The sequence below is a fragment of the Arachis stenosperma genome, chromosome 6, assembly GCF_014773155.1.
Source record: "Arachis stenosperma cultivar V10309 chromosome 6, arast.V10309.gnm1.PFL2, whole genome shotgun sequence".
Taxonomy (NCBI): Eukaryota; Viridiplantae; Streptophyta; class Magnoliopsida; order Fabales; family Fabaceae; genus Arachis; species Arachis stenosperma.
In genome coordinates, this window is record NC_080382.1 from 121467674 (window position 1) to 121539762 (window position 72089).

General features: G+C 37.2%; 2 protein-coding genes across 4 annotated transcripts; one reads left to right on the forward strand and one right to left on the reverse strand.

Moving 5' to 3' along the window:
• Positions 1 to 21645: 21645 nt before the first annotated feature.
• On the forward strand, positions 21646 to 38022 carry LOC130933312 (transportin MOS14). Of its 3 annotated transcripts, XR_009067671.1 has the most exons (25): positions 21647 to 22213; positions 22989 to 23087; positions 23235 to 23459; positions 23565 to 23684; positions 23892 to 23975; positions 24061 to 24120; positions 25262 to 25390; positions 25660 to 25721; positions 26068 to 26124; positions 26682 to 26805; positions 28271 to 28405; positions 30873 to 30953; positions 31289 to 31402; positions 31503 to 31582; positions 31826 to 31961; positions 32278 to 32427; positions 32658 to 32743; positions 33859 to 34046; positions 34135 to 34227; positions 34770 to 34957; positions 35112 to 35223; positions 36075 to 36232; positions 36693 to 36809; positions 37241 to 37573; positions 37677 to 38021. XR_009067671.1 is itself a non-coding variant. In XM_057862896.1 (24 exons), exons 1-24 carry the CDS (start codon positions 21995 to 21997, stop codon positions 37266 to 37268), a joined length of 2838 nt encoding a protein of 945 aa, XP_057718879.1. In that variant the 5' UTR covers positions 21646 to 21994; the 3' UTR covers positions 37269 to 38022. The 3 variants fall into 3 exon arrangements, 2 of the variants coding, with proteins under 2 accessions (XP_057718879.1, XP_057718878.1); XM_057862896.1 differs by having other exon boundaries at positions 21646 to 22213; positions 36693 to 36802; positions 37241 to 38022; XM_057862895.1 differs by having other exon boundaries at positions 37241 to 38020.
• An 8819-nt stretch (positions 38023 to 46841) lies between these two features.
• On the reverse strand, positions 46842 to 47236 carry LOC130934505 (uncharacterized). The gene is made up of 2 exons (XM_057864068.1): positions 47084 to 47236; positions 46842 to 47021 (listed from the first exon to the last, which is right to left on the reverse strand). The coding sequence occupies exons 1-2, from the start codon at positions 47234 to 47236 to the stop codon at positions 46842 to 46844; spliced, it is 333 nt and encodes a 110-aa protein (XP_057720051.1).
• Between the last annotated feature and the right edge of the window lie 24853 nt (positions 47237 to 72089).

Below are 72089 nucleotides of genomic sequence, written 5' to 3' on the forward strand. Positions count from 1 at the left end.
GTAGCAAGAGGGTTGTAGCTCAAACCTTCTTGCTCCGCAAGGGGTGTTTCTGTCCAGTGGTTAGCTACCAGGACATGTCGGGTTGGCTATATAACCGACAGATGATATCATCAGCCATAGGGCAGGCATACATCATTTGCATATGTTTGAATTGTTTGGGTTTGCATATTTGTTTTGGATTTCTACATTATATATGCTACGTTACCTGATTATGTGCTACTTGTTCTACTTGTACCTTATTTGTGTATTACTTGTCTGTATTGCTTGTGTTTGTACAACTGAGAGATCCCTCATGTTGGTGTCGGTGGATGTTGAGGGCTGTTCTTGATGAGATAAATTGATAATGCGATTGCATGATGATGATGATTTTTGAATGAGATAATTTGAGCCCCTGGGTAGACGCAGTGATGTGATTTCACTAGCTCCAGGCGAGGGTATGATGTATTGATATAGAGTTGCTGAGGCAGAACAACTGGTGATGGTTTTGCTTATGATTCTGAGTCTGATTCGTGGAAGAATCAGCGAGTTGGGAAAACATGTGTAACATGAACTAGATTTAGTATCCCCTTACAATAGTTGCCTATTCATGGATTAGTGAGAATCTAGGCTGGATACTTGGTGAAAAGGAGTTTAGGATGCTTAGTGAGTTTTTATTGCAGTGCATTGTATTTATTTGGCACTTTTACCGTACTGGGAACCCATGGGCCCGGGGTTCTCATTCCGTATATATCTCTTGTTTTTTAGATACAGGTTCAGGTGCTCAGAAGTGAGCTGCGGTTCGTCTGAGAGACGGCGAAGATATTTATTTTCTCTACTTTGTGTTTTGCTTAGAATCTCTCCACCTTTGTTTTGGAAAAGATTATATTATGTGTTGAACTCTTTTGGAAATTGCCTATAGAGGCTCTTATGTTTCCTTTGGGAGAGATTAGGATGTACTGTTGTCAACTACTTTCATACTGTACCCTAGCCGGCCTAAACTTCGCGGGTCGCGACTAGTGGCTATTACTTATGTTATATATATCTATCCGTTATCTATCTCTTAATCTCCTTTATGCTTTGTCCGTATATCGCTTTTGGTTCACGGTTTATCTTTTCGTTGTCGAAATGTGAGTGATACGTCTTCGCGATTTTATTTCTACTCTTTTCAGGCTTCTCGATTAATATTCCTTTCGAAATTACCTATATTTATATATTAAAAAAAGAAAAAAAAAATCCACCTGAGAGTCGTACCACCGTAATATCATTGACTTATGACTCGAGCATAAGGATTTGAATATTAGGGTGTTACAGTAGGCATTCTAAATTAAAAACGTTTAACTTTAAAAAAAATAAATTCCCTATCTCCGTACGAAATCAAAGTCAACGAAGATTCTGAAAAAGCTTTCTGACCAAGCTGCTGAAGAGAAAAAACGTCAGAAATCGTTTGTGCCTCCTAGAACTCCAATTGACCGAACTCAAGAGAAAGGGGAGCTACGTTACCGTCAGCTTCCACTGAACAAAAATAACGTTAACGTGTAGAGGAGGACAATATGAACACTTTTACCGGATTAGATTTTTTTATTAGAGTTACGAATAGCAAGAAATTAGAATCGAAAACTTACGGTTTCCATGAAAGCATTACATTCTCTCTCGGCCTTTCTTTTTCTTTTCTTAGGGTTTATGTTCGGTGTAGAATGAAAGAAAATGAAGATAGTTAAGGCTAATGGTGATTTGCGGATATAAAAGATTCATTAGATGTCAAGTTATACACACATATATATATATATATAGTCCACGTTTCCTTCTTTTTTCTTTTGCCTTTTGGTTTTCGATAAAGTAAAGAAAAGGAAATGGAATTATATGATGATTAAGGTGAATGTGTCCTTATATATATACAGCCATGTAAATATCTACGTTTAACTTTTTTTTAAACTTTAATAATAATAATAATAATAATAATAATAATAATAATAATAATAATAATAATAAATAATTTAAATTTTGTCTAATCAAAATAATTTTTTATAAATAATTTAAATTTAATAAAATAAGTAATAATTAAATTAAACTTCAATAATCATAAAATTGTATTTAATTATTTTTGTTAAAAAAATATATTTCTTAAAAATTACATCTCAATATAATATAATAATTTATAAATAGTCAATTATTTAATTTTTAAAAATTTGGGGTCTTACATCCTATCCCACTTATAAAAATTTTCGTCTTCAAAAATTGATATAAAATGAAAGAAGTTCAAACTAACTTTACCTTCGAACACAGTAGGAAAAAAACAAAATATTTTGACATATATAAGATGTAACATATAAGGAAGAAGCTTTAAGGTCTCAACATATAAATATACTTATACAGTTTTCAAATCTAGGATATTCTTATGGCTTAAAAATATAGGGAAAAAGTCTGGCGCAAAGCGGAAGACACAAGATAGGCTCGATGCAGAAAGGTTACAAGGCTGGTATTAGAATGATGGGTATATCGTTTGCACACTGAACTCATACCAACTTTAGAGTTTCAGCTACCTAAACTTCAACATGACGTAACTTCACCATTCCCAACTATACCATATTAAACAAATTCTCCGCGAATTCTCAACCTCATCAAACACTCCGCAACTTACTAATAGGCACAAGTCTAACATCAACAAAACTCCTTCTCAAGAATCAAGCTCTTCAACATTCTGTGACATCACACACTTACAAACTCCACCTTCCGCGTCCGCACAACGTATCCTAAAGAATTAACATATCGCTTGCCATATCTAACGATTGCACGTGTCACCAAAACAAGTCTCAAGTCACTCAAAAGGATACAAGACCTTAGAGAAAGGACAAGCAATAAGGAAAATGTTCACCAAGATTTCTACGTTTCTCTTTGATGCATCAACGAGTCCAAAGTTACATCAGAGAATACATGAGCCAACGAAAGGAGTTTAAATAGCACAAGGTAGATATCTAAGGAATCGCATGTTACTCTAAAACAAGATTGAGTTACCTAAAAGGATATCAAATTTAGGAAGAAAAGAACAAAATATATGGACGGAGTTCATAGGAATTCAAGAGAATGTTTAAGAACACTATCAGGCAAGGAATCATTCAGAATGTAAGGTTCGAAATAAGAACTTCAAAAGGACCAAATTCAATCGGAATGAGATATACATAAGATGCAAGACATGAAGCAAAAGAACCAAACCGCATCTTAAGAAAAGCAGATATCTTAGGGAATTCAAGTAAACGTATGCAGTTACGATCAAATGAAAATAGCATATGAATAAGGAAATTGGGGAATAATTAGTTCACTATTTCCAAGAAAGAAACCCCAAACAAAACTTCAAGATAAACCATGGAAGAACAAGATACGTGACCGAGCAACTCCGAGATGCAACTTCTAACGTTCCCAAAACCCGTAATTTGCTTCACCTATTAATTCTATTTCATCTATGATAATCCACTAGTGTTCCCGTATACACAAATCATCAGTATTAAGTTGTCCAGGCCTAATACCATGAGAAATGCAACGGTCGACTAACAGCATTAATCAATAGACAGTCATGCATATAAAACTCAAACTCTTATCATTAAGACAAGTCCTACCGCATGACAGAAACTCAGAGTATGCAGTGAAGCATAGTCAGTCCATTCCCAAGGCTCTAACAGGAACAAACTGCTCTGATACCATAATGTAACGCCCTAACTTTTAGCACGTCATGATCATGCCAAAAGTAAGGCATTACTAACCTGTTTTCCTTATTAACTATTTAATATTGAGCCTTTAGTTCAATATCGCGTTTCAATTTTTGAGAAAATTTCAGAAAATTGATTTTAGTAATTAAAATCACATAACAAAAGATCTTCAAATAATAATAATCACATAATTATTATTAATACTAGATGCTATACAATTAAATACAATATAAAACTCAAATACAATACTTATCCCTTTGAATAAAATAAAAATCCTGAGGCAACAAGGACGAGGGAACTCTATAAAAACAACAGGAATCACAAATAAATCTACTAATCGTCTGCAGCTTCTTACTGAATCTCCGAATCTGTGTCACTGAAACGGTGGAAGATTTGGGGTGAGAACAAACCACACGTTCTCAGTAGGGAATGTGAATGCCGTAAAAATAATAATAAAGTGCAAATAATTAACTTTACTCAATAAAAATATATTTTTATCAAACCCTTTGAAAATACTCTTGATTCTACTTTAGATAACTAATTACCTCCTTTTAAAATCTCCTAACTCAAAACAAATCTTAAATATAAAACTAGCCACATTTTCTGTCTCTCAGTCACATAGTTAATCCTCAGTCAAATGTCAATTCGTAATCACTTTAATATATTCAGAAACAAATAGTATAAGCAAGAGATTCAATTCAATGTACAAACAAGTTACAACAAGACAAACAGTACAATCACAAAGAAATAAGACAACCAAGCACAATCAAATGCAAATGTACAAACAATATGATGCATGTCTATCCCTAACACAGGCCATGAGCTCATGTGTCGGTTGCCTACCCGCTCCCGACATTACCCGGGCACAAGTCCCAGATATGGCTTTCCAGATGCATACAGTGTGCTTATAAGTCGTACGGCTAGGCCGCATACAGTGTGCCTTTAAGTCGTACGGCTAGGCCGAATACAGTGTGACTTTCCAAATCAATAAGCGTACATCTGGAAAACAGTTCTCAGTGTGTGGGCGTCTCCACTTTACATTTGGCATTAAGGCCTAAATAATGTCACATCTACTCTCCTGTGGTAGACAATCTCTTTAAGTTAATATATTCTTTAAGTCCTTGTTCTTTGCTCTCTTGTGGCAGAGATTCCTTTTCTTAAAAAACCGAGCTCAAAACAATACTTAAAACAAAATTTCTCCTTACAAAATTGGATTTAAAACATTATGTTTTTCTTAATAAATCGAGTTTTAAAAAAATAGAGTACTCTTTTCTCAACTAAATAAATCTTAAATAATTTAATTTTCCAAAACCAAATCTTTTAAAATAAAATTTCAAATAAAACCTCAGATTTTATAAAATTTCGACAGCATTTTTTCTAAAATTCGGACTAAACCACCCTTTCGGGTTTCCTATTCCTCAACAATTCACTAGCCTTTTTCTCAACAATTCTCAAATCAGCGAAATTCTTAATAATCAGAAAACAGTCACAAATAAACCGTCATCACAATAAATTCAGACCGAACACAAGCCTAAATCAATTCAACGCTCAACACAATATCATCCGATCAAATTAACATATCCAGTAACCAATAATTTCTCAAACAAGCTTGTAACAATATCCACTATCATTAAGTAAATCTCAATTTCAGAACAATCATATTTTCACAACCTCAATCCAAGCTTAATTCCACCAATTAATCTCTCATAACAACTAAATCAGTCACATTCACAACAATAATCCATACTCAATCACATTACTTTTATTAATATATATATATAGATATATTTGCAATTATCCAATTAACTTTGTAGGCATTCTAAATTAAAAATGTTTAACTTTAAGAAAAATAAATCATCTACCTCCGTACGAAATCAAAGTCAACGAAGATTCTGAAAAAGCTTTTTGACCGAGCTGCTGAAGAGAAAAAAATGTTAGAAATCGTTTGTACTTTCTATAACTCCAATTGGTCGAACTCAAGAGGAAAGGGAGCTACGTTACCGTCAGCTTTCGCCGAACAAAAATAATGTCAATGTGTAGAGGAGGATGATACGAACATTTTTACTGAATTAGATTTTTTATTGGAATTACAGATCGCAAGAAATTAGAATCGAAAACTCACGGTTTCCATGGAAGCATCACATTCTCTCTCGGCCTTTCTTTTTCTTTTCTTAGGGTTTATGTTCGGTGTAGAATGAAAGAAAATGAAGATAGTTAAGACTAATGGTGATTTGTGGATATAAAAGATTCATTAAGTGTCAAGTTACACATATATATATTCATGCATCTAGTCCACGTTTCCTTCTTTTTTTTTTTGCCTTTTGGTTTTCGGTAAAGTAAAGAAAAGGAAATGGAATTATATGATTACTAAGGTGCATGTGTCCTTATATATATGCAGCCATGTAAATATCTACTTTTAACTTTTTTTTAAACTTTAATAATAATAATAATAATAATAATAATAATAATAATAATAATAATAAATAATTTAAATTTTGTCTGATCAAAATAATTTTTGATAAATAATTTAAATTTAATAAAATAAGTAGTACTTAAATTAAACTTCAATAATCATAAAATTGTATTTAATTATTTTTGTTAAAAAATAATTTTCTTAAAAATTACATCTCAATATAATATAATAATTTGTAAATAGTCAATTATTTAATTTTTAAAAATTTGGGGTCTTACAACTACACCGATCTGAACAAGGCCTATCCAAAAGATCCATATCCACTGCCAAATATTGATACTCTAGTAGATTCCAGCTCGGGATATCAATTTTTGTCGTTCATAAATGCATACTTGGGATATAACCAAATTCTGATGTACAAGTCGGATCAAGAAAAAACATCTTTCATCACGCCTAGAGCAAATTATTGCTTGTGGTTTTGCCTTTTGGGCTAAAAAATGCAGAAGTCACATATCAAAGGCTGATGAATAAGGTGTTTATACCTCACCTTGGGAATCTAATGGAAGTATATGTAGACGACATGTTAGTAAAAACCAAGGATGATGCCGACCTCTTGACTGACATCTCGCAAGTCTTCGACACTATAAGGACGCACGAGATGAGATTGAATCCCGCAAAGTGCACCTTCGCGGTGGAGGCTGAAAAATTTTTGGGGTTTATACTAACACAAAGGGGGATTGAAGCCAACCCTGATAAGTGTAAAACAGTCCTAGAAATGAAAAGCCCGACTTGTTTAAGGGAGGTCAACAACTAAATGGCCGACTTGCAGCTCTCTCCAAGTTCTTGGCAGGATCAGCATTAAGATTCCTACCACTTTTCTCCCTACTAAGAAAAGGATGCCAGTTCGAATGGACTCCTGAATGCGAAGAAACCTTTCAGGAGTTCAAAAGATTTTTGAGCCAACCTCCCATTCTGAACTGACCTAAAATCGGAGAAGAACCCGTCCTGTATTTGTCCGTATCCGACAAAGCTATAGCATCAGCTTTAATACGGGAAGACGAGGTCAGGCAGCATCCTGTGTACTTCACCAGCAAGGTCTTACAAGGCCCCGAGTTAAGGTACCAAAAACTCGAGAAATTTGCGTATGTCTCAATAGTGGCCTCTCGAAGGCTACAACCTTATTTCCAAGCCCATATAATAAAGGTTCGAACGAACCAGCCCATGAAGCAAATACTTCAAAAAACAGACATTGCGGACAGGATGGTTCAATGGGCTATAGAGCTGTCCGAATTCGACCTCGGGTAAGAAACTCGGATGGCAATTAAAGCTCAATGCCTCACCAACTTCATGGCAGAATATACAGGAGATCAAGAAGAGACTTCCACAACCTGGGAACTATATGTGGATGGCTCTTCCAACAAAATTAGAAGTGGTACAGGTATAATACTAGCTAACCAAGAGGGAACCCAAATAGAGGTCTCCCTTAAATTTGAATTCCCGACTTTCAATAATCAGGCAGAGTATGAAGCCTTGATTGCCAGGTTGAAGCTAGTAGAAAAAGTCAGTGCGGGCAAAGTAGTGGTCTTCAGTGACTCTCAGGTAGTGACCTCCCAAATCAATGGAGAGAATTAGCCTAAAGACCCCAATATAGAAAGGTATTTGGACAAAACTTTGGAGTACCTTAGGCAGTTCTCGGAAATCGAGGTCAAGCACATAATTCGGGATCTCAACAACAGAGCAAATGCCCTCTCTAAGTTAGCAAGTACCAAACCTGGAGGGAACAATAGAAGTCTGATCCAGGAAACTCTATAAGAATCTTCTGTCACAAAAATAGAGGCTAAATAAGATGTCCTTGAGGTATCCGGATTAGACATCGGATGGATGAACCCACTAATTGAATACATCAAATTCGACATCATACTCAAAGAAGAAAAAGATGCCAAAAAAATCCGCAGAAAAGCACAGAACTACACATTGGTGAAAAATATCCTCTATAAAAGAGGGATATCCACACCATTGTTAAAATGTGTTCCGACCTTAAAAACAATAGAAGTTTTAGAGGAGGTGCACAATAGTATCTGCGGAAATCATCTCAGAACAAGGTCTCTGGCTAGAAAAGTCATCCGAGCCGGGTTCTATTGGCCGACCTTGCAGAAGGATGCCACTGAGTTCGTAAAGAAGTGTCAACTAAGCCAAATGCATGCCAACTTCCGTGTTGCTCCCCCCGAGGAACTCATCAGCATAACTTCTCCGTGGCTCTTCGCGAAATGGGGATTGGACCTACTTGGACCCTTCCCCCAAGCGCCTGGACAAGTGAAGTACCTAATAGCGGGAGTGGACTACTTTATGAAGTAGATCGAAGCAGAACCATTGGCCACTATCACAGCTCAGAGAAGTCGGAAGATCCTCTACAAGAATATCATTACAAGGTATGGAATTTCGTACTCCATCACCACTGACAATGGTACCCAGTTCACCGACTCAACATTTAGAAACCTGGTAGCCAGCATGAATATCAAGTATCAGTTCACCTCAGTGGAACACCCACAAGCGAATGGACAAGCTGAGGCAGCCAACAAAGTAATACTAGCCGGGTGAAAGAAAAGGTTGCAAGATGCAAAGGGAGCCTGGGCTGAAGAACTCCCTCAAGTATTATGGGTATATCGGACTACGCCTCGGTCTGCAATAGGAGAAGCACCCTTTCGACTTGCTTATGGTATAGAAGCCATGATACTAGTTGAAATCAACGAGCAAAGTCCAAGGGTGGGGTTCTATGATGAAGTCAACAACATTCAGGCACACAAAGAAGAACTTGAACTACTCCTTGAAGTTCGAGAACAAGCCCAGATAAGGGAAGCAGCACTGAAGCAAAGGATGACAAACAGATACAACAAGAAAGTCATTCGAAGAACCTTCACCTCAGACAACTTGGTCCTGATTAGAAATGATATCGGCGTTAACAAGTCAGGTGAAGGAAAGCTTGCTGCTAAATGGCCATATAAGATAAGTGAGGTCCTAGGAAAGGGATATTACAAAGTATCCAATTTGAGTGGTGCCGAGCTCCCAAGGTCGTGACATGCTTACAACATGAGGAGGTATTATAGTTAGAAGCGAACTCCACTCCCTGATGTACTCTTTTTTCCGACTTCACGATTTTTTCCCAAAAGAGGGTTTTTCTGAAGGGGGTTTTAACGAGGAATCAAAGTGGAGACTAAGAGTCAATAAGTCTTAAGATTCCCCTAGTAGCAAAAGTTACCTTCATCAATAAACAAAGATTTTCCTTTTATCTCTTTATTAATTTATTAATTCCTGCAATTTATTTCTCTTGTTCAAAACCTTTTTCAAAACCCAAAAACACTGTTTTGCATAACCAATAATAATTCATACTTTCCTGCAATTTCTTGAGAAAACGACCCGAGATTTGAATACTTCGGTTTATAAATTTTACTGGGTTTGTTACTTGTGACAACCAAAACGTTTGTAAGAAAGGTTGATTGCTTGGTTTAGAAACTATACTTGCAACGAGAATTTATTATAACTTCTAAACCATCAATCTTCAGTTCTTCAAAATGGCGCCGTTACCGGGGAATTGCAAACATGTACCTTATTATTGGTTATTGTAAATATTTTTCAAAAAAAAATTTTAGATTTTAAAATTTTTATCTTATCTTATTTTTCAAAATTCAAATATTTTTTTTTTCAAAAAAAAATCATATCTTTTTCAAAATCTTATCTTATCTTATTTCAAAAATCATATCTTTTTCAAAATCTTATCTTTTTTTTTTTCAAAAATCATATCTTTTTCAAAATATTTTCTTATCTTTTTTTCATATCTTTTTCAAAATATTTTCTTTTTGTTAGTTTTTGTTTTTATTTTCTCTCACTACTATGAACTCTCACCCCTTTGGCTATGAGTCTGGTTACAATTATGTTGCAGGAAGAGGAGATTATAATGACAACTTTTACCAAGGATGGAATAATCAAAGATGGGAGGAGCCACAAGGATCTGATCAACCCGCATGGCAACAATCACCTCCAATGGACTATCAACAACCGTTCTGTGATGCATATCAAGGCAATGGCTATGGTGAGCACTCTTTTGATTATCAGCAACCACCACCATATGCCTATGAACCCCCTCCTCAACATGACTTTGGACCGCCATACTCACAAGCCCCTTTTCACCATTCACCTCCATATGACCCTAACCCCTATCCACCATACCAACCACCGTATGAGCCAAATGAACCATATATAGAACCACCCCATTCCAACACAATTACTATCATGAACCACCACCTCAATATACACCATCTCCTTATCATTATCAAGATGAACCCTCCTATCCACCCCAAACCTCCATGGAAAACACACTTACCTCTCTCAGGGGTCTCACTTCTAAACTCCAAAATCTTATATCCTGCATGGACCAATCCTCTACCTCGAATACTCAACCCTCAAACTCTAGTGTACTTTCTTTTCAACCACAGAATGATCTCTCCATCCCATCACCACCATCCATGGAAGAGCACCCACATCCATCAATCCAAGAGCAACATGATTCCAAAGATGCAATTGACATGGAACAAGAGAGAAGGGATTATCTTCGCGAATCCATACTTCATAGGGAGTTAGAGGAGCCACTAAAGGTGAAGGTAGAAGAGACCTTTGCAGATGAAGGAGTAGTTGAAGGGAGTTATCATAGAAAAGAAATCATCAAGGAGGAGTACAATTTAATACTAAAACAACTGGACAAAGCCGCAGTAGTTAAAGAGGCAGTGGTTGAAGACTTAGGAGATGCTGAACCTCCATGGGAAGGTCAAGTCATAGAGCCTCCTTCAAAGACGTTTGAATTTAATGTTGAGGAGGGTGTACAACCTCCAAGGCATATCATGGTTGACGACTTTGAAGGGGATGATCAAGAGATGGATTCAATCATTAATGAATTCTTATCTACATTTGAATCCTCTCCCATTGGACTTGACATGGAGATTAAAGAAGAAGAAGCACAACCTCCCATGCCCTTAGTGAACAATGAAGAAGAAATTAAATTAGAAGAAAGCTACCAAGAGGAAGAGGTTGAAATTGAAGAAGCTTGCAAAGAGGTGGAAGATGTCGAAGAAGAGCACAAGGGAGTGGAGCTTGCACGTTCATTAAAAACACCTCCCCCTAAGTTGCCATCATCCTTCACAACATTCAAGTGGGTAAAATTCATATCCCTCAGCTTTCTAATTCCACTTGAATATGGGCTACTGGAGATGGATTGTCAACTTAGAGCTCTTTGTGGCATTAAGAGTAAGAGGAAGATGGTCAGTGGTAAGAATTGTCCTGCAAGATTCATTATGGTTGGAAGCTTTAAGTTTAAACGCAAAGGTTGGTATAGAGCTCAATTGAATGGGTCTAGGAAGTTGTTTGGACGTTTCAGTGAGAATTCTAAAGCTGAACCACCCGGATGAAATCATGATAATCAACTTGAAGACGGGTGTAGAAACAAGATTTGGGATCCGGGAATATATGAGGATCAACTTTGGGAGCTCAAGACTTGTGAAGAACCCCATCAAAGCTTGAGGAATTTACTTAGTATGGATAGAGCTTATTGGAAGACCAAGCATTGGTGGAAGTTTCAAGATGAGTTCAAGCACAAGCCGTCATGACAAGAAGCTCACCAGAATGTCCAACTTAAGGACTTTAACTAAAAGTGCTAGGTGGGAGACAACCCACCATGGTATAATCGTCCCTTTTCAATTTTAATTCTAGTCTATTTTGTTTGTTTTTGAGTTTTGATTGAACCTGGAATCATGCATAGCATTCATATTAAGCATTGCATTCTGCATACTGCATTATAAAAAAAAATCACGCACGCGATGCGTAAGCGTCGCTGACGCGTCCGCGTCAAGTGCATTCGGAAGAAAAGAAAACTGAACAGAGAGTCACGCGAAAGCGCGGCTGGAGGCGTGCCTTTGGCACAAATTGGTCCACACGACCGCGTCGCTGACGCGTCCGCGTCAAGTGGGCAAAATGCCTCCCACGCGTCTGCGTCACCCACGCAAACGCGTGCCTCAAAATCGACGTAAAAAGGGTGTATGGCCGAAAGTTGAGCTGGACTTGTGCTTGTAGCACAAGCCCTAACACGTGAACGCGTGCTCCACACATCCGCACCATTCTTTAAAACAAGGCCAACCACGCGATCGCGTCCACCACGCGATCGCGTCACCCAAAGTTTTGGCAAAATAAGTTTTTCATCAGAGAGTTGCGTGACCGCGAGGCTGCACTCGCGCTAAAGGCACGAATCACTTCACGCGAACGCGTGCCCACGCATTCGCGTCACTTCATCGAAGCGCTATCCATGCGACCGCGTGCCCCACGCGCTTGCGTCGCCTGCGCCGCACAGCTTATCCATATCAGCCAAGATATCTTGTCTTTTCTTCCCCAAATCTAAATCTTTTCTTTCCCTTCTTATTTCTTTCTTCCTCCTTTCTTACTTTCTTTTTCTTTTTCCGTTGGTGTTAAAATTCTCTTCTTCAACTATTGCATCTTTTCTTGAATTATCCTGGTGCTTCATGACTTGTTTTATTCTGATTGGGTATTATTCTTAAGTCAATGTTAATTTTTATAATATTGATATTCCTTTTGCATTAATATACACTTACACTATCTTGCATTACCCACACTCTCTTCCCCGTTGTTGCAACTTTTACACTATTGATATGCCATTTGCTTCCACTATTTTCTCACTTGCATGTTGTAGCTACCATGTAATTGAGACCTTTATTATTTGACATTAACACCCATATGTTATTTATGTTCTTATCTTTATTTTTGGGTTACTTTTCTTCTTTTGCCCCTTCTTTCAGGATGGCCACCACGAAGGGAGAGGAAAAGCTTCTTAATGGAGAGACAAACAAGTTCATCTACTCAATCTTTGGAGAAAAGCATAAGTTGAAGTAACCTGTCCACCTGCACATCTTAGCATGCACCGAGGACGGTGCAACCTTTAAGTGTGGGGAGGTCGATACCGATCTCCGTGGGTTAGTCACTTTCTTCTCAAGACCAATTTTTGTTTTTCATTGTTGCATTTACATGTTTGATTGCATGTTTGTTTGATTTTGTGCATATATTACCATTACTTGGTTAAAGTAATATTTTCTTTTTCAAGAAACTTTTTATAGCATTTCACTAATTTGAATTAAAATTTTTATTAAACTTGTTTGAAGAAATCTTATTTTGGAACATGGTTTAAAGCTCGAACACACAAAACCAATGAGATTTTGAGCCTATTTGAATTGGTTGCATTCTATCAACCAATATTTTATTTTTGGTGTGTGTTTTTCTCTCTAAAATTGTGATCTTTGTCTTGCTTAATTCTATATTTCCATTATTTGATGTATGCATACACTTATATGATTGAGGTCTTGTTTCACTGAGCTTACATACCCATATGGTCTTACTTTTTATTATCCTTTGCAAACCAATGTTGAGCCTATTTTACCCCCTTGTTCTTTACTTTAGCTCATCACTAACTCTAAGTGGAAAACAATAATATCCTTAATTTAAATCCTTGGTTAGCTTAGACTAGTAGAAGTGCTCATGATTTAAGTATGGGAAAATTGGGTTTGAAAATATTTGGTTTGAGTAATTGGGTGTTGTATATTTTTGTGAAAATGTGCAAAATAATAGTTGAACACATATTATTGCATTCAATACTTTTTTCATATGCATTGAGAAAAACAAGAGAAAAAATATAATAATAGAAAAAAATAAATAAAAAGAAAAAAAGTGAAAAAGAAAAGAAAAAGAGCAATTAATAAAAGGAGACAAAATGTCCCAAAGTAAGTGTTGGTATCAATGCATATGTGCTGTACTCAAATTTAGGATGCATGAATATGTGGAAAATATAATTAATGGGAAGTTAGATTCTGCATTTTAATTAAATGAATTGTCTTAAGTTAGGTGGGAAGTTTAGGTTAATTAATGATTCAGATTTTAGTCCACTTGACCAAATACAATCCTACCTTGACCCTAACCCCATTACAACCCTTAAAAGACCTCTTGATTTGTGTATTGGTGCATTAAATTTTTGTTGATCGTTAGATGAAGAGCAAGCCTTAGAAAGCAAGATTAGAAGAGAATTGAGAGAATCAAACCTTAAACACCTGAGCGATTAGAGTGCATACACTTCCGGTGAGGGTTCGATGCTCAATTCCTTGTTCCCGGCTTTCATGAGCTATCTTCTTCTTGCAAGTTATTTGCACTTCATTTTTATGATTTGAAATAGTGAAATCCAATTTATGTTTATCTTGGAGATTTTATTTACTTTTAACCAAGTAGGTAAAAGCATTTTGCATTTAGCTGCATTCATATAAATAGGTTGCATTTCATACATCCCACCATTCTGCCTTCACTCTTATAGCTTCTCTTGAGCTTAGAATGAGGACATGCTAATGTTTAAGTGTGGGGAGGTTGATAAACCACTATTTTATAATTTATCTTGTGCTCAATTGAGTGGATTTTATCAATCTTTCATACACTTATTCATACTAATTGCATGAGTTTACGTTTTCCTTCCGAATTTTGTGCTATGATTGAAAACATGCTTCTTTGGCCTTATATTTGCTAATATTAATCCTCTCTTATTACCATTAGATGCCATGATATGTGTGTTAAGTGATTTCAGGAATTACAGGGCATGAATGGCTCAGAGGATGGAAAGGAAGCATGCAAAAGTAGAAGGAATACAAGAAGTTGAAGAAACTGCTAAGCTGTCTAGCCTGACCTCTTCGCACTCAAACAGTCATAACTTGAGCTACAGAGGTTCAAATGAGATGGTTTCAATTGTGTTAAAAAGATAACATCCGGGGCTTTGCAACGATATATAATTTGCCATAGCTTCCCTGAAGTTAGGCGACGCGAAAGCGTGGATGACGCGCCTACGTCGCATCTGCAAAATCTCAATCCACGCAAACGCGTGGATGACGCCTCCGCGTCACTTTGCCGCGACCTATACGAACCAGATTTCACAATCAGTGATTTCTAGGCTGTTTCTGACCCAGTTCTCGGCCCAGAAAACACAGATTAGAGGCTATAAAGTGGGAAAATCCATTAATTCATCATCATACATTCATAATACACACTTTTCACAATTTAGATGTAGTTTTTAGAGAGAGAGGTTCTCTCATCTCTCTTAGGTTTTAGGATAAGGATTTCTTTTAGTCATTAGGATTGTTTCTTCATACCAGGTTCAATAATTTATGTTTTTCTTCTATTTTTGTTTACTCTGGAGTTTTTATTTGTATTTGATTTATGTTGCCCAATTGGCTTATGAACTTTTCCATGTTAGAATTGACATCTCCATTCAATATAATTTGAAGTATTCTAGATATTTATGATTTTAATTTAGCTTTTCATATTCTTGGTTCTGGTTGATTAATTGGTAACTCTTGAGTTATCAAACTCATCGTGATTGATAATTATTATTCTTGCTGATTAATTTAGATTCCTATAACTCTAGTCTTTTCTTAAGGAGTTGACTAGGACTTTAGATGTTAAATTAATTTATCCACTTAACTGACCTTCATAGATAGAGGTTGACTTAGTGGTAGCAGAAATATAATTCTCATCACCATTGATAAGGGTAACTAGGATAGGACTTCCAGTTTTCATACCTTGCCAAGAGTTTTATTAGTTATTAATTTATTAATTCCTGCAATTTATTTCTCTTGTTCAAAACCTTTTTCAAAACCCAAAAACACTGTTTTGCATAACCAATAATAATTCATACTTTCCTGCAATTCCTTGAGAAGACGATTGGAGGTTTGAATACTTCGGTTTATAAATTTTACTGGGTTTGTTACTTGTGACAACCAAAACGTTTGTAAGAAAGGTTGATTGCTTGGTTTAGAAACTATACTTGCAACGAGAATTTATTATAATTTCTAAACCATCAATCTTCAGTTCTTCACCGACCTAAGTGGTTGGCAGGATAAAATGACGAAGTACAAGTCGGTGTAAAGAGGTTACAAAGACGATCATGATAACTCGGGATCTCAACCACTTAAACGATTAACTAGTCAAAAATCCCGAGAAAATCGAAATGCATCGCAAGAATAACCTAAATTACGGAAACAATTCAATAAGCAAAAATTGAATACGAAAAGAACACAAAAAAGATAAGAAAAATCCTACTAATCTGTTAAAAGCAAAGGCAGTTTTCAGAGTCTTCAAAAAATCTTATAGCAACACAGACAAAACAGCCTGCCCAGCAAAAAGATTTTTTCAAAATGGTTTCCGTAAAAACCTTATACAAAACAAAGTATGCACAAGCAAGACATTTCATAAAAAAACCCTTATCCAAACAAGGGCAAACAAGCAGCATTTTTTGTTAATGGCCAAAAGGCCAAAAAACTCAAGAACTACCACCACAAACAACAAAAAGATAAATTATTCAAAGGGGTCCACAAGCCGGGCCCCAAATAGTTGAAATTAACTAGAAGAAGGATTGGAATCACCAATAGGGAGGGAGCTCGGATATGCAGCAGGAGTTGGAAGGGTCGGAGTGGTCTCTTTGGCAGTAGAAGTCGGAGCTTCTAAAGAACTCGGTAGGTATCCCTCCTTTTGCTCCTCACGAGGAGGAGACTCAATAAGCCTTTGTCCGCGAGTCTTCAACTCGGAACCCGTCTCGGGACGAGGAGGGGAGACAATAGCTCTATCAATAATGATCTTGTCGGGATGGAGGGGATAAAGGTCCAAGTTAGGAGCAATAACTTCAACCTGTTCCTTAAATATCCTCCAAGTCCTAATAAGCCTCCCGGTTCAACTCCAGCTGCTTCTGAAGGTCAATATTCTCAGCGAAGAGTCTTACATAATTCTGCTCCGCCTTTTCCTTCAGGCCCTCTGCCATAGCACACTGACCCATAAGCTTCTTCTCCCTCTCCTGAAGCCGGGTCAGCTCCTCCTTCATCCAAGTAACCTCCCCTGAAGTCGCTTATCTTCCTTTTGATATAGGACAATCCTCCCCTGAAGTTCTTCTAAAGTTTTTTGGGAAGAACCCAAAGAACTCAAAGGAGTTTTGTCCAGGATATCAAGAAGAGCAGTACAGACTCCAGCAGTCCGAACGCCCCCCGAACCATAATTTGAAGATGATTTCGAAGGGAAGCATCATCCATAGCAATCTGGCTATGAGGAAAGATGTGCTTCCGAACGAACTTAGGACCATTAAAGTGGCCTCCCCAGAAGGAGAAGAGCCAGTCTCCGAGGTCTTACGTTTCTTTTTCTCAGGTTTGGAGAGAGGTCGGATTGGGGGGATAGGGGGAGGAGGAGGGAGAGAAGAAGCAGAGGCAGAAGTTACCATAATTGTGCGAGAGGAGGTCCCCAAATCACGAGGAGGAGGAGGAGGAGCGCCAACAGCTTTCGCAGCGTTAGCTCAGGCACGTGCCTTCCTTTTGGCCTCTTAGACCTTCTGGTAGGCAGCACTGGATCCACTCTTCACCATTTCTTAAAGAAAGAAACAAAAAGTAATCAGCTTACAAGTTGGATACCTTCAGAAACAACTACAAAAATGGAAAAAACTACCTAGCTGGGTCTGCACGAAACTCAGAGAACCTAGAAGAAATTTCTTAGTGTCCAGATTAGGGGGTCTCCCCCAAGCTTCTCGGAAAAATCCCAATACGGCCTCCTCAATCTTGTCCAAGTCATCCAGGCTATACTTATCCACAGGGGAGGCCTCCAACCAATAAAGAGGAAATCGGAGAATGGAGTTCTCATCAAGGAAAAAGGGATGGTAACCCCATATAGCTTGAACTTTGAAGAAAGTTTTTGAAATCATGGAAGGATTCGTCAAAAATAGAAAAAACTTTCCGACCCTGAATGTCCCAAAAAGATATCCACTGTTGTTTATTATTTTGAGCGCTAAATGGCTTGGTCAGATGAAAAAGATCTTTAAAGAAGTAGGGAACTCTAGCTCTCGGCTGACAAGTTGGTAAATTTTCATGAAACCCCAAGAGTGGGGTGAAGCTGGGTAGGAGCAACTCGGCAATGAGACAATACCCCCATTTCAAAATCGAAAAAGGCAAATAAACCCCCAGTCGGGTAAAGAAGCAATCATACATAAAGAAAAAGTGAGGGTCAGAATCAGCGACCCTCCCGTAGCAAACCCGATCTCCAGGACCCAGGGCCAACAATTCGTATTTAGGCTAATCGGCCTCTAAGCTACAGATCCTATGATGAATACAAAGTTCAGAAAGGTAGTTGGTGTCCACTAAAGGTTTTCCTCAAGTACAGTATCATCTACCCATCTTGAAAGAGACTCAGGGATATGGGAAGACATTTTTCCAACAAAAAGAAGTAGGTATAAAAGGGATAAGACCTACAAAGAAAAATAAAAGATCATAAAAACGGGGCTTCCAAAGACAACGCAGTCTTTCTCTAAAAAAGCAAAATAAGGAACAGAATCGCCAAACCGACCAATAGATTTGCGAAGGTACTAACACCTCACATTACAAACGGGGAATCATAAAAGCATGTAAACCTCCTCCAACATGCAAAGCAAAGCACAACATAAATGATAGAAGAAGATAAAGAAAGGGCTAACCTTTATCTGTGGGCTTAAGGAGGAGCAGTCATGGCAGCAACGAAGCACCCTGAGAAGAAAAGCTAAAGGATTTTTTCTTGTGAATGAGAAAAAACAAACAGAACAGGCAAGAAACTTCGAAAACGAAAGAAAATAGAGAAAAGAGAGGGAAAAATATTTATAACACAACAGGGGCACAATGGTAAAACGACGTGGCTATTAAAGAAACACGGCATTACCAATGTAACTGCCCCTACGTGTAAATACGAAACCTCAAACGAACGCGACGTTTGATTAGACGCGGTAGTTGAGAAGCCTAGAATCACGTCGATTCCCGACTTGAACAACCCCGAGTTCAATTAGTACTCGAATCCAACTCATAACCAAAGAGATCGGACTCGAGTAGGGGCATTGTTCATACCCTAGCCCAACACTATGACCCAGGTCCAAATAAGCCAAAAAGGCCCAATCCAAAGATTGGCGTTTTCCATCCACCCGACCTCGTTTAAAGAGGTCGGGGTTGACATAGACCTTTCTCCAAAATAGTCGGGTTCGAGATATGAGCTGATAGAAAATCACTCATTCAAATAAGTAACTACTCCTAAAATCTCTCAGCCCACTTTCAGAAGGAATATCCCAACCACCCTAAGATAAAGGGATGGTTACCTAAAATAAAGGGACGATTATCCACTTCTAAAAGTGGAACTACTCCAACGGTGGTTATTGGATCACCACTATAAATACACTGACACCCTTCAGTTATCTCTAAGTTCCAATATTCTCTAAACCTGCTGAACTCCTTGCTGACTTAGGCATCAAAGTGTCTTTGCAGGTACCAACCTCATTCTCCAAATACACAACTCGGACGGTGGCTCCCGACTGTGAACAAATCAGAGACCACCTTCCATTAACCTTGGGCCAATCCTTCAAGCCCAATTCACTTATCTCAGGTTACCTACGTAACAATAGCCTTGACAATTATCATAAAAAGACGACTAAACCACCAAAAGTAACCATGAAAGATTGATTCGCTGACAAAAGTAACCATAGAAGATCAAAACTCTTCAGATACCCACAATTGATTTGCTCCGTTTGTCAAAAATAGCCAAGTCTGATGTAGCCTTAGCAGAGTGACATACTTGAACTGTTTACGTTAACGATTACACGTGTTGGTAGGCATACGTGTACTCAGTATTATTTAGGATCAATTTAAGCACTCATAAGCATTCATAAGGTTCTAAAAAGAAAAATCAATAACTGTTTAAGTAGTGTATATAGCATACGAACATGACATGATAATCCAAAATAAAAATAGTAAACATAACTGATCCTTAGCAGTAAAGTTTTGAGCTAAATTACATACATATAGATTCCAAAAAATATAAATTATGTAGGTTGTGCCTTGCATAGTAGTAGATGGTCTGGGTGGTCTGAATCGCCATGTTGGAGTAAGGTGCGATATTGGTGTTGGCATAAACTGTGCGAACATGGAAGTTGTGCCTGCACTGGCTCCTTGCATTGTATGTGGGGACACGGTGGGTGGCCTACCAGATGCATTGAATAGCTGCTGAAGAGTGTTCAAAGTTGGAGTTCTTGTGATGGAAGATGCCTCTTGGTGGATCTCTTTGTTCTCTTTATTTTTGTAGTTGGTAGCCTAATTGGTGGTGGCACTTGCACTGTATGCGACATATTAGGAGATGGATTCAATGTGGTAGTGGCCTATAATTTAAATTAGACATGAATGTAAGTAAACTTAATAGCTCAAAAAATATTTAAGCAATTTAACAAATTTATATTTTACCTCAAATTCAGCTGCTGCAGCATCCAAGGCTGCCTCTTTTGTTCTCTTTACCTACATACATAGTTTTTCCATCTTTTGTTCTCTCAAATTTCGTCTGTGATATATCTCCAAAGTGATATGTAATGTAGCCATCTACGCAAAAGAATTTAAAATTCACCATTAGTAGCAATCTTACAAACTCCAATTTACTCAAACCCTAACCATTATGGTACCTAATTTCACTATCAATTTGGTTTCAAGAATAATAATTACCACAATATTCGAACCATAAAAAATTATACAGCTTAAAAAATATAACGAAGTAACCACAAATCCAAACCCTATCAGAAATAACCACAACAACAGAACTAATTTTTTCACATTGAATGAACAACTCTTATAACTTAGAGGTTACAATCATTGAATGACTTAGTTCATAAAAGTATTACCTCATAGAGCCTTTAAGTGTGACAGAGTACGCCTCTAAACACGGTCCGTTGGAGAAGCAGCAGCATCCTTCTCCAATGTCGTCACAGGAATGGAATCAGAATACAATGGGAGTACGCTAGAGAAGAAGAAGATGAAAAACTGCTCTGTTAAGGCATAATTGATGTCACGCTCAAAAGGGAGGGGTAACACCTCTTTCTATTTTTTTAATTTCAATGCTTGAAAGAGTAACATTTTCTTTTTTAATAAACTAAATAAATGCAATTTTAACAAAAAAAAATTAATTCACTTAAGGCATTTTTTTGTCACGTTGCAATAGATGTGGACACATTGTATAATTTAACAATATTTTATTAATATTTTGATCTTCCATAGTTACTTTTGTGAGCAAATCAATTTTTCATGATTACTTTTGGTGGTTTAGTCTAAAAAGACATCGAGATTTCTAACAATAAAGAATTTATTAATTTTAATTAGTTCTTAATGAATAAATCAACAGTTTAACATATTATGTAAGTTTATTCTGTTAATATAAAAAAAATATTAATAAAAAAGTTAATCAATTTGATAAAAATAAAAATCAAGAGTAAAAAAAAATTCTTTTATTAAAAAATTTATTGTTATTTAAAATAATTGTCAGATTAATTTTTTTTCTAATTTTTTTATTACTGGGTCCAAAATCGAGAGGAGCAGCGGGTCCTCACCCCTCGTAGGGCAGGTAGATTGGAGAAGATCGGACCAATGGCAGTTCTAGAAACAATAAAAAACGCCCTTGAAAGAAGTTAAGAATAAGAGAGAGAATACAGCAATTGGCGTGTGGCGTATGTTGGGTCGCAGAGGAGCACAGCCAAACCCTCACACACACACACACTGCTTCATTCAATTGTAATTTGTAGCCCACAACACCAACCATAGCCGTCCGATGAACCCGTAAAACAACGGTTAACACTTCTCCATCAGATTCCTCTTTCAATTTCCAGGCGTCGCTCCCTCCCTTCATCATCGCCATCATCCTTCCTTTCTCTTTTTTTACTAATTTCTAAAATTATTAAAAATTCCTTTTATTTTTTTAAAAAAGAAAAAAAAAAGAAAAAAGAGGGGGCGAACGAATGGAACTTGCAGTGAAGGTGGCTGAAGCTGTTCATGTGCTGAACCACGATACCCAATCGTGCAACCGCGTCGCAGCGAATCAGTGGCTCGTTCAGTTCCAGCAAACACACGCCGCCTGGGACGTTGCCACCGCCATCCTCACCGCCGATCGCCGCCACAACCCTCTCCCCTCCAATTTCGAGGTGGAGTTCTTCGCTGCCCAGATTCTCAAACGCAAGGTCTCTCTCTCTAGAATCCCTCTTTCTCTCTCGTAATTCACTTAGGTGGAGATGGAGAATTGATTTGATTGCATTCGGTTTATGATCCTTATAATTCAAGTTTCTACTTTTATGCTTATTCTGATTATGATGATTATGCTGTGCACTTAGGGTTTGTGTGGACTGTGGACTCTCGAGTGAAGTGTGATGATTTGGGTTGTTGTCGTTGCTTGTGCGTATCAAGCACGCACATGGCATTCATTTGTGAAGTGCACCTTGCGCTTCTTGTTTATAAGGGCGTTGGGATAACGGGAACTGTTGCTTCTCAATTTGAAAAATGTCGTATGCAATTATGTTTACTGTGTAACAATACTACTTGAGCTGTTGGGGAGACACATTCATTTATGTTGTGTGTGTGTTGGTTTAATGAGGAAAAAAAAAGGGTTTTGGGCTTTATGGATCTTGTCAGCTACTGTAACTTGGTCAAAGTCATGTGATAGAAGCTTCTATGATTTTAGGTGTCAAACTTGTAGAAGGATTAAGGTTCCAAACTCTTATTTTCTATAAATATTTTTTTCAAGACTAACAATAACAAGGGCTATGGTTGGACTGTTTAAAAAGACACTGATGGGTTTAGTGGTGCCTAGCTACCAAAACCAAATTCTCCAGTTTGTAATTTTATATTTTTTGATTTTTCTATTTTTATGCTGTTTGTTGATTAAAAAAATCCACAAAAATAAAACAGTTGATGCTTCAACTTAAACTAATTATTGTTGTTATATGTTTCATATTACAGATACAAAATGAAGGCTATCTACTGCAATTAGAAGCTAAGGATGCTTTGCTAAATGCCCTTCTTGTTGCAGTCAGGAGATTCAGTACTGGGCCTCCCCAGGTTTTTTATTTTGTTTTGTTTTTTTTTTTTTAAGACACAAGACTGCTGATGGACAGTTGTTATGATTGAAAACATTCAGTTGTCTTGTAGATTGATTCATCCTAAAGGCATTTAGTTTTGATTGGCTCTTTGTTTTTGCCATGACAGCTTTTAACACAGATTTGTCTTGCACTCTCTGCCCTTGTTCTTCAAGTTGTTGCGCATGGAAACCCAATTCAGCAGCTTTTTTACAGTCTGCAGAATTTGCAGAGCCAGGATAATGGTAATATTGCCGTCCTGGAGATGCTCACTGTCCTGCCAGAGGAAGTTGTTGATAATGAACGACCTGATTCTAAAATTAGTTCATTACAAAAAAGCCATTATACACAAGAGGTTTGGGACTTCTGCTTTAATACGTTTGCATGTCCTTGTGGTCTCTGACCTTTCTCTCTCACTATACCATCTAGTTCCATACACTCTGCTATGGTTGTCTTGCAGCTTCTATCGCATACGCCTATGGTTCTTGATTTCTTGCTGCAACAATCTGAACTAAGTTTTGATGGTTCTGTGCAACAGCATGAAAGGAATCGGAAAATTTTGCGTTGCTTATTGAGCTGGGTATGTACTTTCACAGTTACACAGTCATATTAACCGATTTGATTTTTGCTATGGTGCATACTGCTAAGGTGGTTCACTTTGCAAGCATGGTTCTCCTTGGTTTTGTTTGCTGGACATGACATTTTCTGCTTTAGATATTCATCTATTGGAGCTCTATCAGATGTTCTGTTTTCATTTTACTTTATTCTAGTATGTCCTTGTATTCAGGTTAGAGCAGGATGCTTCTCGGAGATTTCCCAGGGAACATTGCCAGCTCACCCACTTCTGAATTTTGTGTTCAACTCATTGCAGGTAATCCAGTTCTTGTGCAGTTGTTTCTTGAGATGGAGTATTCTTTAGTACTCGAGATTGATTAATTTCCACATTCTCTGTGTAGGTACCTTCCTCATTTGATTTGGCCGTTGAAGTACTCATTGAACTTGTGAGTAGACATGAGGTATGGTTGCCCACTTTGATGGAGTTTATTCTTGAGTCTCGATCTGTTCAACTTAATTGCATGCTTTTTATGGGGGAAAAAACCTTAATTGCATTTTATCGTATTCTAGGTGATTGATGTAATGTCTCATTTCACTTGTAATCTGTTTACCTACTAAATTTTAGATTTGATTAGCCCCAATAACTGTCATGCAGTTATATTGGCTGGCGATATTCAAATTGAACAGTCAAGGAACTGAGTTCAAGTCTGCGGGGCCTTTAGGATAGTTTAGGTCGAAGATATTTGTTGTATTGATGGTTCATTAGAGCTTAGAGGCATGTCATGGTAAGGGTTGTTTATCATGGATTCATGGGCCAATTTAAGGATATTTGGGTGCTATCAGTTATATTTATAAAAGTTGATTTGTGGTCTGTGAAGTCTTCCATATCAAATTCTTCAAAACTCAGAAATGAAATAATAAGTGAATCAGAGTCAAGGAAACAGGTCTAGGGTAGACTTCAGATTGAGGAGTTCATATATGAACTTGGTGAAAAACAAAAGAACCCTTTGTAATATTAATTGGTAGCTTGCCTATCCCACTTAGAGATTAGTTGCATTACTTTAGTGTGACCCAAAAGCCTTGAGCTATGTAATTTGGTTTTAAACCTTTTCACTTTGAGCACTTGAATGTATATGCATATTTGGTCTATGTTCACTTATCTTTAGGCTACCAGTTAGTTTTACAAACCTAACAGCTCTAGGATAGTTGAATACTTGATTTGAGTCAACTGAAATATTTTTAGTCTATTCTTTTTTCCCCTTTGGCATGTTTAACTCTTTCTACTGGCTTACCTTTCATTTTATTTTTTTCGTTGTATATTTCAAAATTTGGTTTCCACTGTTCAATTTTTGCCATATTTGAAAAATGGCCGAGAGAAGCAGTGGATTGTTACTATTATAATTGCAAGGTTGGTTCCACTGCACATGTAACTAAAATTTATCTGAATTTTATGCCTGGTATTTCTAGGAACATTTAGGGTGGACATTGGTAGTTTTCTAAGTGAAACTTATCTGTATATTTCATTGAGTTTTAATCTTTATGTATGGTGTCTCTAAGGACGTGTGATATATTGACTGATAATTTGACATGGCCTTTCTTTAGGGAGTGCCTCAAGGTCTGTTATGCAGAGTACATTATCTAAAGGAAGTACTTCTCCTTCCAGCTCTTACTAGAGGAGACATGAAAATAATTGGGGGCCTTGCATGCTTGTTGTCAGAAATTGGGCAGGCTGTAAGTAATGGAACAGTAATTTCATTAATTTGTGTTTCCTTGGATTTCTGAATACTTGTTACGTATACCTTCTTTTTGTTTTCTGTTGGAATTACACTGATAAAGCAACTACACACTAACCGTGACACTTTATTTAACTTTCTGTTTACTGTTATGAGAGTAGCTGAGTTTCTTGTGGTTGCTCATGTTGACACGTTTATTGATTTTTCTAGCACTTTATACTCATGCATGTCTCATTTAACTTCTCATACTTGTTGAATGTATGCTAGGCTCCGTCCCTTATAGTAGAAGGAAGTCCAGAAGCCCTTGCATTGGCAGATGCACTCCTGAGGTGAATTGCAACAATTTATTTAGAATCCTTTATTGCTATAGTCCTATCCAATCACTTGGTTGCCAAAGAATCAAGGAGTTTTATTTGTTTTTTTTAATGAGCTTCCAGTCAATGAAATTATTAAATGTGACCTTTATGCTGTATTGCACATAAGATGCTTTTCCATTACAATCTAGCCATATATAAAGGTCATAAATATTTGGTAACAGTTGTATTTGGGAACTTTCATAGGTGCTTTCTCATGTTTTTAGAGTTTTGCATATTTCTAATAAGCTTACTTGCATAAAGCACCTTATTTTAGATATTTGGTTTTGGATTGTGACTAAGCTACTGAATATGCGAGCAGCTGCGTGGCATTTCCATGTGAAGATTGGGAGATTGCAGACTCTACACTGCAGTTTTGGTAATGCCATTTTCAGCAAGCTTCCAATTTGTTTATGTAGTACCTGCCTCTACTTGTCAATTGTTGTACATATGAATGTGTGATATATGTTGATTGTCTCTCTGTTCTCTCTTCTTTTTCTATGTCTTGTTGACTGTGGTAGAGTTGCTTGCCTATGTTTATTCACTAAAGTATTTGGAGCATTTTCCAATTGAGATTAATTGGTTATGCATAGTTTCTTCATTTTCTCTATACTCACATACTAAATCATGCTGCTGTTTCAACCTAGTTGATGTGTCGTAACTCATAAGCCGAGTTTATCAGCTATTGTTATTTTGATTGCTATGCACCTGTGTATGAGAATGATTACAGGATTTTAGTCTTGTGGTCTTGTATATGAATCCTTAAATCCTGAAATGCCGATAGATTTGAAATTCTTGCTGTACACTTGAGCTTCTTTAGTTTCTTTAAGATTTTTTCCCCGTTATTTTTTTCTTTTATCCTTTCATTCTATCTTCCATGCCTTTAAAGACAATGTCTTAGTACAGTCAGCATGAACGTGATATATCTTGTTTCAGGTCCTCTCTTGCAAGCTATATCCTTTGCCTTGATGAGGATGGTGCAAAACATAGGAAACATGTGGAGGAAACTTTTTCACCTGTCTTCTCAGCATTACTTGATTCATTGTTGTTGCGATCTCAGGTTTATTTTCAGTCTGTTTGTATTATCCATTACGTGCCTTGATTAATGTATTGTTTCTTGTCTGACCCCTTTTTTAGCCCAGGAAGGATAGGGGTTTGATGTTGGCTTTATTATTTTTGGTTTATCTTGATGGGATTGACATCGTAAATTAAGAGAGTTCTCTACTTCTAACTTCTCAGTGCTTGGAGCCACATTGGATGTAACACTTTAAGCTGAATTTAAATATATCATAGCGCAAGCAAGACATCAATATTGTTATTTATTATCTGAACCATATTTTGCGTAAGTTGTTTTTAACCCAAAAAAGGAAGTTGGGTTCAGTACTTCAGTTGATCCTACATAGCGCGAACATATAGCCACTGCTTTACTGAAGATTCGGTCTCAGAAACACTTAGAGGCTGTTGAAGAATTATGAATTCAGGATTAAGGAAAATAAAAGATCGAATGCAAGTACAGGCTAAGTCCATCAATAAGAAGACTAATAACGATAAGCACATTAGGAATATGACAGAAATCAGAAATAGTAGGAATTGCTTCCTCAACATGACAAATTGGGGCCATAATATTCTAATTAAATTAAGGATATTCTCAATACTCTGTAGTATTTGACATTAATAGAAAACATTCCTAATATTTGCTACCAGAGTAAATCCATTTGCAGGAAGCAGTTAGAACAGGAGTGGAACTTTTTCTCTAGGTGGTAAAAAGGCCTTAGGAAATAACCCTTGAAGAGGTACTTTGTAGTTTCAATCCCTTGTGGTGAGAGGTGCTAAAGAGGTCACACCTAATTGAAGAAATGGATTAACAGATGATAGCAGTAAAATATTTGACCTTCCATGCACCCTTAAGAGAATGCCATGTGTTTCTATTAAGGGATATTCCCATTGTAGACAAACTTGTGTTGATGGTAGAAAATACTTTCAAAAGAAGCTTGAAAGTCTTTTATTTGTTAAATAGCGTGAAGGAAGTTTGCAAACTACTAATGATTTTCTTTTACTGTTCTAGTTGATATTTCAGGTTTAAAGACTATTGGATATAGCATTTTACTATACTTTTTACCTCTTGAGACTTGACAATAGATTTATGCTAATAATAGTTGACCTTTTTTTTTTTTGTGTCTGTAGTTGACATTATTTGCTGGCTAGATTATAATAGGCACAATTTAATAGAAGTAAACTAAATTAATAATCGGGATATGTCCCATTTAAGTTTTTATTTAATATACTACATAAGTACATATATGAAACAAATGTTTACTTGCGTATTGTTTTTGTGTGCATAAATAAAACAGCTGCTGCTCAAGAAGTCAGCTTCATTGTTTGTTTGTTTTGTTTTTGTTTGTTGTTGGCTCCCCCCCCCCCCCCCCCCTCTCTGGTAATTCTTTTTAGATATTGCTTCTTGATTGTAATGATGGAGTCTCTTGAAAGTTTCAAGTCTTCTTTCTTTTCCTTTTGGTACTCGGCAGGTGGATGATTCTACATACAATGATGACAGAAGAGTGATTGAGTTGCCTGATGGTCTTGTCCATTTCAGGATGAATCTAGTAGAACTTTTTGTGGATATATGTCACCTTTTAGGATCTTCCATATTTATACAAAAGGTATTTTGGATAGTTCCATTGATTTTAATTCGTTTTTGAGTTAATTTCCGCATCTCCTGGGCTATGTTGTGTGTTTTATACCTTGATCATGGTGTGATTATACACTGGTATTAGTTATTTATTATATAATAACTGCAATACTCACTACTTGTGAATCTATTTTATCATTTTAGCTTATTGTAAACAGATAGTGAGGATAATAGCTAGATTAATAGAGATATCATATCATCTTTTAACATACCTATTGATATATTTACCCACCAATCAAAGAAATAAAATATTGTTTCCCTGTGTTTGATGAAGAACCTTAGTAGAAGGAAAGAAAAGATAGGCAGAAGAAGGTATGCTCTGCTAGAGCAAAAATGTAAAAGCAAAGCTAGGCTGATGATGCTTTAATAGAATCAAGCTGAAGGAGAAGAAATTCCACCTCAGATATCTGAATGATATTTTTAGCTAGTCTTATTAAAAACAAGTAAGCATTTATATTTGTATAATTTGTTGCAAAGAGCCAATGATCACAGAGATTAATTCTTATGAGGAGCATTAATTCATATTTATGATGGATTCAACATGAACTTACAGAGAGAACTGTTGTTAATCCAAATAATCTTTATCATCTATAGTAAGAGTATTGTGTAATAATAATTTACTTCTTGATTAGTCTTTTGAGCTTGGAATTCTTGATATGTTGAAACAAGAAGGGGCTCAGACCAGTGGAAAAAAGGGACTGAACGGGCTACTTTGCTGAATGATTTTGAATAGATCTTGTTATGATATAAAGAAAGCTGGAGACAGAATCATAAGTTTGCCTTGGCTAAGGACTATGATCCAAATTGGAAGCCTTTCCAATAATGTGGGTATAAGTAGGATTAAAAGAGCTTGATTAAGAGCCATTTTGGTGTTTGTTGAAAAATAAGGTTACAGGACTTAATGGTTACATCTGGTTTTTATCAAGGCTGCTGAGACAGCACTGGGGACAACCTGTGAAGGTGTTTGCCAAGTTTCAGTGTGGAGGAAAAATTGGTGCTAGTACTTGCTTCACTTTTATCTTTGGTCCTAAGAAATGGTGCATGGTAAACCCATTAGTGTGGTCATTTTTCTTTTTGTCTGGATAGAGTGTTGTGCCTTGAGAGATACTATTTCAGAAACTAAGTGCATTTACTTCAGGTAACAATACTTGGGATGTTGTTTTTTTGCCAGGAGTGGTAGATACTGCAACACTTAACAAAAAAGTTTGTTTCTTAAACTTGATTTTGAGAAAGCTTTGATTAGTCCACTTTTTTTTTTTTATTTTAATTATTTGGAAATGGATTTGGAGGATTGGTGCTTTGGTTCCGTGTGGGAAACAGAGGTACCTTCCCTGTGATGATAAATGGTGAGCCCAAAACATGGTTTTGCAATCAAAAGGGTGTTGGATAGGGAGGTCTTTGATCTTAATTTTGCTTATTACTAACCTTATATCTAGAGAATTTCCCAATGACCTTATTTAAAGTGGGTTTGAGGGCATTGTTGTTTCTTAGTTGCTAGTTGCTGATTAGATGGGACATAGAAAAGATTTTCCTTCGCCGTTCTCTCTCTTTGAGTGGTGATACCTGGCATTGGAGTGTTTGCTGGGACTAGTCAAAGGGCTAGTGCACCAGCTAACGTGGTCTCTAAGACTGCTAATTGTGGTGGGATGTTAGGATCCAGCTGCAAGTTATTAGCTTTAGGTTCCAACATTGGAAGTATGGGATTCTGGTGCTTGGGCTGTTCAATTTCAGCGTGTAGCTTTTGTGGTGTAATTCTTCCTTCTGTAGGGAAAGTAGGATACCTACAGACTGTTTTCCGACCGCAAGATATATATATATATATATATATATATATATATATATACCTGTGAGTATAAAGCAGAGGCTGTCTCAGTAGAGCTGCTAAGAATTATAATTGTGCTCAACATTCCTATCAGAGTCCTTTTGGATCTGCTTGACTCAGCTCATGTCTTCTCAGCTTAAACTTGTACTTCCATTTTACATCCCCTATTAGATTGGATGTATATGTTAAACTTGTTTACATTGATAGTGTATTAAAATGAAATTCTTAGCTCCAAAATTGTAGTTTTCTATGAAAATGAAGACCAAGGAAGTCAACGTCATTCATTCATTCATTCATTCATTCTGGTAATTAGTTTATAAAATATTCCAAGGTTTTACTATATAGCTCATCTCCTAACTCCATTTCTGAGCAGCGTGGTATAGTACTTTGGATATTTTTGCTAATTACTTTACTAGGAAGTTATTTGTTTATTAGATTTTTGAATGGGAAATATTCTGTTATCCAGTCGTTCTGGTTCATTTAAATGTAAATGATATGCTTTCATAGATACCTCAATCATATTTTTTGTTAGACAGTTACTTGATCATCGGTAGATCATGTCATTTTCGTTATAAGTGGAGTCTGATTTTTCAGTTTGAGTATGTTGAACTTGCAGCTCTTTATTGCTGGGTGGGCATCTCCAAATCTACCAATCCCTTGGAAGGAAGTGGAAAGCAAGCTGTTTGCTCTTAATGCTGTGAGTGCCACTTGCTGCTTCAATTGGATACCATATTAGCATCTTAATGACAGCATTGAGTCTATTGATTTGGCATGCAGCAAAACAAAGAACTGAGAAACTGAGTATAATGTTTGCATAGTGTAATGCTTTTCTTCTTTTAGTTTTGCATGTTTGCTTTTATAATACTTCAGCTCCTACTCATGTGGTGGTTGTCCCTTTCTGTTATATGTCTACCTGGCTTTGTTCTTTAGGGTATTGGTATATTGAAAGCTAGTACACTGTTAAACCTTTAACAGCTATAAACTAGTGCCGCTCTACCCAATTTATTTATGGTAATTTATCCTTTGTTTCAGGCCGCTGATGTGATAATACAGAATGGCCAGAGTTTTGATTTCTCTATGGTCATGCAGATTGTGACCATGTTGTCCACAAAGCCGTCAGATGGGTTGAAGGGTTTCAACTGCATTGTGGGTTCTATAAGAATACTCTCTCATTTCCTCATTCACATTTGTTTCTAAGGGGTGTTTCTCATTATCTTGTCCATCTAAAGGTGTAATTTCATTTTAGGTATACAGATCTCTAGCAGAGGTGATTGGTTCCTATTCTAAGTGGATATCATCTTTTAAGGAAAATTTTAGGCCCTTGTTGTGAGTACTCACAATCTCCACTTTGTTGTAGTATATGCATATTTAATGGAATAATTGGTTTTGTCTCATTATTTTTAATTTTCTATTACATGCTCATTTAGGTTGGATAGATATATCTTATCAAGATTTATCATTTGTATAATCAAACTTAAAATAACTATGTTGAACATGATTGACTAATTGCTGATTTGATCATTATTGATATTCATATGTTATGTTCTGATGCAAACTTTCTACTTTCAGATTATTTCTTGCTATAGGGATTTCAGAGCCTCTATCCTCAAATGCTTGTGCATCTACCCTGCGGAAAGTCTGTGAGGATGCTTCTATAGTAATTTATGAACCTTCAAATTTGGAAGTTCTGATGTGGATAGGGGAGGTAAGCTACTCTCCATGTTTCAGTGGCACAAATATCCAACTGAAAATATCATGCTTTGAGTTGATGATGTAACAAGTGATTGGATTTCTGTTGTTATTTCTCTACATTTTTAGCACTTTTGAGTTTTTCTTTGTGATGTATATACATGGCTAAAATTGTCAGCTTAATGTAAATGGAAGTTCTTGTGTTCTTTCTTTCTTTTTAATTTTTTTTCAGAAGCATTATCTAATTTCCCAATTCAGTGTATGATATCTTTATCAGATATATTGAATATTGTATTTTCCTTTGGCCACTTATGTAATGCCTATCCTTGTAGGGGCTAGACAAGTGGCATTTATCAATGGAAGATGAGGAAGAAGTAATGAATGCTATAAGTCTGATCCTTAGTTCTGTTCCCAACAGAGAACTGAAGAGCAACTTATTGGCTAGATTTCTTTCTTCTAGCTATGAAGCAATTGGGAAACTTGTGAGCCCCATTTTTCCTTCTTGAACACTAATTTGGGTTTTGACTCTGATTCCTGTTTTGACTGGATCTACTGAGATGATTTTTCAACCATAATCTTTTGGAGTTGATTCACCTCTATGATTTTGCAATCTGTTTTTATATATAATAATTTTCTGAAGGAACTTGTTTGGGATGATTCTGTATGTAGCTTGCTCTATGAATTGGAGGATCTGATCTTATATATTTTTTAGGTTGATCCAGAGACCAGCCATTCTCTTAAGCAGAGCCCTGCTTCCTATATGCAAGTTTTGAATGCTGCCTCTAGAGGGTTACACAGGTATGCCAGTGAATACTATGTTTGGGATGTTCTGAAATTTTTTGTACTTGGGGTAGACCAAGATAGTTGATGTAAATATTATGAGGAACAATGGTAGTGTTTACATTACAGTGTTTGAATGGTCTGTATGGGGTTCAAAAGGCGGGGGAACTTAATTACTTTAATTTAATTCCTGCTATTTTTTATTTTTATTTTTTATTTTTACTGTTTGTATAAGATAATTGCATTGCCTTCAATTGAAAAATACTCAATAGGGGTAAGACAATTAAATTAGTTTTCTTTTACAATATAATTATGTGGAGAAGTCCGAATGAAAGTACACAACCTTCACCACCCAAAAAGAAACCCATAAAACCACCGGTATGAAGTCAGGCAATTCCTTATTATTCAGGTAGCTTCCTTTGTGCTGTACATTAAACAAATAATAAAAATAAAAAATTTCCCGGAACTAGAATGCTAGGTCAGTGATAAATAAAATACATAAAATTCATACACCCTTTAGCTGCTGAATATGATGTAATAATATTGGCAAGGTAAGGGGGAAGAGAAGTAAAACAGAACATGACATGGTGACTTTGAAGCGTCAGTGAAAAGGGATGTTGAAATCAATATGTTCTACTCATAACAAAGTAAGTTATCTTTGTTGCAAGTTGTTGATGCCATCCTGTCTAAGATCTCACACTCCAACATTTCGTGCTTGCATGGAATTGATGTTAAATAACCATTCATATGCCTATACCTTGCACCTTCTGCTTTTGTGATAAGTGATTTTTTATGGTATCAGAGCTTCTATAGCCAAAAGGTTTAAAGTTTTGATCCTTGATGCTCCAAAGAATTTAAGCACGACAAAAATAAACCCATGCATAGTTCATGTTTCAAACCCAAAAGAGGCCATTGCGTGAGGAGACCGATTATGTATATAACCATTCATGTGCTTCTACTTGATAGTTTAAACTTTTAGGATAAGTGGTTTCATGAAAATAGGTTTCATTTTATGGGATTTTGTTCAGCCTTTTCTTCATTAGTTGTCTTTTTTTAGGTATTGGGATTTTCATAGTAGACTATGTTTGTCATGGTTATTCTTTCTGATCCTGCTCTCAATCCTGTAAATTCAGAATGGGAACTGTATTCAATCATCTTTCTATATCTGCGGTGGCTGAACCTGCTGCAGATGACTCCATACTTTCACTCTTACGGGTCTTCTGGCCCATCTTGGAGAAAGTTTTTAGCTCTGAACATATGGAGAGTAGTAATTTATCCATGGCAGCCTGCCGAGCTCTTTCGCTAGCTATTCAATCTTCAGGTTTGTTATATTCATTTTGGACTTGTCTGGCAACATTTCATGAATGGCTCCCATGAGAAGTATTTTCTTTGATATTTTGGATGTGCAGGTCAGCATTTTGCAACATTATTGCCGAAAGTGCTGGATTGGCTTTCAACAAATTTTGTTTTGTACCAAAGTCATGAGTATTACATAAGAACCGGTAAGTTCCTTATTGTCTTAAATTACCCATATTCTGGGTTTACTTGGCACTTACTGGTTAAATTAATTGTTAAGATCTTACCGATGATTTTGCAAAGTACTGCTCATATGCTGCATGCACCATAATTTGTTAAGAACAATTTGATAAAGAAGCATCAATTTGTTAAATGATGGTGTGACCATCAAAATGTAGATGAGCCAGGCAGCTAGCTGAGGTGGCGTTGCATGTATTAGTTACCTTTTAAAGTTAAAACCATAAGTGATGTAATATTAAGCAAAACTGCTTAATTACATCAAAATTTGATGTACATATGTATGGTAGGGGGTGTATCAGATGAGAATATCTATAATTGATTTTTGGCAATAGATGAGAGGATCTGTCAGTATATTTTTGTTTCTTTTCTCACCATCATACATGAAATCTGGAGTTGGTGTTACTTTTCATAATTATGAAATTTCTTCTGATTATGGAATGTTACAGACTTTGCTCAGGTTAGTCCCATTAACCGTTAAGAATTTCCTAACTCAAATATTATGTTTCAGCTTCCATTGTCATTGAGGAGTTTGGTCACCGAGAGGAGTATGGACCTTTATTTGTCACCACATTTGAAAGGTTTACTCATGCAGCTTCTGTAATGGCTCTAACTTCCTCCTACATATGTGACCAAGAACCTGACTTAGTGGAGGCCTACACCAATTTTGCCTCTACATTTATTCGTTCCTGTAACAAGGTTTTCATTATTATTATTGTTATCTTGTGGGCATTAGTTCCAGATTCTAGTGATGATGAGAACTGGTCACAATCTGTTCTTTATCATTTCAGAGATTTATTATGTGGGAGAAATGAAGTCTGCATATTAAAATGAGTATGATGATTTATTTCAGGATGCCCTTTCATCCTGTGGTTCTCTTCTTGAAGTTTCTATCCAAAAAGCTGCTATATGCTGCACAGCAATGCACCGCGGAGCTGCCCTGGCCGCAATGTCATATTTATCTTGTAAGAAATATCTGCTTGTTATCCTCCTTGTTACGCACTTACAACTTGATATTTGGTGGGAAGTTTGTGAGTGTTTTTATTGTTCTAAATTTCTTTTTAAATCTGAGATTATTTTAAGCTTTCCATTTTTTTTTTCTGTGGGTTTGACTAAGCTCATTTTTAAGAATATTAGAAATAGAAAGCTTAAATGAAAAAAAAATAAAATAAAATCTTCAACGATTAATTAAATTGGAAGAAATAAATTTCTATTTCTACTCTGTTAACAAGTGTTCTAAGAATACTCATTAGCTAAACCTTTTATTTTCTTTGTAAAGAGGATCACTTTTTTCCTATATCTTTTTATTATCTCTTTCTGTTATGAAATATCTTGCCTCATCTGATAAAAGGGAAAAAAAAAAAAGTAATTGTCAATTGAAAGTTGGCTCTAGTTTGATATCTTGGATCACAATGGTAACTTGTAAATTTTAAAGTAAATGCATTTCCGCGCAGAGGGAATGGTATGAATAAAGACTAGTATATAATTCTAAAAAAACGAAGGATATCCTATGCTTATGAAAATATTGTAGCTGACTCGCATTAGCAATAAATCTTGATCTTCTACTAATCTCAGAAACAATCGCCATAATAATTAACTTTCGAACAAGGTTCCTTTATAAGGGTGCCTTCTGATTTGATCTGGTGAAGGTCATGATGCAATTCAAATTAAATCAAGAGTTGATATATACATACATGCTAATTTTAGAGACAAGCTCACTTTTGAAGAGCTTTCTTCCAACTTTGTAGACCGAGTATCTTTCACATTATATATGCATCTCTTATTAAATGTGGTCTATTTTTACTATGCTCTTCAGGTTTCTTAGACGTGGGCCTTGTCACGCTGTTAGAACATATTAATTGTATTCTTGAAGGGTCATTCAACGCCACAACCATCCATGTCATTTCTCACAGTGGTGAGGGGCTTGTATCCAATGTGGTATATGCTTTACTTGGTGTATCTGCAATGTCCCGGGTAAGTATCTTGTCACATGTAAAGTATTACCTATACCTATTTTATCTTGTCACATGTAAAAGTATTACCTATACCTATTTTCTTTCTTTGGGATAGAATATAAAGTTCTCTATCCCATTTCTTTTTTCCACTGAGGCTGATGTGCATACCGTTTAGAGTGAGAGAGCTGTTAAGAATGGGTTAGCAAGGTTTGGTTTTAGTTTCTGATCTTCAATTTGCTGATGGCAATTATGCAGTTGATCCTTCCCTTGATAATTTTATATGCCTTTCACCTGACATTGTTCATGTTGATAACCCAGAATTTTGAATGGTTTATGTACTTTATAATTTTTATTTTTACCCTTCCCTCTCCCCAGCTTTCTTAATATGATTTCAATATTAATTGATCTTTTAGCTTAGATACATGGAATCTTTTAAATTTTGATGAAAAATAGATTAAAAAATTATGTTTACATGATAGGTTCACAAATGTGCAACAATTCTTCAACAACTGGCTGCAATTTGCACATTATCCGAAAGAACAACATTGAAGTCTATACTTTGCTGGCAAACTCTGCATGGATGGCTACAGTCAGCAGTCTCTCTCTCTCTCTCTCTCTCTCTCTCTCTCTCTCTCTCTCTCTCTCTCTCTCTCTCTCTCCCCAACATGTATTTATTATTATTCCTTTAATATGTTTTATTGTTTTATTTGACTCTTGCTATATGGAAACCAGCAGTTAGAATTGAGACTTGAAACCGAACATGATCATAGATAGAAATGTTTGGTTTGTAAAATGGGAATTGGAGGTTTGATTTGCTAGCATTCTATTTTCTTTCAAAAGAAAAATGCAACCACGCTCTTATGGGTTCTGATGTTATGCCTATCTGCATGGCCATTGGCATTAAACTCTGATCCAATGTTGTGTTAACTGATTCATCTCTGTCCTAATTGTTTACCATCTATTAGGCAGTTTTGTTCTGATTTTATTTCTGATTTGTCTTTTCAACCGGACAATTCGAGGCTTGCAGGTTCAGGCTCTTCCTGCTGAGTACCTAAATCATGGAGAAGCGGAGACCTTGGTGCCACTTTGGTCAAAGGCCCTTGTCGATGCAGCCGCTGATTATCTCGAGAGCAAGAACTCCAATGGATTGAAGAGTAATTACGGGCATATGCAAGGGAAGGGTGGCAGAGTTTTAAAGCGCCTTGTTCGGGAATTTGCCGATTCTCACCGGAATATACCAAATCTAACTTGAAGACATGACAATGTGAATTGTGAGAATTAGCTCATGCATTACAGCAATCAGCTTCAAAGAAAGTTGACCGAGGCACCTTACCTGTATCAATTGTTGTAGAGTGATGAGGTATGTATAGTCAGTCATATTTTGTCCAATCTGGTGCCCTACCGTTCAAAATGCCTCACCATTTTCCATTACTATATTTGTGTAATTTTCCCTCTCTGTACAGTACACATCCCACAATTTTGGCCCTCAAAATCAGGTTAGGAAAAATGCCCACCTCCTTTTGAAATTGTACAGGATATCCGTGAAGGAATATCCAGAGATGGAATTAGAAATTTTGAAGGGAAGGAAACTCATGAAACTACTTGAATAATTGTAATAGTAGGAATTAGTTTTAGCATAATAAATGATGATTAGATCCCTCAAATAAGAAGATAATTTGAAGGGAGAATTTTCTTTTTTTCATCTAGAAAAATACTGAAATAGAATAAACCAAACCGAGGATAACACATGAAAGGCAGTTTAACTGAAAAAACACGTGTGTTTATATATATAACTATATACTAAAGAATTTTTCGTCGGCGTAATTTTTTTTACAAAATTTAATTTTGGATTATAAGTATATATTTTGTAATTCTATTCATAAAATTTTATATTGATTTAATACTATTTGATATTTTTAAGTATATTAAAATTGATGATAATATAATAATTAAAATCGTAAAATCGTAAATAATTAAATGAATTGTAATTATATTTTTATTTATAAAAAGTAATCTTTATAAAGTGAGATACTCATATACCAGCAATATAATTTTACTGGAAAATATTCTCTGTCAAATATAGGTACAATAGAAATAAGATACCGAAGATAAAATGATGGATACTTTTTAAAATAAATAAAATGAAATCATTACTTTTACATATATTTTTAAAAATTATTTTTGTTTTGTTACGTATTTCGTTTAAGAATAAAGCTCTACATCTAAGCAAAATTCTTATTCAAATTGTTGTAACAACTTTCTAAATCACGCGCTTCTTTTCTTTCTCCTTTTCCTCCTCATTGTATTTCTTCTTTTTCTTTCAAATTCGCGCAGGTTCTTCTTCGTCCTTTCTTCTTTTTTTTTGTTCTTCTTTTAAATTTGCACACGCAGATTTTTCTTCTTTCCTTCTTCTCCTCCTTTTTTTTCTCTTCCTCTTAGAAATTGTCAATTTAATTCAATTCAGAACGCTTGCATCCATTAAATTCAAAACAATTCAATTAAATTCATAATGAACTGAACATATTATTAAGGTGAAACAATTGTATAATACTAAATGAACGGAACATTATCCATTATATAAAATTAAATTCAAAATAGATTTCTACATAATGAACCAAACACGTTATTAAGGTGAAACAATTGTATAGTACTAAATGAAAGGAACATTATTCATTATATAAAATCAAATTAAAAACACGTGTCTACAATTTAGAGATTATCAATTCAATTCAATTCAATTTAGAACACCTGCGTCCATTCAATTCATAATGAACCGAACATGTTATTAAGGTGAAATAATTGTATAGTACTAAATAAACAGAACATTATCCATTATATAAAATCAAATTCAAAACAGCTTTCTGCATAATGAACTGAACACGTTATTAAAAAATAGAGCATAATGAATTCTCAAATAAGTCGTTTATATGGATCATTTTGGATTGAGACCAAATATCAAAATAACATTGCTAGAAATAAATGAGATAATATCTTCATTTATTCATTAAAAAGACGCATTCTTTGAAGCCATAATGGATTTTTCGTAATATCTAACATAATGAATCAAATGATCCTTAAAGAATGATAAGGTAGACGAAAAATTATTCGAAAAGACTTCTACAAGATGCTCTATTTTTGTATAGAAATAGTCCGAGGTTATCTCCGAAGTGAATGGTGGTTGATAGAAAAACCCTTGATTATAATTGTTGGTATGAGTACTGCGTTCAACATGAAACTTGTGGTTCGTAGTAAAATACCTATTTTCTTGTTGAGACCTAATATGATCTTCATCGATTTCTCGAGATATTTTCTTACGAAATTTTGTTATAGCATCTATAATGGCATTGGTTTAGGTGGACAGCCTGACAAATATAAATCCACAGGAATTACTTATCAACTCCCCGAACAGTACTATAAGAATTGGTACTAAACATACCCCCTGTAATTGTACAGGCTCTTATAACAATAACATATTTTGGAATGTGTAAATTCTTCAATAGCGACCTCTCTGAGCTTTCTTATAATTTGGATATATTATTTAGGAATCAATCTATTAGGTATAGGATTACATAGTTATGGTTCATTTACATCTAATTGAATTGAATTTAATTAAGGAAAAAATCTCTGGCAAATACAAATAAAAAAAGCATAAGTATATATACATCATAAGAGATAAGTATATATACATATCTAATATACTAATATATAAAACATATAAGAAATTTTAGTATATATTCAATATTCTACTTATATATAATATATTTGATATGAATATAGAAAGAATAAAGAAAAAATAGAATTGTCGAGAACCCTTTAAATCAAGTAGAAATGTAATGATTCAAGGGGTACTAAATGAACGAAACATTATCCATTATATAAAATCAAATTCAAAACAGCTTTCTACATAATGAACCGAACACGTTATTAAGGTGAAACCATTGTATAGTACTAAATGAACGGAATATTATTCATTATATAAAATCAAATTCAAAATACCCGTGTCTACAATTTAGAGATTATCAATTCAATTCAATTCAAAAAATATGCATCCATTCAATTCAATTCAATTCAATTTAGCAATTGTATTTCATTCAATTCGATTGAAAAATAATTCATTAGTAAAATGTTGGTATTGTTAGTGATGACGATAACGAAAGAGGAGGAGAAGAAGAAGAAGAAGAGGAGAATCTGCATGCGAAAGGAGGAGGAAAAGGAGGAGGAGATATACGTGAATTTGAAAGAAGAAGAAAATGACGTATGCGTGTATTTGAAAGAAGAAGAAGAAGCGCGGGAGAGGAGAAGAAGAAAAAGTGCATGTAATAATGCTCTAAATGAGAGTGGTTTTTGTTGGTGTTGGACCTACTTGAATAAATTTGGATGAAAAAATACTTGGATGTGTAGCAATCATGTTCGTTTAATTGGACAAATAATACAAAGTCAAGTATTTTGGTAATGTGTCATTTCTCATTTAATTTGTGATATCCAAAGAGTGAACTATAATATCACAATGAGAACAAACTATCAAAAACTACCAAAAGTATTCATGAAGTTTAAACTAAGGAAATTAATACTGTACTCATGGAAGATGGGTTTCGTATGACAAAAGTATCTAAATTCTAATTTTTTATTAATTTTTTAATAAAATTTCCAAACTATCCTCATCCTCAACCTCAACTCACTTTTCTAACCTTCCATAACCCAACCTGCACTATTGAAACCCTTTCCATTCGAAACTACTTCTACAACAGACCATCCGAAATCAATGGTGCTAGTGGTGGTGGAGGACCTCGACCGGTTCCTGGTAGAGAAATTCAATATGGTGAGTTCTTTCCCATTTTTTTCACTACATCCCTTTATACAAAGAAAATCCCCAAATTAAGAAAAAAAAAGAAAATAACTAAAACGATTAAAAACTGTTCTTTTACAGTTCTTTCTCTGATTCTTCATCGGCGTTGGTTGATTCTGTTGCGCTGCAATCCTCTGTTGCGTTACTATCCAGAGCTCCCACCATAAAAATTCATTTTGTCTGTCCCTGAAAGCGCAATATCACTATTCAATTCGGTGTCGGCACACCGAGGTGGAGGAGGGTACTAGCGAGGGAGGCTCGCGTGAGAGGGTGGGTGATGCTCTGCGCCAAGTTAGAGGTCTCTGAGATGGCCGAGGAAGAGCATGGAGACGATGAAGTATGAGTAGAAAATGAAGGCTATGAGTGCAATGGGAAGGCCATAAGAAGGAGAAAATTGAGTGCGATGGGGAAGGAGAAATTTGAGTATGATGCAGAAGGCCATAGAAAGGCCGATGGAGCTGTGAGTAGAAAATGAGGGATTTGTGGTGGTGGAATTGAAGTTGAGGGTGTGGGTAGTTTAGGAATTTTATTAAAAAAATAAAAAAATAGAGTTTAGATACTTTTGTTGTACGAAATCCATTTTTCATAGGTAATAATAATAATAATAATAATAATAAAAGTCGTACATACATAGTAGTAGTAGTAATAATAAGTAGACTTAGCAGTTAAATATAAGATAATAAAAAATAAAATAATTGTTTAAGAACATACATAAAAAAATAATATTGTCATGTTAAAAATAAAAAGAATTCCATTATAAATTAATGTTTTTATTATTTTGAATATTATACTGTGTGTGAAATTACCTTTTTATTATTTTAAATTTATAATAAGTGATTGTGTGTATATTTCTAGTTTTTATCAACATGTATAAATAGTTCTAATTTAAAATTTTAAATATATCTAAACCAATTTGGGTTGGTTGAATAAACAACTTAGTCGTTCGCTTAAGCAAGTGTTGGGAGTTCAAATTCTATCTTGTATGCATAACAACTCATTGACCAATTGCAGACTCTTAAATACAACTCAAATTCATGACGGATTAGTCTTTAACTTGTTGGGTATTGTGGGAAGCCAAAAATAAATATATCTATACCTAAATTTTATTATATTTTTGCTCCCACTGTAAAATTTCTCTGGGTCCGTCACTGACTAGGAATTTATTGCCTAAAAACCTTGATCCATCGTAAACCTATAATTAGATAACTGCAGTCGCCTTATGCTTAGTTTGGTAAAGATTTACTTTTCAAAAGTAGCTTATAAAAGGTAGTTTTTAAAAGTTAGCTTTTTAAAAGTTGTAACATCTGTGTTTGGTAAATTAAATTAAAAATGGCTTTTAATAAGCATAAACAACAAGTGCGTTTGGTAAAATAGCTTTTAAAATTTAAAAATATTATAATAGACATCAATGTAAGAATTAAATTTGAATATTAATTAATGTACGAGTTTATATTAGACTTTTTAATTTTGATAAGCACAAGCTAATTTTGAAAAGCTCATCCTAAGGGTGTGCTTTAAAGAGTGGTCTCTGTGCCACAATGCAGATAATTAAAAAAATATAATGCGGCTAAGATAGAAACAAAATTGGCTGTAAGCGAAGCAAGAACAACAACATATAATGATCTCTACCAGTCTTAGGAACGAAAAAAGGAGAAAAATGTATATATAGAATCACAAAGAGGCGTGAAAGAAGAACGAGAGACTTGTAAAGGATAAAGACGGAGAGGTGTTGGCTCAAGAGAAGAAGATCAATGAAAGGTGGAAGAGCTACTTCTACGAGTTATTTAATGAAGGACAAAAGACTCTTTCGAACCTTGGTCAGTTATGCACGAGGGAAGAAGATCAAAACTTCGACTACTATCGAAGGATTTGAGACTTTGAAGTTAAAGAGGCTCTAAAGCGGATGAAAAATGGCAGGACAGTATGGCCCGATAATATCTCGATTGAAGTTTGGAAGAGACTTGGAGAGAAAGGCGTCAATTAGTTAGCCAAGCTTTTTAATGAGATGTTAAGGTCTAAGAAGATGCCAGATGAGTGAAAAAAGAGAAACCTCGGTACTTATCTATAAGAATAAAGGGGATATACAAAGTTGCAGAAATTATAGAGGGATCAAGCTCATGAGCCATGCCATGAAGTTATGGGAAAGGGTGATAGAATAGAGGCTAAGACAAGAGACACAAGTAACAGAGAACCAATTTAGTTTTATGCCAGGTAGATCCACCACTGAAGCGATATACCTGTTAAGAAGGATGATGGAGAGGTATCGTAGTAATAAAAAAGATTTACATATGGTGTTTATTGATTTGGAAAAAGCGTACGATAGGGTGCCAAGGGAGGTCTTATGGAAGGTTTTAGAAAAGAAGAGAGTAAGGATCGCATATATTCGTGCAATTAAAGACATGTATGATGAGACTACAACTAGTGTGAAGATTCAAGGTGGTGTGACAGAAGAATTTCCTATTGGTATAGGATTACACCAGGGATTATCCTTAAGTCAATACATTTTCACATTAGTCTTGAAAGTACTCACAGAGCATATCCAAGAGCTTGTACCATGGTGCATGCTTTTTTTCCGATGATATCGTCCTTATGGGAGAGTCAAGAGAAGACCTAAATAAGAAGTTGGAGTTATGAAGAGAGGCTCTAGAAGTGTATGGTCTACGCATAATTCGTAGCAAGACGGAATATATGGAATGCAAGTTCGGCCTGCAAAGGAAAAACCCTAATATAGAGGTGAAGATTGGAGATAACATCCTACGAAAAGTTAAGAGTTTTAAATATCTTGGGTGCATCATACAGGATAATAGAGAGATTGAACAAGATGTAAATCATAGGATCCAAGCAGGTTGGTCAAAATGACGGAGTGCATCTGGTTTTATATGTGACAAAAAAGTGCATTTAAAACTTAAAAGTAAATTCTATCGCAATGCTATCAGACCGGCTATGTTTTATGGTACATAGTATTAGATAGCCAAAGGGGAGCACGAACATAAGCTAAGTGTGGCAGAGATGAAGATGTTGATATAGATGAATGGTCATACGCGATTGGATAGAATAAGGAATAAAGATATAAGAGAGAGAGAGTTGGAGTAGCATCTATTGTGAAAAAGATGGTAAAATCGCGTCTCAGGTGGTTTGGACATGTGAGAAAAAGACTGATAGAATACCCAGTCAGGAGGGTGGATGAGATGGAAGATGGATAAGGGGTGAAAGGTAGAGGAAGACAAGAAGACCATCCATGAGGTGGTCAAACGAGATCTACATGTAAACGGTCTCTCTATAGACATGATACATGATAGAGCACAATGGTGTTGTTTGATTCATGTAACTGACCCCACCTAGTGGGACAAGGCTTTGTTGTTGTTGTTGTTGTTGTTGTTGTTGTTGTTGTTGTTGTTGTTGTTGTTGTTGTATCATTAGGTGTTTTCAAAAGCACCCCTAACTTTTAAAAGCTGCAAGCATAAATACATGAGTTTTTTATTTACCAAATATAAAACGAAGTGCTTATGCTTTTGAAAAGCACAAGCTTCTCTCCAAAAAGTTTTACCAAAGCAAGCATTAACCGAGTTCCATCACATTTCACGAATAGGCGAAGTGAAAGGACATTCTACACTGTTCAGTGCTTTGGTGGAGCGATAGAGGCCGAAAACTCATATATTCCACCTTTCAGTCGGCAAAGTGACTGTCACCCTAAAAGACATCCTATTTTTTTTGGTCTGCCAATTAATGGGGACATCGTAACGGGCAAAACAAATAACAGTCACTCATTTTTTGTAGGCAGCCCGGTCCACACAATCATATGTTGGGGAAGGTAAACCTAACATAGGTTCGATAATGTAGAGACATCAAACCATTAGACACCCAAGAGTCTATTGAGCGGTATGTTTTGGCTCACATATTCTGCATGCTTGGAACTGTTATGTTTTTCGACAAATCGACCAACTCTGCCAACTCGAAGTTTTTACCTCTTTTTTGAGATTTCCATTGCATTTGAAATTACTATTGGGGGCAGTTTGTCTGTCATATCTATACAAGTCATTATATCGTGCATTGCGATACAACTGTAAAGAGATTGATGATCTCTTTATTCTGCTCTTTATTTGGGCATGAGAGTGTATGCTGTGAATAGCATCAATTCCTCGCGCTGAGCTTCCAGTTGTTGGCTTTTCCATTGGGCAACGGTAATAATTATTGTCATTATTATTATTATCATCATTATTATTATTTTCGTGCATTTGATTTTATGTTTTGTACGTTTATTTTTATTTTTGTACGTTTGATTTCATGTCTTGTACATTTTTTTATTTTTGGATTTTGATTTCATGTTTTGTATGTCTTTTAACTACTTTTCATAAAAACATTTCTTTCGACTACTTTTCATCTCATAATATTTTACCCAAAGAAAAGTGTATACATAAAATATTTCACATGCATAAATACATAAAAGAGTTACATAAAAAACTAAAAAATAAATAAAAAGCTGAAAATACATAAAAAGGTTACATAAAAAGCTAAAAAATATACTAGTTACCTTATTAACTATATTGACCTCCAGTAGAACTTAGACTTGCGCGCTGAAAATATCGACTATGGCTATGACTCTCTCATCCATATAGAGTACACCGGCAAGGAGTGCGTATATCCCACGAATCCATCTCATTTCAAGTAGTGGGTTGACTTTAGTTGTCTTTTAGTCGCGCGCCTCAATATTCAGTTGACGATGACCTTCGAACCATCATATCTAGGTTACGTAGATGGGGATCGTCCATCGGTACAAACTCGTCTATGTAGACCTTACAAATTTCTGACATCTTGTACACGTCATGTTCATATACTTGCTAATCAAGATGCTATTTGGCGAAACATGCAAGCACATGGCGACATGGTAGTCGCTCGACCTGAAAATGGCTAGAATTGCAAAGTTGTTCGCAAGATTAATAGTGTAGATATAATCATCACGCATTTCACATACTTCAAATATCTCATTGCACTTGTCGAACTGGTTGACAAGTATGTTTCCTACACGTCGAAAACTTTCTTCAACTCGTTAAGTGGCGAATTCTAAATATGTGAATCCATGAGAACGCACTCATGAACCTCGACAATCTTTCGAGTAAACAATTCGTTTAGCTAATAAAAAGTAGATCCAACTATGGTCATCACAGGAAGGTTGCGCATACCCTTAAGGACAGAATTTATGTACTCTTCGTCATCATATGACCCCAACGATGACTCCTGTCAAATTTCAACACCCATTTCTCAACACCGATCTCATCGCACCATCGGGTATGTGCTTCACTACGCTTCTTAAGCCTTTGGTAGTTTTTATTGTACTCTTTTCCTGTCCTAGAGTAGCCTATAAAACAAACCATGCTACTGTTATAAGTAGACACCATAAATTACTATGAATAGAACCATAATAGCAAATTTAAATACCTATGTTAACCACGAGTTTATGCAAATATAGAGTCTTGAATCTTCTTAAGAAGTTAGATCTAATGTGCCTGGTGTAAAATATGTGTCACACACTCTTAGTGGTGCCTATGCACCGTTACTATGAGCTACTGCTGGATCGATGAAATTATAGCAGTCAGAAATAATGTTGACGCAATCTCGAGTAACAACATATCTTCGCAAATTAGTAAGGAAAAAGTCCCACGTATCTACCGTTTCACCCTTCACTATGGAAAAAGCAATCGACACAATGTGTTTGGTTCCCATCTTGTACAACCACAACTAAAAGTGCACTCTTATATTTTCTATAAAGATGTGTGCCATCAACCTACACCAATGGCTTGCAGTGTCTAAATGCTGTAATATACGGATAGAAGCTCCAAAATATCTGATAGAGAACTTTTACACCATTTACCTCCTCACTCTCATAATAAACAGGCAAAGCTTTTATTTGAACATGAGATATTGGCAACTTGGCACACATTACTTTCAACCACACTGGTAGAGTCTGGTAAAAACTTTTCAATCATCAAAAATTTTGGCGACGAACTTTTACTTTGCCAACCAAACCTTGCGGTAACGAACAATATAGTTGAACCTAGATTGAACTTCTGCAATAATAGATTTCATCTTTATTAATGGATCTGCTTCAACTAGCAGCCTGATAGCATTTGCAATCGTGTCTGAGTCCAACTTGGCATAATCTTGTAAAATCATCTCCATGGTGCATGTGTGTTTAGCATTGTATCTCCTAATGGCGATGGACTTTTGCTTTGCCAACCAAGAGTTGCGGTAACTGGCGCATGAATTCCCACGCTTCGTAAAACTGAACCAGCAAGTGTACTGGGTTGTCCAAGTAATACCTAAGTGAGTCAGGGTTGATCCCATGAGGATTGTGGTTTGAAGCAAGCTATGGTTATCTTGCAGGTATTAGTCAAGCGAGTAGGAGATGTTGGTATGTTTGTGATTGCATAAAAGGAAGTAAAAGGAAAAGGGTAATTAGAACTCAGAAGTAGTGTAAACTGTGATAAGAAGATAGAATTACAAGGTTTGATTATAAGAAGAGGGTTAAGGCTTGGAGATGCTATGTCCTTCTAGATTAACTCTGGTCTTACTGTCTTCTTTAATTGTGAATGATTTCTTCTATGGCAGGCTGTATGTAATTGACGCTCGTTTGAGCAGTTGCCAATACTCCTCCAGATCTGAACCCCAAGGTTAGTGCGGATCCATTCTGATTGAGGGTGAAGCTCCTGCAGTTCATTCTCCTTGGTGATCCTACTTAAAACGCCACAGACAAGGTCGAATTTTTCGGATTGGAGGATGCTGCCCCTTTGAGTTCTAGTCTTTACCACAAAGACCCTAATCTCCCCGTAAATCGGCTGAACTGGTATCTCGAGAAGTCCCCAACAAAGTCGTGGATTAGCCGTTTAAAAGATGTATAATCAAGCTGGTGGTTCATCATTGTCCGATGAAAGACGCACTCTGAACCCATGTAGAATATGATAACCTTATGCCAATTCAACGCATTCATATTGATGAAGAATGAATATACATCTTAGAATAGAGAATCAAACACAGATCAAAGAGGAATATTAATCTTTTATTAATCCATGAAACTCAACAGGGCTCCTCCCCTCAACCTAGGAGGTTTAGAAACTCATACTGATAGAAAATACAATGATAAACGAAATTATGGTAAATGATAGGCGAAGATCATGTAAAATATCCCTTAAATACTAAACTAATGACTAATAAGGATAAAACAGTCTTTTTAGTGCTAAAATCCACTTCTGGAGCCCACTTGGTGAGTGTTTGGGCTGAGCTTTGATGAGATCCACATGCTAGGAGGCCTCTAGGGTGTTGAACGCTAGCTAGGGGGTCTTTTTTGGGCGTTTGGATGCTGGGCTCTGCTCCTTGGGTACTGGACGCCTGGAAGGGGGTAGGAGGCTAGCGTTGAACACCAGTTTTGGGCTTCTAATCTGAAACAAAATATGAACTATTATACATTTATGGAAAGCTATAGAAGTCAGATTTCCATAGCCATTGAGAACGCTCCATGTTAACTTCCGTAGCTCTAGAAAAGCTCTTCTGAGTGCAAGGAGGTCAGATCCGGACAACATCTGCAGTGCTTTCTCTGTCTCTGAATCAGACTTTTGCTCCAGCTCCTCAATTTCAGCCAGAAAATACCTGAAATTGTACAAAAACACACAAACTCAAAGTAGAATCCCAAAATTTGAATTTAACACTAAAACTTATGAAAACTTAATAAAAAAATAAACAAAACATGCTAAAAACTATATGAAAACAATGCCAAAAAGCATATAAAATATCCGCTCATCATAATACCAAACTTAAACTGTTGCTTGTCCCTAAGCAACTAAAAACATAGTAGGATAAAAAGAAAAGTAAGATATAAATTTCAAAGTTTCCAAGGAAGCTCAGTTTCAATTAGATGAGCGGGACTTAGTAGTTTTTTGCTTCTGAATAGTTTTGGCATCTCACTATCCATTGAAACTCAGAAATGTTGGTCTCTTTAGGAATTTAGAATCTAGATAATATTATTGACTCTCCTAGTTTTGTTCTTTTTTATTCTTGAACACAGCTTTTAGAGTCTTGGCCGTGACCCTAAGCACTTTGTTTTCCAGTATTACCACCGGATACATAAATGCCACAGACACTTTAACTGGGTGAACCCTTTCGGATTGTGATTCAGCTTTGCTAGAATCCTCAGATAGAGGTGTCCAGAGTCTTAAGCACACTCTTTTTACTTTGGATCATGACTTTAACCACTCAGTTCCAAGCTTTTCACTTGACACCTTCACGCCACAAGCACATGGTTAGGGACAGCTTGGTTGAGCCGCTTAGGCCAGGGTTTTATTCCTTTAGGCCCTCCTATCCATTAATACTCAGAGCCTTGGATTTTTTTTTTCCTGGCCTTTTGGTTTAAAGAGTTACTGGCTTTTTCAATTTGCCCTCCTTTTCCTGCATTTTTTGGCAGTCATGGATTTTTCTCTTTTTATTTATTTATTTATTTGTTTTCGCATTCATTAAATTTATTTTTTTTTGCAACATGCTTTTTCTTTTTCTTTTTGCTGCTTTTTCTTACTTTAAGAATCAATTTTTGGATTTTTCAGATTACCAATAATATTTTTCCTTTTTCATCATTCTTTCAAGAGCCAACATTCTAAAATTTTAACTTCAAATATGCACTGTTTATTCATACATTCAGAAAATAAAAGCAATGCTACCACATCAAAATAATTGAACTATTCTTATTATATAACTTGAAATTCATGTATCTCTTAATTCTTTTCAAATATATTTTTTTTAAGTAAAGTGAGAGACATATGGAACAGTTTACAACTTTAAGACATAAATGCAAATGATCATGTAACAAGAACAAGAGAACAGACAGAAAAATATAATAGAAAATAGAAAAATAACAAAAGAAAAGGAGATAAAGAGAATGAATCCACCTTTAATGGTGGCGACTAGTACTCCTCCTTGAGGATCCAATGTGGTGCTTGATCTCTTCAATGTTACTCCTTGTCTTTGTTATTCTTCCTTCATGGCTCTTTGCAGGAGTGGTAGAAGTAAAAAAGTGAAGCTTTTGCAACACCAAACTTAAGAGTTTTGCTCGTCCTCGAGCGAATATGACAAATGGGAAAGATGTTGTGGGACCCAGTGGTCCTGAGAGGCTAGGAATTTAAGAATCCCTGCCCTCTGCATTGGCGTTGAACGCCCAGGGTTTGCTCCCTGGCTGGCGTTCAACGCCAGCTATGCTCCTATTGGGGGCGTTGAATGCCCAGCTAGTGCTCCCTGGCTGGCGTTCAACGCCGGTAACACTCCATCCAGAGTGTTCTATTTTCACTGCTTAACATTTCTGTCTCTGTTTTGACTGCTGCACATGATCATGACCCTACAGAAAATAACTAGAAAAACAAAATTAAATTAAAGAAAAGATAAACAATAACTATGGTTGTGTTGCCTCCCAACAAGCACTTCTTTAATGTCCTTAGCTGGACTTCACTGTACTTAACTTAGTACCAGTGTTGAGCCTCCTGGCTTTATATCTCTTTCAAGGTAATGTTTAACTCTCTGTCCATTGACAGTGAACCTGCTTTCAGGATCTTTACCTTGAAGTTCTATGCGCCTATAAAGTGATACACTAGTAATCACATAGGGTCCCTTCCAACGGGATTTGAGTTTCCAAGGAAATAATTTGAGTCTTGAGTTGAAGAGCAGGACCTTCTATCTTGGTTCAAAGACTCTGGAAGATATTTTCTTGTCATGCCACATTTTTTCTTTTTCCTTATAGATCCTTGTATTTTCAAATGCAACTAAGCGGAATTTATCCAACTCATTTAGTTGGAGCAGCTGTTTCTCTCCTGTTGCTTTAGCATCAAGGTTGAGGAATCTAGTAGCCCAATAGATCTTGTGTTCTAGTTCTACTGGCAAATGACAGGATTTTCCATATACCAGCTGATATGGTGAAGTTCCAATGAGGGTTTTGAAAGCTGTTATGTATGCCCACAGAGCATCATCAAGCTTTCTAGCCCAATCATTTCTATTGGCACTAACTATCCTCTCTAGGATTCGCTTTAGTTCTCTATTTGAGACTTCAGCTTGCCCATTTTTTTGGGGATGATACAGTGTTGCCACTTTATGGCGAACTCCGTAACAACTTAAGACATAATCCAACTGTCTGTTATAGAAATGAGTACCTCCATCACTAATTAGTGTCCTAGGGACACCAAATCTGCTGAAGATGTTCTTTTGGAGGAACTTCATTACTACTCTGGTGTCATTAGCAGGTGTTGTTATTGCTTCAACCCATTTAGACGCTGATGAGCGGATAATTTATACGCTTTTTGGCATTGTTTTTAGTATATTTTTAGTATGATTTAGTTAGTTTTTAGTATATTTTTATTAGTTTTTAATTAAAATTCACTTTTCTGGACTTTACTATGAGTTTGTGTGTTTTTCTGTGATTTCAGGTATTTTCTGGCTGAAATTGAGGGACCTGAGCAAAAATCTGATTCAGAGACGGAAAAGGACTGCAGATGCTGTTGGATTCTGACCTCCCTGCACTCGAAGTAAATTTTCTGGAGCTACAGAGGCCCAATTGGTGCGCTCTCAACGGCGTTGGAAAGTAGACATCCTGGGCTTTCCAGCAATATATAATAGTCCATACTTTGCCTGAGATTTGATGGCCCAAATCGGCGTTGCAAATCAGCTTCAGAATTCCCAGCGTTTAACGCTGGAACTGGCATAAAAATTGGAGTTAAACGCCCAAACTGGCATAAAAGCTAGCGTTTAACTCCAGGAAGAGTCTCTACACGAAAATACTTCAATGCTCAGCCCAAGCACACACCTAGTAGGCCCGGAAGTGGATTTTTCTGTCATTTACTCATTTCTGTAAACCCTAGGTTACTAGTTCACTATTAATAGGATCTTTTGACATTGTATCTGTACCTCATGACACTTTACACGTTTCTCATTGTATCTTCTACGGCATGAGTCTCTAAACCCCATGGTTGGGGGTGAGGAGCTCTGCTGTGTCTTGATGGATTAATGCAATTACTACTGTTTCTTATTCAATCATGCTTGCTTCCATTCTAAGATATCACTCGTTCTTAACCCGGATGAATGTGATGATCCGTGATACTTATCATATTCTCAACTATGAACGCGTGCCTGACAACCACCTCCGTTCTACCTTAGATTGAGTAGATATCTCTTGGATTCCTTAATCAGAATCTTCGTGGTATAAGCTAGAATTGATGGCGGCATTCAAGAGAATCCGGAAGGTCTAAACCTTGTCTGTGGTATTCTGAGTAGGATTCAATGATTGAATGACTGTGACGAGCTTCAAACTTGCGATTGTGGGGCGTTAGTGACAGACGCAAAAGAATCACTGGATTCTATTCCGACATGATCGAGAACCGACAGCTGGATAGCCGTGCCGTGACAGGGTGCGTTGAACATTTCCACTGAGAGGATGGGAGGTAGCCATTGACAACGGTGAAACCCTACATACAGCTTGCCATGGAAGGAGCCTTGCATGTTTGAAGAAGAAGATAGTAGGAAAGCAGAGGTTCAGAAGACAGAGCATCTCCAAAACCTCAACCTATTCTCCATTACTGCAAAACAAGTAATTATTTCATGTTCTTTTGCTTTTCACAATCAATCCTGATAATTTTTGATATCCTGACTAAGAGTTACAAGATAACCATAGCTTGCTTCAAGCCGACAATCTCCGTGGGATCGACCCTTACTCACGTAAGGTATTACTTGGACGACCCAGTGCACTTGCTGGTTAGTTGTGCGGGATTGCAAAAGTGTGATTGCAATTTTGTGCACCAAGTTTTTGGCGCCGTTGCCGGGGATTGTTCGAGTTTGGACAACTGACGGCTTATCTTGTTGCTTAGATTAGGACCGTTTTGTTTTTGTTGGTTTAGAGTCTTTTATTTAAGTATAATTTCATATTTTAAGTTTGGTGTCAATTGCATGCTTTTTTTTCTTTTAATTTCGAATTTGCATGTCCTTAGTCCCTTTTTGATCTTTAAAAATTCTAAGTTTGGTGTCTTCTTTGTGTTTTTCTTTAAAATTTCGAAAATTCATGTTTGATTTTCTGAAAAATTTTAAGTTTGGTGTCTCTTTGTTGTTTTTATCTTTCCTCTTTTCAAAAAATATATATACATATATATATCTTGATTACTATTCACATCAATTCCCTTTTTTTTCCAATATGGACATAAATGGGAATGAACAGTCCAAAAGGACTCTGGGGTCATATGCCAACCCCATTACAGCTGCATATGGGAGTAGCATCTGTATACTTCCTATCAAAGCAAGCAGCTTTGAGCTAAACCCTCAACTCATTATCATGGTGCAGCAAAATTGCCAGTATTCCGGTCTTCCACAAGAAGAACCTACTGAGTTTCTGGCACAGTTCTTACAAATTGCTGACACAGTACGTGATAAAGAGGTGGATCAGGATGTCTACAGATTATTACTGTTTTCATTTGCTGTAAGAGATCAAGCTAAGAAGTGGTTGAATAATCAACCTACAGCAAGCATAAAGACATGGAAACAATTATCAGACAAATTCCTGAATCACTTTTATCCTCCAAAAAGGATGACACAGCTAAGGCTGGACATCCAAGGCTTTAAACAAGAGGATAATGAATCCCTTTACAATGCCTGGGAGAGGTATAGAGGTATGCTGAGAAAATGCCCCTCTGAAATGTTTTCAGAGTGGGTGCAGTTGGACATCTTTTACTATGGGCTTACAGAAAAAGCTCAGATGTCTCTAGACCACTCAGCTGGTGGATCTATACATATGAGGAAGACTATTGAAGAGGCTCAAGAGCTTATAGATACTGTTGCTAGAAATCAACATTTGTACTCTAGCCATGAGTCCTCTACAAAAGAAGAAGTTATGGCATTAGCCACTGATCCTAATCCTCTAGAACAGATGGTTGAGCTTACTCAACAATTACACCTGATGACAAAACAGTTAGCAGAATTTAAAGAGATGCTCCAAGAGACTAAAATTGCTAACAAGAATATGGAATCACAGTTGAATCAGGCAAAACAGCAGCTATCTAAACAGATAACAGAAGAATGCCAAGCAGTTCAATTGAGGAGTGGGAAGACACTGAATAACACTGCTCAAAGTAGCAAAAAGTCAGTAAAGGAACAATTGACAGAGGATAGCCAAACCACTATCCAAAATCCCTCTGAGGACAGTAAGAGCCCAGAGAGGAATACTATTGCCGTTCAAACGCCAGAAAAGGAGGGAAAGCTGGCGTTAAACGTCCATTCCCTGCCCAGTTCTGGCGTTCAAACGCCAGAAAAGGGGGAAAAGTTGGCGTTAAACGCCCATTTTCCACCCAATCCTGGCGTTCAAACGCAAAAGGGGAACCAGACACCTGAGAGTGCTGATAGTAACCCCTCTAAAAGACTTCTCCAACCACCTCTGTAAGGAATAAACCTGCAGCAACTAAGGTTGAAGAGTATAAAGCCAAGATGCCTTATCCACAGAAACTCCGCCAAGCGGAACAGGATAAGCAATTTGCCCGCTTTGCAGACTATCTGAGGACTCTTGAAATAAAGATTCGTTTGCAGAGGCACTTGAGCAAATACCATCTTATGCTAAGTTCATGAAAGAGATCTTAAGCCATAAGAAGGATTGGAGAGAACTGAAAAAGTGTTTCTCACTGAAGATGCAGTGCAGTCATTCTGAAAAGCTTACCAGAAAAGCTTCAAGATCCAGGAAGCTTTATGATACCATGCACATTAGAAGGTGCTTGCACCAAGATAGCCCTGTGTGACCTTGGAGCAGTATTAATCTAATACCTCATCCCTATCAGAAAGCTTGGGTTGACTGAAGAAGTCAAACCAACCCGGATATGCCTCCAACTTGCTGATGGCTCCCTTAAATATCCATCAGGCATAATTGAGGACATGATTGTCAAGGTTGGGCCATTTGCCTTTCCAACTGACTTTGTAGTGCTGGAAATGGAGGAGCACAAGAGTGCAACTCTCATTCTAGGAAGACCTTTCCTAGCAACTGGACGAACTCTCATTGATGTACAAAAAGGGGAAGTAACCCTAAGAGTCAATGAGGATGAGTTCAAGTTGAATGCTGTAAAAGCTATGCAGCATCCAGACACACCAAATGACTGCATAGGCGCTGACATTATTGCTCTTTAGTGGAAGAGATCAATATGACTGAAAGTCTGAATCAGAGCTTGAGGACATCTTCAAGGATGCTCAGCCTGATCAGGAAGAACCAGAGGAAACAAAAGAATTTTTGAAAATTCCTCAGGAGGAGGATAAGCCTCCCAAACCTGAACTCAAACCACTACCACCATCCTGAAGTATGCATTCCTGGGAGAGGGTGGCACTTTTCCAGTGATTATAAGCTCTGCTTTAAATCCACAGGAAGAGGAAGCACTGATCAAGTGCTAAGGACACACAAGACAGCTCTTGGGTGGTCCATAGTGACCTTAAGGGCATTAGCCCAGCAAGAGGAGGATAAGCCTCCCAAACCTGAACTCAAACCACTACCACCATCCTGAAGTATGCATTCCTGGGAGAGGGTGGCACTTTTCCAGTGATTATAAGCTCTGCTTTAAATCCACAGGAAGAGGAAGCACTGATCAAGTGCTAAGGACACACAAGACAGCTCTTGGGTGGTCCATAGTGACCTTAAGGGCATTAGCCCAGCAAGACAGCCACCAGAAAGGATCATTTTCCTTTGCCATTCATAGACCAAATGCTAGAAAGACTAGCTGGGCCTGATTATTATTGCTTTTTGGATGGCTATTCAGGCTACAACCAAATTGCAGTAGATTCTCAGGACCAAGAGAAAACAGTATTTACTTGCCCTTCTGGCGTGTTTGCCTACAGGAGGATGCCTTTTGGTCTGTGTAATGCTCCTGCCACCTTTCAGAGATGCATGCTGTCCATCTTCTCTGATATGGTAGAGAAATTCCTGGAAGTCTTCATGGATGACTTCTCAGTATATGGAGATTCATTCAGCTCCTGTCTTAACCACCTAGCACTTGTCCTGAAAAGGTGCCAAGAGACTAACCTGGTTTTAAACTGGGAGAAATGTCACTTTATGGTGACTGAAGGAATTGTCTGCAGGCATTTGAGACCCTGAAAGCTAAGCTGGTCACAGCACCAGTCATCTCTGTACCAGACTGGGCATTACCATTCGAATTAATGTGTGATGCCAGTGACCATGCCATTGGTGCAGTGTTGGGATAGAGGCATAACAAGCTTCTGCACGTCATTTATTATGCTAGCCGTGTTCTAAATGACGCACAGAAGAACTACACAACCACAGAAAAAGAGTTACTTGCAGTGGTCTATGCCGTTGACAAATTTAGATCCTATTTAGTAGGATCAAAGGTGATTGTGTACACTGACCATGCTGCTCTTAAGTACTTACTCACAAAGCAGGATTCAAAATCCAGGCTCATAAGGTGGGTATTGCTTCTGCAAGAGTTTGATATAGAGATAAGAGACAGAAAAGGGACAGAGAACCAAGTAGCTGATCATCTGTCCCGACTAGAACCAGTAGCTGGGGCGTCCTTCCCTTCTACTGAGATCTCTGAGACCTTTCCAGATGAGTAACTCTTTGCCATTTAGGAAGCTCCATGGTTTGCAGATATTGCAAATTATAAAGCTGTGAGGTTCATACCCCAGGAGTACAGCAGAGTACAAAGAAAGAAATTGATTTCTGATGCCAAATACTACCTATGGGATGAGCCTTATCTCTTTAAGAGATGTGCAGACGGAATAATCCGCAGATGTGTACCCAGAGAGGAAGCACAAAGAATCCTGTGGCATTGCCATGGATCACAATATGGAGGACACTTTGGAGGTGAGCGAACAGCAACCAAGGTCCTCCAATGCGGATTCTACTGGCCTACTCTCTATAAAGATGCCCGAGAGTTTGTGCGTAACTGTGACAGTTGCCAAAGAGCTGGTAACTTGCCTCATGGTTACGCCATGCCTCAGCAAGGGATCTTAGAGATTGAATTGTTTGATGTATGGGGAATTGACTTCATGGGCCCCTTCCCACCATCATACTCAAACACTTATATTCTAGTGGCAGTAGACTATGTATCTAAATGGGTGGAAGCAATTGCCACACCCAATAATGATACTAAGACCGTGCTGAAATTCCTCCAGAAACACATCTTCAGCAGGTTTGGGGTTCCCAGAGTACTGATCAGTGATGGGGGCACTCATTTCTGCAATAAACAACTGTACTCTGCTATGGTTAGATATGGAATTAGCCACAAAGTAGCAACTCCGTATCACCCACAGAAAAATGGGCAAGCTGAGGTCTCCAACAGAGAGCTCAAAAGAATCCTGGAACGGACTGTTATTGCCCGTAGAAAGGATTGGGCAAAGAGCTTGGATGATGCTCTGTGGGCATACAGAACAACATACAAGACTCCTATAGGAACCTCTCCATACCAACTGGTGTATGGGAAGGCCTGTCATCTGCCCGTGGAACTGGAACATAAAGCCTACTGGGCAACCAGATTCCTAAACATGGATGCTAAGTTAGCTGGCGAAAAAAGATTGCTCCAGCTAAATGAGCTAGAGGAATTCAGACTCAATGCCTTTGAAAATGCAAAAATCTATAAGGAAAAGGCAAAGAAATGGCATGACAAGAAATTGTCATCCAGAGTCTTTGAGCCAGGACAAAGGTCCTGCTCTTCAACTCTAGGCTCAGATTGTTCCAGGAAAGCTTAAGTCCCGCTGGAGGGTCCATATGTGATTACAGGAGTATCACCATATGGATATGTTGAGCTTCAGGATAATGATTCTGACAAGAAGTTCATTGTCAATGGACAGAGGATCAAGCATTATCTTGAAAGCAATTTTGAGCAAGAATGCTCAAAACTGAGACTTGAGTGATTTTCAGTGAAGGTCCAGCTAAAGACGGTAAAGAAGCGCTTACTGGGAGGCAACCCAGTGATTAGAAGGGCATCAGTTCTGTCTAATCAAGGTTGGATACATATTCCTAAAAGGCAATTATTAAAATTGAAGGAATTCACAGAGTTACAGAAGGATTCAGTGCAAAAAGCAGAGAAAAATAGCTTACTGGCGAAAAAACGCCAGTAAGGGACATTCTGGGCGTTAAACGCCAGAATGGGCACCATTCTGGGCGTTTAACACCAGTAATTGTGCCATTTTGGGCGTTAAACGCCAGAATGGGCACCATTCTGGGCGTTTAACGCCAGGTGTGCAGCATCCTGGGCATTTAGCAAAACGCCCAGTGATAAAGGGATTTCTGGCGTTTAACGCCAGCCAGGATACCTGGCTGGGCGTTAAACGCCCAAATAGGCCACCAAGTGGGCGTTAAACGCCAGAATGGATACCATTCTGGGCGTTTAACGCCAGAAAGGCAGGAGGAGAAGATTTTGTTGTTTCCCACTTTAATTTTTTTCAAAATTTCTTGTTTTGATCCATATCTTTCTCCATAAACACATTACAAATTTTCATTATTCACCCCCCAATCTCAAAAATTAGAATCTTCTTCAAATCTATTTCAAATTCTTTCCTAGACTCTTTCAAAAAACTCAATTATCTCCTCAAATTTTTTTCCATATATTCTCAAATCTCCTTCAAATTTCCGAATATTTCTCCTCCTCTCCTATTTAAACACATTCGGCCACCCTCCTTCCCCACACCATTCGAATTTGCTCTCCTTCTCTCTCCCCTCTTTGCCCTCTTTTGCTTGAGGACAAGCAACCCTCTAAGTTTGGTGTGCTTTCCGTGATCACTAGGCCAAGATTTATCAAGATCATGGCTCCTAGAGGAAAACAAACCAATTCAAGAGGCAAGAAAGAGAATAATCCAAAGGATGTCTGGAGTCAAGAGAAGTTCTTAACCAAAGAACATGCAGACCATTACCACAAAATAATGGGTCTGAGGTCAGTGATCCCGGAAGTCAAATTCAATCTGAAAGAAGATGAATATCCGGAGATCCAAGAGCAAATTCGAATAGAGGATGACAGATAAGCAGAGAATGACTGGAACTGCTTTTCATACCTACAGAACTATGGTCAGGGAGAATTATTTACTTCCATCTGGACAAAATAAGAGAGGTCTTCAAATTACCTCAACTGCATGATGATCCTGAATCCTTTAATAGGAGGATGGTGAGAGCAGATAAAGGGTTGGATCAAGTTCTAGAGGACATATGCCTCCCTGGAACTAAATGGATAACCAATTCAAAAGGTGTCCCAAACCAACTCAAGAGGGGATACCTCAAACCAATTGCAAGAGGTTGGCTAGACTTTATTGGCATTCCATATTACCCACTAGCAACCGTTCTGAGGTTACCATCAAGAGAGCAGTGATGATTCATTGCATTATGCTTGGAAAAGAAGTGGAGGTTCATCATCTGATTGCTTGTGAGATCTACAATTGCAAACAGAATTCCACTGAAGCCAAACTGGCGTACCCAAGCTTGATCTCTTTGCTCTGTAAAGAGGCTGGGGTCAAGATGGGAGTAGATGAATTCATACCCATTGAACATCCAATCACCAAGAAGTCAATGGAAGGACAAATGCAAGACAACTCTATCAAAAGAGGCGCAGGAGTTCCTCCCTGAATTTCCTGAAATTGACTACTGGACCAGCCTAGAAGCATCTATCACCAAGTTGCAAGAAACTATGGAGCAACTTAAGGAAGAACAGCAGAATCAGAACTGCATGCTCTGCAAATTGCTGAAGGAACAAAAGAAGCAGGGGCGTGAACTTCAAGAGATGAAACGCCAAGGCTCTCCCTCAAGTTGAGGGAGCATCCACTTCTCAAAATCAAGGTTGTTGAGTCCTAACTCTGTGATAACCTCTATCATTAGGAGCCTATTTAAATTTTTTACTTTATATTACTATTAGTCTTATCTTATATCTATTTCTGAGTTTTGTTCTTAATTCATGATTAATAAAATTTAAAATTCATGTCTTAAAGCTATGAATGTCCTATGAATCCATCACCTCTCTTAAATGAAAAATGCTTTAATCACAAAAGAACAAGAAGTACAGGATTTCGAATTTATCTCTGAAACTAGTTAAATTAGTTCGATGTGGTGACAATACTTTTTGTTTTCTGAATGAATGCTTGAACATGCATATGTCTTTTGAATTTGTTGTTTTAAGATGTTAAAATTGTTGGCTCTTGAAAGAATGATGGAAAAGGAGAACTGTTATTGAGATCTGAAAAATCATCAATTGATTCTTGAAGCAAGAAGAGCAGTGATTCAAAAAAAAAACGAAAAAATAGAAGAGAAAAAGAAAAGCAAGTAGAAAAAGCAATAACCCTTTAAACCAAAAGGCAAGGGTAGAAATAAGTTGTGATCCAAGGCAAAAGAGTGTGCTTAAGAACCCTGGACACCTCTAATTGGGGACTCTAGCAAAGCTGAGTCACAATCTGAAAAGGTTCACCCAATCATGTGTCTGTGCATGTATGTATCCGGTGGTAATACTGGAAGACAGAGTGCTTTGGGCCACGGCCAGACTCATAAAGTACTGGTGTTCAAGAATCATCATACCTAACTAGGAGAATCAATAACACTATCTAAATTCGGAGTTCCTATAGATGCCAATCGTTCTGAACCTCAAAGGATAAAGCGAGATGCCAAAACTGTTCGGAAGCAAAAAGCTACTAGTCCCGCTCATCAATTGGAACTAAGTTTCTTTGATATTTGGAGTCTATAGTATATTCTCTTCTTTTTATTCTATTTTGATTTTTAGTTGCTTGGGGACAAGCAACATTTAAGTTTGGTGTTGTGATGAGCGGATAATTTATACGCTTTTTGGCATTGTTTTTAGTATGTTTAGTATATTTAGTTTAGTTTTTAGTATATTTTTATTAGTTTTTAATTAAAATTCACTTTTCTGGACTTTACTATGAGTTTGTGTGTTTTTCTGTGATTTTAGGTATTTTCTGGCTGAAATTGAGGGACCTGAGCAAAAATCTGATTTAGAGACGGAAAAGGACTGCAGATGCTGTTGGATTCTGACCTCCCTGCACTCGAAGTGGATTTTCTGGAGCTACAGAAGCCCAATTGGCGCGCTCTCAACGGCGTTGGAAAGTAGACATCCTGGGCTTTCCAGCAATGTATAATAGTCCATACTTTGCCTGAGATTTGATGGCCCAAACCGGCGTTGCAAATCAGCTTCAGAATTCCCAGCGTTTAACGCTGGAACTGGCATAAAAATTGGAGTTAAACGCCCAAACTGGCATAAAAGCTGGCGTTTGACTCCAGGAAGAGTCTCTACACGAAAATACTTCAATGCTCAGCCCAAGCACACACCTAGTAGGCCCGGAAGTAGATTTTTCTGTCATTTACTCATTTCTGTAAACCCTAGGTTACTATTTCACTATTAATAGGATCTTTTGACATTGTATCTGTACCTTATGACACTTTACACGTTTCTCATTGTATCTTCTACGGCATGAGTCTCTAAACCCCATGGTTGGGGGTGAGGAGCTCTGCTGTGTCTTGATGGATTAATGCAATTACTACTGTTTCTTATTCAATCATGCTTGCTTCCATTCTAAGATATCACTCGTTCTTAACCCGGATGAATGTGATGATCCGTGACACTCATCATATTCTCAACTATGAACGCGTGCCTGACAACCACCTCCGTTCTACCTTAGATTGAGTAGATATCTCTTAGATTCCTTAATCAGAATCTTCGTGGTATAAGCTAGAATTGATGGCGGCATTCAAGAGAATCCGGAAGGTCTAAACCTTGTCTGTGGTATTCTGAGTAGGATTCAATGATTGAATGACTGTGACGAGCTTCAAACTCGCGATTGTGGGGCGTTAGTGACAGACGCAAAAGAATCACTGGATTCTATTCCGACATAATCGAGAACCGACAGCTGGATAGCCGTGCCGTGACAGGGTGCGTTGAACATTTCCACTGAGAGGATGGGAGGTAGCCATTGACAACGGTGAAACCCTACATACAGCTTGCCATGGAAGGAGCCTTGCGTGTTTGAAGAAGAAGATAGTAGGAAAGCAGAGGTTCAGAAGACAGAGCATCTCCAAAACCTCAACCTATTCTCCATTACTGCAAAACAAGTAATTATTTCATGTTCTTTTGCTTTTCACAATCAATCCTGATAATTTTTGATATCCTGACTAAGAGTTACAAGATAACCATAGCTTGCTTCAAGCCGACAATCTCCGTGGGATCGACCCTTACTCACGTAAGGTATTACTTGGACGACCCAGTGCACTTGCTGGTTAGTTGTGCGGGATTGCAAAAGTGTGATTGCAATTTCGTGCACCAGACGCATAGTCTACTGCCACAAAGATGTAGGTGTTTGAGTATGAAGGTGGGAAGGGTCCCATGAAATCTATACCCCATACATCAAACAACTCAATCTCTAAGATTCTTTCTGAGGCATGCCGTGACCATGAGGGAGATTGCCAGCCCTTTGGCAACTTCGGACAAACTCTCTAGAGTCCTTAAAGAGACTAGGCCAGTAAAATGTCCTCCACAGTCCGAGCTATGGCAATGCCATAAGATTCTCTGTGCCTCTTCCTCAGACCCACATCGTCGGATTATTCCATCCGAGCATCTCTTAAAGAGATATGGCTTATCCCACAAGTAGTATTTTGCATCATGCATGAGTTTCTAGGCATGTTGCCTATTGAACTCCTTGGGAATGAACCTTATGGCCTTATAGTTTGCAATGTCTGCAAACCAAGGTGCTGTCCAGATGGCATAGAGTTGCTCATCTGAAAAGGATTCGGATATATCAGTGGAGGGAGGAGAAGTCCCTGCTACTGGTTCAATCCTAGACAAGTGGTCAGCCACTTGATTTTCTGTGCCCTTTCTGTCTCTAATTTCTATATCAAACTCTTGTAGGAGTAATACCCATCTTATAAGTCTAGATTTAGAGTCCTGCTTAGTGTGAAGATACTTTAGAGCAGCATGGTCAGTATAGATAATGACCTTAGATCCTACTAGGTAGGATCTGAACTTGTCAATGGCATAAACTACTGCAAGTAGCTCTGATAAACCACTATTTTATGGTTTATCTTGTGCTCAATTGAGTGGATTTTATCAACTCTTTACCCACTTATTCATACTATTTGCATGTTTTACATTTGCCTTCCTAATTATGTGCTTTGATTCAAAAACATGTTTCTTTGGACTTATATTTGCTTATTATTAATCCTCTCCTATTTCCATTCGATGCCGTGATTAGTGTGTTGAGTAGTTTCAGATTTTCTAAGGCAGAATGACTTAAGGGATGAAAAAGGAAACATACTAAAAGGAAAGGAGAAAGCAAAACGGAGCTTTAAGGAAACTGGTATCCACGCGATCGCATGGACGACGCGATCGCGTGCCAAGCACGAATCAACAGCAACGCGGCCGCATGACTGACGCGACCGCGCGCCTTAAGCAGAACGCACATGACGCGGTCGCATGACTGACGCGACCGCGTGGCAAGGAAAAGCTCCGAATGACGCGACCGCATGACCCACGCGGACACGTGACAGAGGCCACGCACCAGAAATTGCAGAAAACACTCATAACGAGTTCTAAGGCCCTTTTTGACCCAAATCCAAGTCCAGAAGGCACAGATTAGAGGCTATAAAGTGGAGAATTGCATCCATTCATAAGCATGCACTCATAATTCACTTTTCATGTTTTAGATGTAGTTTTTAGAGAGAGAGAGGTTCTCTCCTCTCTCTTAGGATTAGGATTTATGACTTCTCTTAGTTTTTAAGAGTGACTCTCGATCCGGGTTCAATGTTCATTTAATTTATGTTTCTCTTTTATTTTTATTTACTCTAATACTTTTATTTGTATTTGATTTATGTTACCCAATTGGCTGTTGATATTGTCCATGTTAGAATTGACATTTTTTAATATAATTTGAGGTATTTCAGTTTATGATTGTCCCTTTTTATTATTCCCAATCTGAGGATATTGTTATTCTAGTAGATTTAGTTTTTCCCTTTTGGCCTTGGTTAAATAATTGGCAACTCTTGATTTATCAAACTCATTGTTGATTGAAAATTGGAATTAATTCATCTACTTAACTTACCTTCATAGTTAGAGGTTAACAAAGTGGGATTAAAATCCAATTCTCATCACAATTGATAAGGATAGGACTTCCAGTTCTTCATACCTTGCCAAGAGATTTTATTAGTATTATTTTATTTTATTTTACTTATCATATAATATATTCGCACCTTACTTCCAAAACTCCAATTTACAATCTCCATAGCCAATAATAAGAACATACCTCCCTGCAATTCCTTGAGAAGACGACCCGAGGTTTAAATACTCGGTTATCAATTTATAAAGGGGTTTGTTACTTGTGACAAACAAAACGTTTGTACGAAAGGATTTCTGTCGATTTAGAGACTATATCTACAACGCGACTGTTTTTATGAAATTCTTTACTGGCAAAAATCCCGACGTCAAAATGGCGCCGTTGCCGGGGAATTGCAAATGTGTGCCTTATTATTGGTTATTGTAAATATTTTTCAAAAAAAAAATTTTCAGATTTCTATTTTAAATTTTTTTTATCTTATCTTATCTTTTTCAAAAATCATATCTTTTTCAAAAATATTTTCATATCTTTTTTCAAAAATTATATCTTTTTCAAAATATTTTCTTTTTATTAATTTTTGTTTTTATTTTCTCTTACTACCATGAACTCTCACCCCTTTGGCTATGAGTCTGGTTACAATTATGTTGCAGGAAGAGGAAACTATAATGAGAACAGGCATCAAGGTTGGAACAATCAAAGATGGGAGGAACCACAAGGATTTGATCAACCCTCATGGCAACAACCACCTCCAATGGACTATCAACAACCATTCTGTGATGCATATCAAGGCAATGGCTATGGTGAGCACTCTTTTGATTATCAACAACCACCACCATGTGCCTATGAACCCCCTCCTCAACATGACTTTAGACCACCATACTCACAAGCCCCTTTCCACCATTCACCTCCATATGACCCTAACCCTCAACCACCATACCAACCACCTTATGAGCCATATGAACCATATATAGAACCACCCCAATTCCAACCCAATTACTCACAAGAACCACCACTTCAATATTCACCATCTCCATATCCATCAATCCAAGAGCATTATGATCCTACTTATGAAAACCGAGTGCATCAAGAGGCAAAGGATCGTCTCAAGGAAACAATGGATCGATTTCAGGTAACCACTCAACAACTGGGGCAAGTATTAATTCAATGGGCTTCTAGATGCTTAAATACACAAGGATCAACCACAGCCCCATGTGGACAGTCTAGTGAAGAGCATAGTATAAAGGAGATACCAGAAACTCCAGTGGACAAGATAGAGCATGAATTCATACTAGAACAAGTAGAAGAAGCTATCATTGTTCAAGAAGAAGAGTTGGTTGAAGACTTAGGAGACGCAGAACCTCCATGGAAAAGACAAGACATAGAGCCTCCTTCCAAGACGGTTGAAATTGATGCTGAAGAGGGTGTACAACCTCCAAAGCATATCATAGTTGAAAACTTGGAAGAGGTTGATCAAGAGATAGAGATTCAAGAAGAAGAAGCACAACCTCCCATGCCCTTGGAAAGCAATGAAAAGGAGATTGAATTGAAAGAGAGCTACCAAGAGGAAGAGGTTGAAATTGAAGAAGTTTGCAAAGAGGTGGTAATTATCAGAGAAGAGCACAAGGGAGTGGAGCTTGCAATTTCATTAAAGATACCTCCCCCTAAGTCGCCATCATCCTTCACAACATTCAAGTGGGTGAAATTCATATCCCATAGCTTTCTAATCCCACTTGAATATGGGCTACTGGAGACGGATGGTCAACTTAGAGCTCTTTGTGGCATTAAGAGTAAAAGGAAGATGGTCAGTGGTAAGAATTGTCCTGCAAGGTTCATTATGGTTGGAAGCTTTAAGCTTAAACATAAAGGTTGGTATAGAGCTCAACTGAATGGGTCTAGGAAGTTGTTTGGCCGCTTTAGTGAGAATTCAGATTGCTTGCTACCCGGATGGAATCATGATAATCAACACGAAGACGGGTGTAAAAGCAAGATTTGGGATCCTGGAATCTGTTCTGACATCCAACACCCCGGGAGCCTAAGAATCTTTTTGAAGCTGCTCAAGGGTTTTACATGCCTAGTTTGGGACCTCGGAGGTTACTGGAATCACAAACACTGGTGGAGATTCCTGGATCAGTACAAGCATAAGCCACCATAACAGGAAGCTCATCAAATGTCCAACTTAAGGACTTTAACTAAAAGTGCTAGGTGGGAGACAACCCACCATGGTATGATCGTCCTTTTTCATTTTTATTTAGTTTTATTTGTTTTTGAATTTTATTTTATTTTGTTATATTGAACCTGGAGTTTTGCATCACATTCATATTAACACTGCATTCTGCATTTTTCAGATTATAAAAAAAAGCAAGTACGCGATGCGACCGCATCAGCGACGCGTCCGCGTCGCAAGGAGATAAGAGAATAATAAATTGAACAGAGAGTTACGCAGGAGTAGGGCTGGAGGCGCGCTATTAGCACAAATTGACTCCACGCAAACGCGTCGATGACGCGTCCGCGTCGATGACGCGTCCGCGTCATTTGGAAAAATAGCCTCCCACGCGACCGCGTCACCCACGCGGCCGCGTGACCTGAAATCGGCGTAAAAGAGGGTGTATGGCCGAAAGTTGAGCTGGAATTGGGCTGGACCCATGCTAGCAGCACAAGCCCTGCCACGCGAACGCGTCACCCACGCGTCCGCGTCATATTGGAAATAAGGCCACCCGCGCGATCGCGTCGACCACGCGACCGCGTCACCCTGGATTTTGGCAATACCAAGTTTCGAATAGAGAGTTGTGCGACCGCGAGGCTGCACTCGCACCACTAGCACCAATCGAGTCACGCGATCGCGTGCCCCACGCGTCCGCGTCGCCCAACCTTATCGCGCACCACGCGACCGCGTCACCCACGCGACCGCGTCGCTAGCGTCGCACAACCTATCCAGATTAGTGCCAATTTTCTTATCTTTTCTCTTCTAATCCTAATTTCTTCCTTCTCTCTCCTTTCTCACTTTCTTTTTCTACTTCTCATTCTTTTTCACTTTCATTTTATTTTATTTAATTTATTTGCATACTTTCATTCATTGCATATTTTATTTTTCTAAAAGTTATTATTGGTGTTCAAATATTCTTATTCAACTGTTACATCTTTTCTGGTATTTTCTTGGTGCTTCATGACTTGTTTAATTCTGATTGAGTAATATTATTTAAATCAATGCCAATCTTTTATACCTATATTACTTTTGCATTGACATGAATTTATATTATCTCTCCTTACCCACACCCTCTTCCCTATTGTTGCAACTTTTTGCACTCTTGATTTGCCATGTCCTTCTATTATTTTCTCACTTGCATGTTGTAGCTACCATGTAATTGAGACCCTTATTTTTGGCATTAACCAACCCCTGTTTTATTTGTTTTCTATCTTTGCTTTGGGTTACTTTCCTTCCCTTTTTCTTTCAGGATGGCCACCAGGAAGAGACCGGAAGACGTTTACATGGGAGAGACAAACAAGTTCCTACGCACATTCCTTGATGAGAAAAGCATCAGTTGGAGCAACCCGTCCACCTGCACATCTCAGCATGCACCGAGGACGGTGCAATCTTTAAGTGTGGGGAGGTCGATACCGATCTCCATGGGTTAGTACTTTCCTGTCTCAAACACCAATATTTTATTTTCTTTGTTAATTGTTGCATTTGCATATTTAATTTCATGTTTATTTGTTTTTCGCATTTAGTTACTGCTTGGTTAAAATAATAAGTTTCTTCTTAAGATCCTATTTTTTGAAAAATTTTACTAATTTAAATTGAAAATTTTTTGTTAAATTTGTTTGAAGTTGTATTTGGAACATGGTTTTTGAGCTAAAGAACACACAACCTGTGAGACTTTGAGCTTATTTACATGGTTATATTATTTAACCATAAATATTTTATTCCTGTGTGTTTCCTTCTCCATGATTGTAATCTGTATTTTGTTCCAGTCTATATGTCCTTTGTTTAGTATATTTACATGCTTGCGTATGATTAAGGCCATATTTGATTATCAACTCACTTACCCCAAATAAGCCTACCTTTTACATCACCTTTGTTAGCCCCTTGAGCTTTTAATCCCCTTCTGTTCTATAACCACATCACTAGCCTTAAGCGGAAAACAAATTAATTATCCCAATTGAATCTTTGGTTAGCTTAAGATAGAGATTGTGTAGCAAATAAGTGTGGGGAAATTTTGGGAACATGGGTTGATAAGGGAATGTAACATGTTTCTAATTTATTTGAATATTAGGAATTTGGGAACCTACTCATGAAAAACCAAAATAGAAAAATAATAGAAAATCCATATGTATTGATAAGTTATGTTTATTTCTCTACAAAAAAAAAAGAGAAAAAGAAAAAAATAAAAAAATAAAAATAATAAAAAATATATATAATATAAATAAATAAATAAATAAAGGGGACAAAATTACCCCAATGTTAAGTTAATGAAAAAATCAATGCACATGTAATAAATTAAAAAGAAAAAGTTGATACATGAGTATGGGAATTATACAAAAGTGGAAATTATGGGTAGCTAGGCATGAATTTAAAAGTATATAGAGTATATGTATATTAGGTGAAAGTTTAGGTGAATTAAAGATTCAATTTATAAAGCTCGCTTAGCCATATATATACCTTTACCCTTACCTTAGCCCCATTACAACCTTGAAAAAGACCTTATGACGTTTGCATTGGTATATTAAATATTGTTGATTGGTTAGATGAAGAACAAGGTTTAGAAAGTATGACTAGAGAAGAGTAGAGTGAATAACCCTATACACTTGAGAGATTAGAGTGATACACACTACCAGTGAGGGTTCAATGCTTGATTCTATGTTCCCTGCTTTCATGAGCTGTCTTCTTACAAGTTTACTTGCTTTTTATTGTATGATTTGAATTAGTGAAATCTAGTTTATGTTTGTCTTGAAGAGCTTATTTACTTTTAACCAAGTAGGTAGAAACATTTTTTTTTGCATGTAGTTGCATTCATATAGATAGGTTGCATTTCATACATTCTACCATTCATCTTCATCTTTATAGTCTCTCTTGAGCTTAGCATGAGGACATACTAATGTTTAAGTGTGGGGAGGTTAATAAACCACTATTTTATGGTTTATCTTGTGCTCAATTGAGTGGATTTTATCAACTCTTTACCCACTTATTCATACTATTTGCATGTTTTACATTTGCCTTCCTAATTATGTGCTTTGATTGAAAACATGTTTCTTTGGACTTATATTTGCTTATTATTAATCCTCTCTTATTTCCATGCGATGTCGTGATTAGTGTGTTGAGTAGTTTCAGATTTTCTAAGGCAGAATGACTTAAGGGATGAAAAAGAAAACATACTAAAAGGAAAGGAGAAAGCAAACGGAGCTTTAAGGAAACTGGTATCCACGCGATCACATGGACGACGCGATCGCATGCCAAGCACGAATCAGCAGCAACGCGGCCGCATGACTGACGCGACCGCGCGCCTTAAGCAGAACGCACATGACGCGGTCGCATGACTGACGCGACCGCGTGGCAAGGAAAAGCTCCGAATGACGCGACCGCATGACCCACGCGGACACGTGACAGAGGCCACGCACCAGAAATTGCAGAAAACGCTCATAACGAGTTCTGAGGCCCTTTTTGACCCAAATCCAAGTCCAGAAGGCACAGATTAGAGGCTATAAAGTGGAGAATTGCATCCATTCATAAGCATGCACTCATAATTCACTTTTCATGTTTTAGATGTAGTTTTTAGAGAGAGAGAGGTTCTCTCCTCTCTCTTAGGATTAGGATTTAGGACTTCTCTTAGTTTTTAAGAGTGACTCTCGATCCGGGTTCAATGTTCCTTTAATTTATGTTTCTCTTTTATTTTTATTTACTCTAATACTTTTATTTGTATTTGATTTATGTTGCCCAATTGGCTGTTGATATTGTCCATGTTAGAATTGACATTTTTTAATATAATTTGAGGTATTTCAGTTTATGATTGTCCCTTTTTATTATTCCCAATCTGAGGATATTGTTATTCTAGTAGATTTAGTTTTTTCTTTTTGGCCTTGGTTAAATAATTGGCAACTCTTGATTTATCAAACTCATTGTTGATTGAAAATTGGAATTAATTCATCTACTTAACTTACCTTCATAGTTAAAGGTTAACAAAGTGGGATTAAAATCCAATTCTCATCACAATTGATAAGGATAGGACTTCCAGTTCTTCATACCTTGCCAAGAGATTTTATTAGTATTATTTTATTTTATTTTACTTATCATATAATATATTCGCACCTTACTTCCAAAACCCCAATTTACAATCTCCATAGCCAATAATAAGAACATACCTCCCTGCAATTCCTTGAGAAGACGACCCGAGGTTTAAATACTCGGTTATCAATTTATAAAGGGGTTTGTTACTTGTGACAAACAAAACGTTTGTACGAAGGGATTTCTGTCGGTTTAGAGACAATATCTACAACGCGACTGTTTTTATGAAATACTTTACTGGCAAAAATTCCGATGTCAAGCTCCTTTTTTGTAGTAGTGTAATTCTTCTACGCATCATTTAGTACACGACTAGCATAATAAATGACATGCAGAAGCTTGTCATGTCTTTATCCCAGAACTACGCCAATGGCATGGTCATTGGCATCACACATCAGTTCAAATGGCAAGTCCCAGTTGGGTGCAGAAATGATATGAGCAGTGACAAGATTGGCTTTCAGGGTTTCAAAGGCATGCAGGCATTCTTGGTCAAAGACAAATAGAACATCAGTGGCCAAGAGATTACACGGGGGTTTTGCGATTTTAGAAAAATTTTTTATGAACTTCCTGTAAAATCTTGCATGTCCTAGGAAACTTCTGATTGCCTTGACATTAGTAGGAGGAGGCAATCGTTCAATCACTTCCACCTTAGCTTGATCTACTTCTATCCCTTTGTTTGAGATCCAATATCCGAGAATAATGCCTTCAGTTACCATGAAGTGGCATTTCTCCTAGTTTAGAACTAGGTTTGTCTCTTGGCATCTTTTCAGAACTAGGGCCAGATGATCAAGGTAGGAGTCAAATGAGTCTCCAAAAACAGAGAAGTCATCCGTAAACACTTCAAGAAACTTCTCTACCATATTAGAGAAGATGGATAACATACATCTCTGAAAAGTGACAGGTGTATTGCACAGGCCAAATGGCATTCGCCTGTAAGAAACACGCTAGATGAACATGTGAATGCTGTCTTCTCTTGATCCTGTGGATCCACTGCTATTTGATTGTACCCAAAATATCCATCCAGAAAACAATAAAAATCATACCCTGCTAGTTTTTCTAGCATTTGGTCAATAAATGGTAAAGGAAAATTATCCTTCCTGGTCGCGTCCTTGAGTCTTCTATAGTCAATGCACATACGCCACCCTGTAACTGTCCTTGTAGGAATCAGTTCATTCTTTTCATTATGAACCACTGTCATGCATCCCTTCTTGGGAACAACTTGGACAGGGCTCACCAAGGGGCTATCAGAAATGGGATAAATAATCCCAGCCTCCGAGAGTTTAGTGACTTTCTTCTGCACTACTTCCTTCATAACCAGATTCAATTGCCTTTGTGGTTGCACCACTGGTTTGGCATTATCCTCCAGCAGGATTTTATGCATGCATCGGGCTAGGTTAATGCCCTTAAGGTCACTTACAGTTCACCCAAGGGCGGTCTTATGTGTTTTGAGCACTTTAATTAGTGTTTCTTCTTCCTGTGACTCTAAGGTAGAGCTTATGATCACAGGATAAGTATCTTCATCTCCCAGAAATGTATATTTCAGGGAAGAAGGTAATGGCTTAAGCTCAAGATTTGGAGGCTTCTCCTTTTCCTTAGGAATTTCCAAAGGATCCTCCAAGTCAGGTTGTTCATCAGTAAGGATGTCATTAGCCTTTCGTTGAGACTCTCAGC

Coding starts and splice junctions, on each gene's coding strand:
- LOC130933312 (XM_057862895.1), top strand. CDS start 21,995: ATGGAACTTGCAGTGAAGGTGGCTGAAGCTGTTCATGTGCTGAACCAC. Junction 31,962..32,277: donor TTCTGATGTGGATAGGGGAG/GTAAGCTACTCT, acceptor CTATCCTTGTAG/GGGCTAGACAAGTGGCATTT. Junction 34,047..34,134: donor GCTAGCTATTCAATCTTCAG/GTTTGTTATATT, acceptor TTGGATGTGCAG/GTCAGCATTTTGCAACATTA.
- LOC130934505 (XM_057864068.1), bottom strand. CDS start 47,236: ATGGAGATGATTTTACAAGATTATGCCAAGTTGGACTCAGACACGATT. Junction 47,022..47,083: donor ATATTGTTCGTTACCGCAAG/GTTTGGTTGGCA, acceptor AGTTTTTACCAG/ACTCTACCAGTGTGGTTGAA.